This window comes from Geospiza fortis, unplaced genomic scaffold (assembly GCF_000277835.1).
Source record: "Geospiza fortis unplaced genomic scaffold, GeoFor_1.0 scaffold130, whole genome shotgun sequence".
In the NCBI taxonomy this organism is placed as follows: domain Eukaryota; kingdom Metazoa; phylum Chordata; class Aves; order Passeriformes; family Thraupidae; genus Geospiza; species Geospiza fortis.
The window spans coordinates 7524094-7596182 of NW_005054300.1; the positions used below are offsets into that span (position 1 = coordinate 7524094).

Consider the following 72089-nt stretch of genomic DNA (forward strand, 5'->3'; position numbering starts at 1 on the left):
ACTGTTCATGTGAGCAAGTGTTAAGAGCTGACCAAGCTGGGATTTGACCAAAGGATGAAGTGACAGCATAGGGCTGTCAGGTCAACAAGAAAAGTCAGACTCCATTAGAACTTAGGTTGAATTTCACCCTTGTCAAGTCTAAAGTTTAATTTAGGGATGTTTTCAAGGTGTCTGGGCTATTTCAGTATTAAGAAGTAGTGCCTGGGAGGAAGTTTTCTGGATGTTGGAAATATCAACTCCTAAGAGGATTCCCTTGCCTTCTGATGGGTGCTAGCTAGCAGCTTTTCAAAGAGCTCTAGGCAGAACTTGACATTACTGTTCCAGGGACTGTGCCACTGAGGATTTTTTGTACAGTCACACAATTTTAATGGCTTGGAGGATATGCTGAGGTGGTTACAAGGTGTTCATTCCAGGTGTCCTTTACTATTAGAGATTACTCTCAGGACAGTTTAACATGCTGGGGCACAGAGATGTAAAGTCCAAACAGATCATTTCATGGGCAGCAGTGATCAGGTCACTGTCCCTTTTAAGCCTCCACTCACTGAAAGCAACAAGTGGAAAGTTTCATCATCTGAAGTCCTGTGGGCACCCAGTCCAATCAGAACACTTACACTGGGACAGTTGGGATCTTCATACAGTGCAGCTGCACGTGTGTTCTGTTGCAAACAGTTTGAAGAGACTGTTGCTTACACCTGTATCTTGACATTAATTACGCAGCTACTAGCTTTGTAATGCCTCTGGAGCTGAAGTGCTCTCAAATCCACATCATCCTTGCCACAGGAGTGCCATAAGGTTCACTTTAAATAGTATGACAACTGCCCCTTCAAATGGAGATCAGCCTTCTGTTTGGGGGAGCAGCAAAGATCTGCAGATTAGCCTGAAGAACAGAACATGTCATTTATTGCAGCATTTGCCTCCTGTGCCTGAGTGAGGGTCATGTCTAACCTGGTTTAATGCTGAATGTGCAAAACTGGTGACCGGAAGATGGGATCACTGTGGTATCTGGAGAGTGCCACCACTTAGGTGTGGTGGCTCTTCTGTAGCTGAAGCATCTCAGATGATACTGGATGCCTGTTCTTAAGCAGCTGCATTGATGTCTGTGTCAGAAACATTTCTAATGGACTTTGTGTCAGTGTAAAAGGTGTTTCATAAAAGAAAAAATGGAGTGGAGTGCTGATCATAAGAACTTTGAATTGTTGCTCTCAGTTGTGTCTTTCTGATATACTTCAACAGAGACTAGAAAAATCTTGAATTTCTAAAGTGAGAGGAAGAAATTATTTACCTCTTTGAGCAAGGTAGTGCTTTGTGCTAGCTCACACAGCATGAGTTTATATCAAAGGTGTGTATGGTTGCTGTCCTGATGATGAGAGGTAGTTAACATGGGATTGGAGGATGACAGAAGGATCTGAACATTGTTTAAGAATTAAAAGTGAAGAACTTGGTATTTTTAAGTTCTGATTGCAGCAGAAGTAGTTTTAGAGGGATCTTTAATTTTTAGCATGCATTGGTATTTAAATTTTCATGATAATTTACAATTACTTTTCATAATAATTTATAAACATTTATTGTTTTAATATTTTTTTACCCCAAAGTATTCCTTGTGTTGCTGTTGTTTGCTTGTGTCTTCCATAGGCTTAGAACAATTTTTTTGATGGAGTTGACATATTTAATAAAATAATTAAAAATTTAATCTGCATTATAGAGCATCTCACTCTACCACCTTGCTTCACACTTCTGGGAATGATGTGAGGCATATGGTGCCCTGCTTACAGCACTGTCTAGCATGAGAAGCAGAGAACCACATGCCACTAGAAAACTTGGTTCACTTTGGCTTTAGTAACTTGTTTAGAGACTGCAAGTTTGTTCTGAAAATGAAAAACTTGTCAGAACTTAAGAAACTTTTTTTAAACTGCAGGTACTCAAAACTAATTTGTTTGGAATTTTTAGTGGGTTTTTTCATTCTTAATGAAACTCAGACTGAAAGCTTTAATTTGAAAAACAAACCAACTAGCACTACTGATTATAGACAACTTTTTCAGTGCTACCCTTCTAACTCATGCGGAATTCAGGCTCTGCCATACTCTGCTGTAGCAACACCAACACTCAATTTGAAAATCTTAATAGCTCCAAAATATTATCAGTTTGGGAATTTTACATCCTTCTGCGGGAGGAAGAGGGAATGATTAGTGTGACCAGGACTACTGTTAGTCAGATGTTGTTGGCTGTGTTTGCTAATCCTGTTTCCATGTATTTTGCTGGAGTTGAAAGCTGAAACCTTCCTGTAGTGATGTCAGACAAGTGAAAGATTTTTTTTGTTTGGTTTGCATTTGTGTGTAAGTTAAGCAGATTACAGTTTAAAATAACAAATTCCAAAGCAAGCACACTGTAGGTAAAAGAAAACTCCAAGAAAACAAGCTGTATTTTGCAGGTAATACAGCTTCAGAAAGTTGTGGGTTTTAGGAGTGAAGATGTAGTGTTGTAACTACGTCTGGAATTCAGGTTGAGTTTTTGAGGGTAGGCTGGCTTAGTGGTTTCCTCCTGTTTTGACTCATGAAGAGTTCTAGCTGGGGAAGTGGTCACAGTTACTCATTGTGCTTGACTTTGAGATAAAAAAAGATAATTTCATAATTAAAGGAGCGTGTGGTACTAAATGGCAAACTTGAGTATGGAGCACCAAAGTTTCATGGAGAGCAGAAGAATGAAAGGGGTCAGAACAGGCAAGGTGGAGCAAACAGTGATTCTTCTGAAAGCCACAGTGTTTTGTATTGAATAATAGTGACTGCTGCAAATCAGGTTGGGTTATTACTGTCAAAAGTACTGGAGAAAAAACACTGGCAACTAATGAGGTACCTGGTATGTTTCTCATGACTAGTTCGCTGTCAGAGATTCAGAAGTGTTGGATCTGTAAAGCTTTTTTTTCCTTGACTGTCTGATCACAGAAAACTGCTGGATTTCATATATCCGGGGTTTAATTTTTGTGACTTTAAAACAACTTTCTAACTAGTAAATCATAATAATTGAAACTCTAGTTTTATGTACAAAGATTGAAATAAGCTCAGCTATTTTAGTAGTAGGAAGAGAATTATTTCTAGGATGGCAGATAGCAGAATTGTGTCTAAAAAGTTATAATTATTTTAAATCTAGTGAATACTTGATCTAATACCTCCAGTTATGAGAGTATTTGGGTTTTGGTATTGCCTTGGCCTTGCACTGCAATTCCTATTGTATTGTGACCCATTGAGGTATACTCTGAATTAAGCACGTGCTAAAGAAAATACAAACTCCAGTGATGTTGGAAAGAGGTTTTGGTGTTTTTTTTTTTTCTTTTTACATTATTTGAACTAATGTCAAAGGCAATTTACATGAAATGTAATTAGTAGCAACAGACTAGCAGGGACAAGGCATTTGTTATTTCCTGTGTGTGCTCAAACCAAGGATGTGTGGTTATGAATACAGCTTGTTCAGGATACCTGTATCTTTATTCTGCCAGGCTGCTCTAGGTGAGCTTCACTGCTGTGTAAGGTCTGGTTTTGTGTTGTTGCAGTTCTTGGAGGAGTACTTTCCTGATAAGGCTGGAACGAACTATTTTAATTGTACTGTGTGAACAGGTTCTAGATTGATACTCAGTAATAACCTCATACTGCCCAATAACTAAAGCATAAACTTGGCACTCATTAGGGAGCTCTGATCAACCCACTGATAGTGAGGGAATAATGAATACTTGAAAGTCCAGTCATAGATTTGAGTATCTAGATGGTTATGTGAATGTATACATAAAGACAGACTTTATTTCTCATTCAGTAACTAAACAAGGAAGAAATGAATTGTTCTACAAATAGATGATTGGAGTCTTTCACTAAATACAGAGTTACTGTGGAAACAGATCTGCTGGTTAAATCCCTGTATTTTGAGGGAAGAGCAGAAGCATCAGATGACTTGCAAGCTGTAAACACAAGAGGTTTGGTTTTGTGTATTCAGGTAATTTAGGGGGAAAAGATGTGAAAAGTAAAAATTTCTCATCCTGGAGAGGCAGAGCTTGGTGTTGCAGATAACAGGCTGTGTTGTCAATAGAAGTGATAATGTGCAATAGGAGCAGCTGAGCCCTCTGCTTTTTCTATCAAATAGAATTTGATGATCACTCACAACATATTTATGTTTCAAGATTGAAAATGTTCTATCACAGAACAAAGACAGGAACAATTAATTTTTTTCTTGTAACTGAAGATTTTTTAAACTAGCCTTTCTTAGAGTTACTTTTTTTTGTTACCAAATTAAATGTGCATTTAAAACAGCTATGCTTAGTGTTAGAAAAATAGTACATTATTCACTCTGCCAACTGACAGTCTTCAGACAGACATCTCTTTGAGTTATATAAACTGAAAAATGTGGGGGAATATTAATAGAAATGGACAACTGAGCTATGAATAGCATAACTTTTTGGTTTTTGTCAATCACATTTAGGCTCGATCGTCTCTTTATTTTACTGGACACTGGTACAACACCTGTAACAAGAAAAGCAGCTGCACAGCAACTTGGGGAAGTAGTGAAACTGCATCCTCATGAACTGAATAATCTCTTATCTAAAGTAAGCATATGTTTTTCCTAGTACTTCAATGATGAGAATCAGACTAGTTTAAAGGGGTGTGCTTCTGTGGGAAGAAGAAAATGCATTGGGTTTTTCAAAAGTAAGAGAATGAGGAAAACTAGAGGCTGCTTCTGTGAAAGGTACTGTTCTGTCAGCTTCTGAAATGATTATGTGAGGTTTCACTTAGCATTCAATTTTGATATTCAGCATTTGCTGTAAGTTCAGAGCTTCTTCTATAAAGAGAAGCTCTACTGCCTTACAAAGGTTTCTGCACTTGCCTTTAAAGATTATTACTTGTGTGATAAAGCATTAAAAACTCAGAGGCTGCATATCTTTAAAAGGGCTGGAAATTGGGAAGAGTTTTTCATTAGCTTGAGACTTCAGTCTGACCAAGTCTAGTAAAACCACCAAAAATAGTCCATATCTGACAGGTGGAGATGGCTCAGTGACCTCAGTTCTGTTCTTATTGAACAGGTGCTGTCGCCACAATTGATGCTATCAACAGAATGGCCAAGGAATCATGAACATCAAACTGCTTTCAGAGAAAGAAATAGTTTTTCCAGATGTGTGACATAGTGATAAATTAGTTTAGAGGAGCATATATTGCTTCAAGTGACCCATGTTGTATCTCTTCTTGGGTTAAATTACTTCAGGGTTTTAAGGTCTGTTAATCAATTTTGAACACTTCCTTATAGAAAAAAAGACAGCAACAAACCAACCAACCAAAAAAATAAAAACGTGTCTCAAGCCTTGTTCAGTGCCTGAAGGAAATCAAGCTTCAGTTTAACTGATTGGGCTAAATCTTATAAAGTCTTAAGGTCTGGCTCTGACAAGTGTTCTGCTAAGCAGTGAGCAGTATAGAGAAGGCTGGTGGCATTTGTTGGTTTGGTTTTTTTGTCCTTTGTGGTTTTGTTCTGAATGTTATATTAATTCATAGCATTAAAGTAATTGTGTTTTAATAGACCATAACAGCTGATGGATTGTTTTGGAAGTACATTTTAAGCAAATACTTATTATTAATCTCTCCTTCAAGGTGTTAGTGTATTTAAGAAGCACGAATTGGGACACTCGTATTGCGGCTGGCCAGGCTGTCGAAGCAATAGTGAAAAATGTACCTGAGTGGAATCCAACTCCAAGATCAAAACAAGGTGCTCCTTAAATTCATTGTGTATATCTCGTTGTTCATCTTGTGGAAACTGTCTGTGATATGAGCCTTTTCAAGGCATCTGTGTCATTTGGGTTTTTTTATGAGGTAAACTTTCATTTACATGTAAGTTGTTTGGAGCAGGGTGCTAATAATGCCAAGGTCATGGATTAAGTCTCTGTATGGGCCACTCACTTAAGAGCTGCACTTGATGATCCTTCTGGGTCCCTTCCAACTCAGACTATTCTATGATTCTGTGAAGTAGGACTGTAAGTAAAGCTCTTTGGATTTAGATGCTCCTGATCAGTTGTACCTGACCTTTATTTCTTCCAGAATGCTTGTGCTTTGTACCCTCATAAAGCTTTTATAAAGAAAAGGAATAACTAGTAAAATGGTAATATGTTTAACCAATCAACTTTGTCATGATAGTTTGCAGAAACTCTTTTCTTCACTGTTCCCTTAATCTGAGCACCTTTCTGAGGAAGGTGAAATGGCAGTTTGCTCAAGTCTGTTCTGTTTCTTTTCATCTGAAATCATCATGTTAGGGATTTTAGTTTCCTTAATTGTTGAATTATGGATTAAGTGATGTTGTCCAAATCTGTTGGTACTGTCTGTGTTCACAGCTTTGTGGTACAGGTTCTGGAAATTCACCGACTTGTTTAAAAACAGATACACTCACTCCCTAAAACAGCAACAATGAAACTCACATCTGTTTGAGGTGATCTCATATTTGTTTCAGTTGGTGCCTCCCAGTTCTGTTGGCTTTGAATTTGACAAGCAAGTTCTGCATTTTCCTTGTCCATTGTCTTTATTTTTGTAAACCATCATATTTGTTCTCCTCCAACAACTTCTCTTCATATTGAAGGTTTGCATTCTCTTCAGTCTTTCCTCACAGGCTGCTTTGTCTTTTAGATAACTTTTTTTTCTCTGTGCTTTCTCTTACTTGTGTCCTCCTTGAGATGCACAGAACTCCACACAGTCTACCTACATCTCTAGAGTACTGAAATTTACACGTAGTGACAAAATTATGTGCTTTGTGCTGCTATCAGTGTTCTTCCTGGGGAGACCCAGTAGTTTGTTGTCTGCCCTGGCTTTCACTGCTCAGTAAACAGATGAATACAGAAAGCTGTCAGAAATGCCTCCAAGATTTTTATTGAATGCAGTGTTATGTAGGCATGATTTAGGTTACTCACTTTACACCTTGTATACTTATTTGCCCATTAGTCTGTTCTGAGAGTCCTCTTTGGATTCCTTAGTGCCATTGTGACTTTAGGCTACCCAAAAGAGTTTAGCGTCACCTGTGTGCTTGGAGAAGAGTGCATTAGTGAATGTCTTTTCCATCAATTAAAGGATTGGTGCCCCAGAGGACTCCAGAACTAATTTCTACCTTTCAGTTTGTAAAAGGATGTTCTCCCCAGCTCTGTGCTAACTTGGTTCTTTTGATTTATTCTTACATGTGAATCCTTGCCAAAAGCTTTTAAATGTATTATGTTCACTGGATGCCCTCTATCCGCCTGTGGCAGCTCTTTAAGGGCATTGATAATCAGGTTATTAAAAGGTGTTTTTTTCCAGAGCAGTTCTCTTTCCCAGTGAATAATATTTATCCATATACTTAATAAATTAGTTATAGGATCATAGAATAGTTTGAATTGGAAAAAACCTTAAAGATCATCTAGTTTCAACCTCTTCTACTGCAGGTGGGGACTTTGCTACTGTATACTCTATCTTACCACGGATACAAGTTCATTTCACTTGTCTAGTTCAAGGATTACTTCTAGCATGCCTTTTGTACATGGAAGTTGGTTAACCTGTTAGAGTACAGCACTCTTTTAAATGCATTGTCCAGTTCTGGTACATCTGCCTATTGGATTATTAAGGAAATTGAAAAGATAATTGTGTGTTTAAGAAAAAGGTACTGTTTGAGAAGAGCCCACAGCTAGGCATCAGCAGCCCTTTCTCTCACATCTATTTAGTCACTCTCTAGCTTCCCAACTTTGGATGCTTGGCTAGTAGGGACACACAGCAGTGTTGGTGTGCTTGTGATACTGTTTGTGAGCCCTGTGCAGTTCAAAACTGTAAGCTGGCCCTGTGTGTACAGAGAAGGCGTGGTGGTAGGTCAGTGTCCAAGATTTTAAAAAGCTAATTTTATCAAGGGAAAAACATTCTTTTTTTTTTTTTTTTTTCTCTTCAGGTACATTAAGTGACCTATTTCAATTTGTCTTTGTGAAAATGGAGCCTTTATACTTTGAATTAAAATGCTATATGTCTGATGATTCTTTTGAGGAGAGATATTATATCTTGTTTTTCCTTTATCTTCTGCCAGAATTTGGAACAAAAATTTCATCCTGTTGTCCTTAATATTATTTTTATTTCCTACCTAGAACCAGGCTCAGAAAGTCCTAATGAAGATTCACCTTCAACAGACCGGTTGCGTTTTGACAGATTTGATATCTGTCGGTTGTTAAAACATGGTGCATCTCTTCTTGGATCTGCTGGTGCAGAATTTGAAGTCCAAGATGATAAATCAGGTATCTATATTTTACTTGCAGGCAAGAAAACTTAGTGATTTGAAACAGTTTGTTGTGGCAGCATTATGAATCTAGCCATCCATGGGTTCTCAGAATGTCAGGAAATAATGGCAGAACCTATTCCCCAACATGTGGCTTGTATTTGCTTTCTCAAGTAACACTGTTTTTTAGGAGGGATATATTGTTTGTTTGGGTTTTGGCCATAACAGTATTACTGTGTGTACTATGGGGAAGAAGGGGTGGAAACCTGAAAAAGCATCAAAGATTTCTGTAGACTTTTAAAAACGGGGCAGGCACTTCACTGCCTGTTCTTCACCTGAACAGTGTTCCCACATACAGAAGTAGGATGTGGCTTATTTAAAAACTTGAAAGTTTTAAGTATAGAAAGACTGCATGAAAAATACTGTGATAAGACTGCTGAGGTTGGAAGATCAAATAGCAGTGCCTGTGTGATGTTTTTTGTTTCAAGTGACTTGTCTAACATTTCTCTGTAATTTTTTTAGCTAAGAGTTGTTTTGTCAGTGTAATGGCACTGAATTATTTTAATCTAAGCTATTTTTTTGCTGTTACAGTACTTCCCTGTTCTTAGTTCCAGGCCATCTACCAGTTTCTGCACCAAATTAAGTGATGCTATTGATAAGAATCTGACTGTGTAGCCCTGATTCCTTTGTTCCCTGTGTGTGATGGGTTCTGTGCAGGGTACTTAGAAGATCAGTAGCTCAGCAAGGAGCAGAACATGTGGCTGCTGAAACTTGAGCAGTGTCCTGTCTCTTCAGGCTGGTTGCTAATTTATTGCTTGCCATCTTTTAAGCTAGATTAATAAAGTGGTGTACAAGTTTCACCTCATCTAATGAAAGCCAACACTTCAGTTCAGAGAAGCCTGATATTTATTCCAATGTCACATGATTTCATCCTTGAAGTTTATGCGAAAATAAAAAATAAATACAATATCAAAAAATAAGAAAATGAAACAAAAATTCTTAGTTGCTGCTTTTTTTTATTCATGGGAAAATGTACAGTCTGCTTTCTCTTCTGTGTTCTGTAGCAACTTCCCTTTTCAAGTAAGTAGACAACATAAATGGACATAATGTAACTTAATCTTTAGAATTAGCAGCCTTTGGTAATTATTCCTGAGATGATGTTAGAAAGGAAAAATATTTTTTAAAGAATGGAAGTTGCTTGTATTTGCTTGTCCGTTAAATGCAGTTTAAAAAAAACTTACTGGTATACACAATATTAACTACTAGTTACTACTCAACCTGGTGTACACCCCAAAATTGTGTCTGTATTGGTCATCTACTTAAATTTGTGTTGGTAATTGAAAAAAAAATACCCACCACAACACCAACAAACAAAAACAACAAAAAAAAACCAACTCCTCCTGACTGGTGTCTGTACTGTGCACGTAAAGTGAAGTCTGACACCCCTACCAGCTACAAGTTTTGGGTTGCTTGGAGGTTTTATTCTGCCTGGATGCTAAAATCTTATATTTTTAATGCAATTGTAGGTGCTCCCAAAGCCTAGGTGTTCTATAGTTAGTGTTCAAACATCACACATTCTTGACGTGGCATCTGTTAATTTCCAAAATGAACCTTGCTTGATCACAGTTGCAGTGTTTGTGTAGTTACAGTAGCAGAAGAGGTCTTCCTGGGTATCAGTGTGATTTGTCTTAGAAGATTGCATTAGCCAAGTGCAATTTAATCCTGTAAATTTTGGCTTTGTTATGTACTTTGAGCAAGTCATCAGTAAAATATCCAGTTGTAAATCTGACACATCTTCTTTTAAAATCTCTTTTTAAGGTGAAATTGATCCTAAAGAGAGGATAGCACGACAGAGGAAACTGCTTCAAAAGAAACTTGGCTTAGATATGGGTGCTGCAATTGGAATGAATACTGAGGATCTGTTCAATGATGAAGATTTGGACTATTCTCCTTCTTCAGTTTTACTAGTAAACAAACAACCTGTAGGTAAAACCTTGGGCTATTTGACTGCAAGAAATAATACAGTGGGTTTGCTTTGTTTGAGCTTCTGTGGTTATAATATTTCTATTTTAAATAAGATGATTGGCATCTAATGTGGTGTGCTTTGGCTTCCTGAGTTTTTACATCCCTTAGTTGCTTGTTAGTATTATTTGATGTCAAACTGCTGAAATGTTTGAAATGGAGGATTGGGGAAGTTGAGAGCATTGTGGGTTTGAGAATTTTTCAGGACTTCCATCATAAGAAAAATTGACAATGAATGACTTTTCTTTCAGACTCTTCAGGCTGCTGAGTTAATTGACTCAGAATTTCGTGCTGGTATGAGCAGTAGACAAAAGAATAAAGCCAAAAGAATGGCTAAGCTATTTGCAAAGCAAAGATCCAGAGATGCAGTGGAAGCTAATGAGAAGAGGTATAATAGTGAACTGGTTTCCTTTTATTTCTGTTAAGCTGGGATTGTGATTTGATTTATCTGTTGAGAAACTTCCTACAGTCTTTGCATCTTAAATCTCTGATGTGATAATTGTGCTGATGGTGGAAAGTTTGCATGCAGTGCTTGTTCCCAGGAGAGCTTTGTTGAGGACCGAGCTTCAGAGGCATCTTGACGTAATGGGATGCTACAGCTGAAATGTGTGGTTATTAAATATGGCTTGAGAATAATGCATGAAAACAGGGGATTTTAAGAAAATGAACAACTGAAAGTTTAGGATACAGTTTTCTGATGTGTGCAGTGTTCTTCACTGTAGTTTATAGGGGCATATTATTGTATCTACTGTGTTCATAATGAGTGATGAACAAAATTCTTGATCTTATTTAGGAATTGCTGGGTTTCTTGGATAAATCTGAGACAGATTGGGAATTTGGGACAGCATTCTACTGTCTCCTCACTGCATTTTTTGATTTTACATACAAACTCAGCTAACTTGCATATTTCACAGAGCTAAGCCTCTTTGTTTTGTATTCTTGCCATACTTTATTGTATCTGAAGACATCAGTTGTAGATGTAATTACTTGCATTAAAGCATACCTCAAGTTCATAAGCATGTACTTGCTTCTTCTCAGCAATGATAGCACTGATGGGGAGCCAGAAGAAAAAAGAAGAAAAGTTGCAAATGTTGTCATCAACCAGCCTGCCACAGATTCAAAAACATTGGTAGAAAATGCTCAGGAAGAGGTATGATGTATTGTTCTGTTGTTAGTAGGAGAGATCATTCAGTTTTTCAGCAGAGTAATTTGAAATAAAATTCCTTCATGTGTCCAAATTCTGTAGTCCATTTAGCATTCAGGGAAGTGGAATGAAGAATGTCATGGCCAGCTCACTTTTATACATAATGAAGCAAGTGAGCTTCTAACTGTTTTCCAGCATTGAGGAAGAAAACACATTTAATCCTTTGGTAGCAGTTTGTGACCCAAATTAACACGAGTAGGTGGCTACAGGTGTCAGACCTGGGTATTAAACTGCAAAACTGTGCTAAACACTTACATGGCAGGATTACAGTGAGCCACAAATAATTTGATCTAAATGCTTATTTAATCTTTATTTAATCTTTGCTGTACTTTAATTAGGCTTAATTTAGAATTAGATTCTATCTTTAATAGTTGAAGATTAAAACAATTACCTTAGTCTTGGAAAAAAACTGCATTTGTTTCAACAGACTGAAAAGCTAAAAATTAAGAAATGCTAAACCAGAATATAAATGATGCATAGAAGTTTATTTGAGAAGACTTCATCTAGATAAGTCTGTATCCTTCAAAAATAGCTTTCCAGACATAGTTCAGTAATTAAAATTTTATTTGCATAAAAAATGGTTGGAAAATTAATCTGAAATATTAATAACTACAGGCTGAATAGCTACTGGTTTTCAGCTGTCTTTCAGTTGGTAGCAAAAACTCCTTTCCACAGCCATATCAGTTTCCTTCTAGAAAATTTTGGGATAGTGGATATGGTTTGGTTTTCAAAAAGTAGAATGTATTTGGAAGAGGATGCTGTTTATTGCTGGATTCATTGACCCAATTTCATTAGTGTAGTGCGTTTTCAAACTGAGACTTACCTGTTACGCTCCTTAAAGGCAAAATTCATACATTTAAAGGATCACTGGATAGAATAAGAAACTCTGCTTAATTTTCTTCTTTAGCATGATTTCTAAAGGCAAGCTGAATTCCAGAACATCAAAATTAATTCCCATAGAGAAGAGGTTACTATCTTAACAGAAACTTCATAAACTTCTTAAGAGATCTAGTGCTAATCAGTGAAGTTTCTGAGCTGAGGAAGAAGATTGTTTTTTCTGTTCTGTCCAGTAAGGAAGAAAAGTACTTAAGCTTTTGGAGTTTTTTGTATGCCATTAAAGTATGCACAGACAGCAATATAAGAAGTGTTCATGATTATAAGAAGTGTTCTCTTTTTTAATCTCATACTTAATAATTTTTTATGGATTTAGGCAAATGAATGGCCTCTGGAAAGCTTTTGTGAAGAGGTGTGCAATGATCTCTTTAACCCTTCTTGGGAGGTAAGACACATGCACTGTTTAAGGTGGAGCTAAAAGTTTTTTAAAAAGGGCTTCAACAGAAATGCAAACATTGTATGTGTAGAACTTAAGGGAATTTTGCCAGATATCAAAACTTAAATCATTTATGCATACAGATTACATAGCCAAGACAAATTTGCTTGTAGCAAACTTAAGTGTTTTTTAGACTAATTTAAAGGGGAATGGAAAACATGTGTAATGCATACTTGTGGAGAATGAGAAAGATATGAAAAGCAATCATTATATAAGTGAGAATTATGGGAGTGTTGAAATTCAAGCAAAATAAAATCACATCAGTCTATGGTTAAAAAGATTAAGCAATTAAACTTGGATTCATCAAGACTTTGAGGAATATTATGTGAATCTGTTGCTGGCAACAGTAGTATGTTTGTGTAATGCTAGGCTAGTAGAAAATGAAGGGGAATCAATCCTTTAGTAACTACAAAAGCTATATGTTTGGTTGCCTAGACCATTTATTTTCAAGATTCAAAATGGTTCTACTCACCTTTTTATTCAGTCCTTATATGATTTCCCACAAACTTTGGTAGAAATTTCAGGTAAAAATATGAAGTAGGTGATAATGATCTAACTTCCTTGTGCAGAAGGTGATCATAACTGTTGTCAACTAACTTCATTTTCTTGAGTTGATCTTGTGAAGGGTTAAATATTAACAGCAACTCTAACATCCTTATGTGTATCTGTAGCACGGTCTCGGTGGTGTCAGTACAGCAGAGCCAGCTTGCTCTCAAACTTGGAAACAGAGATAGATCATATGCAGCCAGCACAATTATTTTGGTCCCAGAAAAAGAATCATTATATTTGTGTGGCACATCACTGCATCTGAGCTAAAAGCCTCACCTTATTTGAAAGCAGGCTGTTTGCAGTTGAAGGCCAGGTCCACTTGTCTTCTGGTATGTAGATGTTCTCATAGCTTTCTTAGTACATTTATATAAGGCACATATATCTTAATAGGGGAAGGAGATCAATACAGAATCATTGTTACAGTATGTTCTGGGTGCAAAACAGGCTAACCTGCCTCAAAATATATGTTTAAAGCGGCTCTTTGGCAGCATCTTGCAATGTCTAGAGGTCACCTGGGTGACTGCTTCAGACTGCCTGCCATGCTTACAGGCAGGTGAAGTCAGGCAGGATGAATCCTACTACTGGTATTGCCTTTATACATTTGTGTCTTGCTGGTTTGTATTTGCAGAAGCTGAGACATTAGCTATCAAAGTCTCCTTCTTTTGACATTTAAAACCTAGCTCATGGGCTATCTTGGACCAAATAAATTGATGATTTATGAACAATTAGGATTTTAAGACTAGACTCTGTTTTTTTATTGGCTTGCTTATAGCTTTAACCAGCAGGCACTGAGGTGTACCTAGGGGACATACATGTTTGCATTTCATAGAAGATATTCTGGTGAAGGGAGGAGCTACCAAGTACTCAGTTCTAGTTGTTACTGCCATGAAATGAAATGCAACAATTTTCTGCCAGCAACAAGCATGTATCTGAACTGTTCTTAAAAAAAAAGTGTTAATTCTCTTCCAGCTTATGTAATGGCCTCTCAATGAGAACCCAGTTCAAAACTCTGCTTTTGCAACTTTGCATATCTGTTCAGTGAGTTTTCCTTGAGAAGCCAATTGCTGGTCCAGTTAGGTATCAAAAATACCAGAAAGAGGTGTGTCTTTAGCACATCTTTCTACTGGTCTTTTCTTATTTCCAGAACTCTTCCTAGTGTGTTCAACTGTTCAAGTTTGGTGAGAGCATGCAAGTGCCTATAATTTGCTTTCCCATATTGCCAGTTCACTTATTTCTAAAATCCAGTCAAGCAAGGCAGGTTTGTAAGTTATGCGGAATAGTAATTCCCAGAAATTTGTTTTGCAGACTCCAGAATACTCAGTGAGGATCCAAACTCTGTTTAAGCAATACAGAGAGTAATAGAAAATATTAAACATGAAGTGCTTGCAGCTGTAATAATACTGATTTGCTTTCTCTTCTAAACTTAATAAAAACAGTAATATCTTCAAACTTCTCTTTGACAACTAGTGCCATATAGCATAGTGAGATAAAAGTAAATGAATGTTGGCTATGTTGCTGCAAATGTCATAATGTGTTAGAAAATAGAAGCAGTTCTTAATTGCTTCTGTTCATAAGCTGGCAAATACCTGGGGAAAAGGAGGCTGATTTTTGGACAGGTGAATATTTCAATAGGTGATTTGATCTAATAATTCCCACAAGTCTAAGTAGTCCTAGTTCTGCAGCTCTTGAAACATCTCTGTTAAGAATACAGTAGTATTATTTCAATTTTCCAGCATGGGTTTTGCCTTCTGTCCCCTAATATTTTAAAACTGACTTTTTGCTTCACTTTCTTAGGTTCGACATGGTGCAGGTACTGGACTGAGAGAGATACTTAAAGCTCATGGTAAAAGTGGTGGTAAAATGGGAGATAGCTCTTTAGAGGAGGTAAGCTTCCAGTCATAGACTTAATATTTTACTTAAGTTTAGAAAAGAGACTTCTTAAAATACTTTGCAATAGGTGTGTGATGTGGCGGAATATAAAGACTTTTCTGCTCAGAATCATCTGGATGACATCACTGTGTGCACTGATAAAACATTGTTTTTTAAAGGCTTATGCAGAACCCAATACTACTGTACATTAATATGTTAGTTGTGTATAAAGTTATTAAACATTACCTTCCATATTCGAATATAGTGTTTTCAAGTCCTGATAAGACTGTACTGAAACAAAATTGACAAGTTGATTGTGTTACTCTGGTAGTGTCTCAGACCATTTAACTCTACTTGCTTAAATAGTAAGAGGACTCTATCAACCTGCTCTCTTTATTATGAGAAAAGGGATTAAAATAGTCTTCTTAAAAGGAGAATAATTTTTAAAAAATATCCTGACAATAATAGCTTGTTTACAAATAGTGAATTTCATCCAGATTGCTACTGACTCCCTTGCTGTAGAAGCAGTTGGAAGAGCATGTGGCTTAGAGTGTTGAAGAATGAGATTTAAATCAGTGTACTTCAGGATACTTTGTAAATAAAGAAAGCAAAAACTTCTCTCTCTCCTTGCTTCCCTGTAGAGTAGTATTTGTTCCATGGAGATGGCTGGGTGGGTAATAATAACACAATCTGCAATAATAAAATACTTTAAACAATTTCTTAACTATTTATGGAAAGTATGTGTACTCCAGCTAGCTTCAAAACCTGCTATGTATGCCCTCCTCACTGGCAGGGCATGAGACATTCAGAAGTCTCTGACTTAGGTCAGCATAATGTAGCAGCAACCAAAACTTCAGTGCGGTATCACCATTATTCTTACACTGACTCCAGAACACAGCACTGTACCAGCTACTGAGAAGAAAACCCAACTCTGTCCCAGCTGAAAGCAGGACACTAGCCTTTGATAACAGTACTGTTTTTAGAGAAGAAAACATCCAGGTTATGATGTTTGTAATAATCCAGGGGAGTTGAATTAGTGCTGACTACTTGGCCTGGACTGTCTCTGCAAGAGAACTGTATTGAGTCAATGTGAACATTTGTTGTCATGTCTTTTACAGATTTTAGCTAAAGTAAGCATGTCAGAAATGCTTTATGAATCAAAGTGTTCAACTTTTCTCTTCTTACAGATGATTCAGCAGCATCAGGAGTGGCTAGAAGACTTGGTTATTAGACTTCTTTGTGTGTTTGCGCTAGACAGATTTGGAGACTTTGTTTCAGATGAAGTAAGTTTAAGTTACCTTTGCATGAACAGGTAGATCAGGCTTCTGCAGGAGATAACACTGCAGCAGCTTGGCTGTGCCTTGTGTAGTGCTGCTGCATGTGCCTGTTAGAACTGCTCAGAGATGCTTATTAAAAGGTAGCTGGTACATGAGCTTCACCTTGTTTGTATAGCAGTTTGGTCACCTCTCTTAAAGTCAAATTTCATGCAGAAGTATCTGTTTTATTGTTTACTTTTTCCTAGGTGGTGGCACCAGTACGTGAGACTTGTGCTCAGACTTTGGGAGTAGTATTGAAACACATGAATGAAACTGGTGTTCATAAAACTGTGGATGTTCTCCTGAAGCTGCTTACACAGGAACAGTGGGAAGTGAGACACGGTGGTCTCCTAGGAATAAAGTATGCATTGGCAGTACGTCAGGTAATAACCCACATGACAAATTGTAGAGAGCTTGGGATCAAAAATCTCTGCTCAAAGTAGAGGATGTGGATGAACAGTAACTAGGTGTGATAAAGCAAGATTGCTTGCAGTGCAGTCCTGTGGGTTGAGATGTGTGACTGCACTTCTGTATGCATGCTGCAAGTATATAGTGCAAGCTGTGCTTGCAGAACCATTAGAAATAGGGGATATGCCTGCCTGGTCTTGGTGATATTCTCATATGGGAGGTAACAGAGCAGAGTCTTGCAAGAAGTTTAGGCTATCTGTGGTAGTATTCTGCAGACACTGAGCTTTGTTTATACCAAAACTGAGCTGATTTACAGTTCATTAAATGTATAAACTATGTTTGATTTCATTAATGGTAGCTTAAAATACTTAGATTACAATGTTGGACTTGTACCACCCCTTTGAAACAATCAGGTTCATTCACACACACAGAGTACATCTTAGTTGATTGTATCTTTGTAAGCTTTTTGAGTTTAAAAATCCTTCTGATCTTTTTGGCAGGACATGATCAACACTTTATTGCCTAAAGTGTTGCCTGCAATAATTGAAGGTCTGCAAGATCTGGATGATGATGTCCGAGCTGTTGCTGCAGCATCTTTAGTACCAGTAGTGGAAAGCCTGGTCCAACTTCAGTCTCAGAAGGTGACTGAACTGTTTTAAGTTCACTTTTGGTCTAAGTGAAAAAAAAAAATAATACTTAGAGGAACACTTCTTTTGTTGGGTTTTTTTTTTTTAATGATAAACCTCCTCTGCTTATTTGTGTAGGTGCCTTTTATTCTTAATACCTTGTGGGATGCACTTCTGGAGTTGGATGACTTGACAGCTTCCACAAACAGTATCATGATCCTTCTTTCATCCCTTCTGACTTACCCTCAGGTCCGCAAATGCAGGTAACTTTTCAGTTAGTTTTTCTTCAGTATTACAGGTCTGAGTGTCCACTTAATGTCAAATTGGAATTACCAGTTTCTTTCAAATCATGTACCAAGGACATGATTAATGTAACTCAGTATTTTATTTCTCCTCTGGTTTTTCCATGAAGTGAAGGTTACAACAGTGCTTCTATTTTGATGACGTTAGTGAAATGCAACAAAGGAATTAAGAAGTATACTAGACATGGTTTATATGTGGCTTTTTCCCCCCTTTCTGCCTCTGTCCATTTATCTTGGGTGTTTTAGTAAGGGATATTTGTTCCATTCACATGGTGGTCCTGCCCACAAACATCTTGTTAACAAGGAACAGACAAACTCCAGACGAGACCAAACTGTGTATATTAAAACTCATTCGTGAGCCTGTAGAACTTTGCTATTGGAACAGTTCTGAAATAAGCTACAAACATAAATTCACATCAAGAGAACAACCAGTAGTTCTGTGAGTGGTTGATGACACTGCCTAGTTGCTGTCTCTTTGGGACTCTGACAAATTAAAGGAGCTGCATCTTAGTATGTTAAAATTTTCATAGTACATGTGGTAAACTCACAGTATCTGCACTTAAGGTAGATACTACACACATTTGATTTTTCTCCTGTATGATTAGCACTGCTGAAGCTGGTGGTTGTCCAAATCTAAAATAAAGTATGAAGTTTTGTTACTAATGCAGTCTTTAATTCAGCATGTACTACTTGCTTCAGCTGATATGCCAGTTCATGCAAAAAAGATGCAAGCTTGTTTTAAATTATTGGTAACGTCATAACTGCCCAACAGCAACTTCAGAACAGAAACAGCCCCTCCTTTTTTCTAAACAGTTGAACAAAGCCTTATGTATAATCTGGGAAAAAAACATGGTAAAAATACATGCTTAAATTGACTAGTTCTCTATAGCAGTTTTAAAAACCCAAACCAGTATTCCCTGAAAAAGGATACCAACTCAAACTATTTTAAATGTATAAGCTGTAGTAATTTAATCCTTCACTTAAAATCCCCAAGTGTATGCAATACTGTCTTTTCTTAAAGCTTTCTTTTGGGTAAAATGAGAATAAACAAAATGAACTTAGCTCTGTGTGTATGTTTTTATCCCTGACACTGCCTCTCCCTCTCCTGTAGTATTCAGCAATCCCTGACAGTTTTGGTCCCACGTGTGTGGCCGTTCTTGCACCACACGATATCTTCTGTGCGAAAAGCAGCACTGGAAACATTATTCACACTGTTGTCTACCCAAGACCAGGTAAGAATTAGAGTTATTAATGTCTTATTGTGATGCATATTGGAATATACTTGGTCTTATGATTTCCTTGTTTCAGAGTTCTTCAACATGGCTGACTCCAATTCTGCAAGACATGTTGAGGCACATATTTCAGTTTTGTATCTTGGAAAGCAACCAAGAAATTCTGGATCTTATTCACAAGGTATTTGCATGACTTCTTCTGGATATAGTGCTTGTGTATCCCACTCTTTCAAATCCTCTGTACTTTTGTGCAGATGAAAAATAGTGTGCTAATGTTAAATACTTCGATGCTTTGCTGTAGAGCAAATGAGAAAGAGTTCCTGCAGTTTCTCAGCATGTGTATGATCTTATTAGACCAGGTACAAATTTGTCATGATTTCTACTGTGATTCTTTCCCAAGGTGTGGCTGGAACTGTTAAACAAGGCATCCGTACAGTATGTTGTTGCAGCTGCTTGTCCATGGATGGGAGCCTGGCTTTGCTTAATGATGCAGCCATCTCATTTGCCCATTGACTTAAACATGTTGCTAGAAGTAAAAACCAGGTCCAAAGTAAGTGAAATATGGTCTCACTGACTGTTCTGAGGAAAGTATGAAATTGCTTAGCTGTATATAAAACACATTCTAAGGATGTTAGAGGGGAGTGGTGGTGCCTTTCAATAGTTCTAAATGTAAACTGTCTTACAAGCTTCAGTTCTGTAGAGCAAAAGGGTTCTTTTCAGGTTATCCATGAAGAATTAAGTTCTGCTGTGTAGTGTTCTCTATGTAGATACTCAAGAAGTCCTCATTTACATGGCTCTAGAGACATCTGTTTGCAGGACTGAGTTAAATCCAGAAGCACTGTGTTGTTTCTGAAAAGATGCTGAGAGAGGTTTTCTTTTTCCTCTGTGTGTTTATCAGCTGTATGTCAAGTATTAACCTTAATATTATAGTGCAAGAACGTGGCATACATTTAACTAGACTACAGAATGATGACGACAGGGATGATTTAAAATTATTGACTGCTTTAAGAAATCTGTTACCCAAGAAGTGTTCTGTCTTAGTCCAACTTTTTCATGGTGTGGTGATTATTTGTGTTGTTATGGAATATGAATTTATCTTTTCATTACAAACACCCTTTCAACCTTTTCTTTATTCCACAGGAAAAAGCAGGTGCTAAACTGCGTCAAGGTCAAACCCAGAACAAGGAAGTGATTCAGGAATACATTGCTGGGGCAGACAGCATTGCAGAAGATCCAGCAACCAGGGACTATGTTGTCATGCGTGCTCGGATGATGGCAGCAAAGTCAGTTTACTGGAAATATGAAAAAAATACTTAAAAGCAATGTGTTTTTTTCATAAAATATAGTGGTTTTGCCAAAATCTAATTATCATTTTTACATCTTCACGTTGAATCATTGATTGCAGAGTAATTATAACATTGAAGTGACTGTTCTTTTTCATCTTGTCAGGTTGCTGGGAGCACTTTGTTGCTGCATTTGTGACCCAGGTGTAAATACTGTTACTCAAGAAATAAAGCCAGCTGAATCATTAGCTCAGCTACTGCTCTTCCACTTGAATTCTAAATCTGCCTTGCAGAGGATTAGCGTTGCGTTAGTAATCTGTGAGTGGGCAGCCTTGCAAAAGGTAGGATGTTTCTGCAGCAAAAATATATTTTACTTACTATCTCAATCCACTGCTTGTTGTGTGGTACTTAGCTTGAAATAAGATTTCAGTAGGTAAGCTAAAATGGTGTTTATACATCTAAATACCAAAATCTTGATCGTTAGACAGTGGAGGAATACAGGACTCAGTAGATAAATGCCAGCTGTCAGAACTATGAATCAGTAAATATGCTCACATTTTTTCTACAAATAAATCTATTCTCAAGATGCCTTTATCTAAGGTCAGTGATTCCTTTTAAGATGACTGTCTTTTATCTGCTCACTATCATTTCTAGTGGCAGACTTTTTGTTCCTAATCCTTTATCTTTAATATTCTGGCTTATGAATGTTAATTGTCCCTCTGGAAACTGGATTTTTGTAGCTAGATTGAGCTGCCCAAGACTGAACAAAGAAACTGTGATTATTCAGAAATGCAAATTGTGTTTTTCTGTTACAGGAGTGTACAACTGTGGCTATTTGTGTTCAACCTCGTTTACTTGGGGTCCTTTCTGAGCATCTCTATTACGATGAAATTGCCGTTCCTTTTACACGAATGCAAAATGAATGTAAACAACTCATCTCATTACTAGCTGATTCTCACATTGACATTGGAAACAGAGTAAACTGCAGTGTATTTACAATAGATCAAGCTAATGAGCTGGTAAGTAGAGGCATGCCCGCCTTTCCTCCAAATCTGTTCTTGTCTTGAAATACACCTTCAGCATAATTATTACACAGACAGTAACTTGCAGAAATAATGTGGTGACCTTTGCATATCTCATGAAAAAGAATGTATAAAGATTCTTACTGTTTCCCCTGAGGTGTGTTTACAGTCTGACAAAAATCAAGTGCAATGCAAGGTACATACTTAATGGGAGAATAAAACTGAGTGTTCTGATCTCAGCTGTGGATTCACTATTGAAATCTACACACAAGTAAATGAAGCAGGCTTCAAAACCATTGTCAGAAGACTTGTAAACAGACTATGTAAATTCTAGACCTCCTCCCCCCTTGCCCCTGACCTTTTAATCTGCTTGTAATCTTTTTCCAGTGAAAGATTTAAGTAACAATAGTCAACCATTTATGAGTGGGGACGGGTATGGAAGGTTCTGCAACTACTTTGTTGTGTTTTTTTCTTAGATTTTTATCCCAGTCTCTTTCCTCAAAAGAAAATCAGCTGAGAAGCAATTTGTTCGTGCACAGAACCTTGCACATCCTTTCTGGATTGTTGTATTCACATTCTGCTTTGCTAATCTGTCACATGCCTAAATATTTCCAGAATATCTGGGTAGAACAGGGAGAAATGGGACAATCTAAATTTGCAGGAGTATGTAAACTGCTCTTGTAGCTTTGGGAATTTAGACTTGAAATGTCTATGATATACCTGATTTTTCTCTTTGATCTGCAGTTGAGGATTCCCAGAAATACATTTTGGAGCATTTCCTGTTATTTACTGGGAAAATGGAGGTGGTGATATGTGGTCAAGTGACTCATGTTGTGCCATGCAGATATCCTGGTTTATAGTCAATGAAACAGATTTGCAATTCCTTTTTTTCCTTTCTCTTAGGTGACTTCTGTTTTCAATGACGTGACATCATCCTTTACTTTGAATCCTAAAGTTCTGCAACAGTTGGACAGTAAAAGGCAACAAGTCCAAATGACTGTTACAGAAACAAATCAGGAATGGCAAGTGTTGCATCTACGAGTCCATACCTTTGCTGCATGTGCAGTTGTGAACTTGCAGCAGCTTCCAGAAAAACTAAATCCTGTTATAAAACCCTTAATGGAAGCTATCAAAAAAGAAGAGAATACACTCATACAAAACTATGTGGCTTCATGTATAGCAAAGTTACTTCAGCAGTGTACAACCAGGTCTCCTTGTCCCAACTCAAAGATTATAAAAAATCTTTGCAACTCCCTGTGTGTGGATCCACATCTGACCCCACTGGCAGCATGTCCTGCACAGCCTCAGAGTAGCCATGAAAACTCAAAAGGTAGGACATCTAAGACTGCCAGGATTCTTAATATGTCTGTGCTTATTTCTGAGCTGATGAAATGAGTATTTGAATGAGGATTGTTTTCACTGATTTTTAAAATGCCAGCATCTGAGTATTTATTAATAGTGATTTCATTTAGATATTTTAAACTGTGTGCAACTAATGTGTATGGTTTTATATCTATATATCTATATATATGTGTAAAATACTTTAATTCTAGTTTCCAGGTATGGACTCTTGTTTGGTTAATATCTACTTCTGATGACATTTCACTTACAGATGTTATTGAGTAAAAATGGAAATTAAAGCAGCCTGTCAAAAATGTGTGGCTGGTGTTGCATTCCATAGGCTAGTCATAAGATAAAAAGATGAGGACAGTGTTCAAAATTAATAAAATAATCCTATGCATGCAATGGTCATGATTTTTTTTAAATGACTGTCCATTATTGAAAATGTATGGATTGAATGAACCCAGATTAACCCAATTAAGATCTTAATACTCTTAAACATTCTAACCTCCTTTAAGATTTGATCATTGTACGTTTTACTCCTTAATGAATGTGTCTTCCTTTATCTCAGAGTAGAATAACATTCACATCTGATTGAGAATGAAGCTCTCTAGTATAAATGGAAACATCAACAAATGCAAAGATACTGATGGCATCTTTTATTGTATCATGACAGAAGTATTGAATTGTTTTAAAGGACACAGAACATAAATTGGTTGGAACTTTAGAACATAATGTGCTCATGTGTTCACAGGTAACATACATGTTACCTGTGCTTCTTCCTGAATTATAATTTCTGGCAGTTTGCACACTTAACTTCTCATTCAGAGTCTGTAATGTGGTCCTAGCACAGTAGCTCTTTGTACTGAAGCTCCATCGTCCTCAAGGGTGGAAAAAATTATGGGTTTTTTAAAGCACAATCAGCAGATGACTTGTAGGTAGCTCTCACTTCCCCCTATGTGTTAAACTACAGCTTAAAGTGTTGTCAGCTGTTCTCCCTTTTCTTTTAGGGCCCAACTCTGATAAAGATGGGATGCAGCACACAGTTACTAAGCACAGGGGAATAATTACACTGTACAGACATCAGAAAGCTGCTTTTGCCATCACAAGTCGGCGAGGTCCTACTCCAAAAGCTCCAAAAGCCCCTATTGCAGATCTCCCCACAGGCAGCAGTGGAAGCATTCCTACAGAACTTGATGAGGTACATTTCAAAAGCTTGAATTTGCAACTTCACATCCACCCCTCCTTTCCATTGCTTTGAATTCACTGGAGTTGATACCTTTGTAGTAGGGATGGCAGGGGTTTTGCATCACAAAACAGGAAGTTTTGTGATGCAAGCAGCTTATGTTTGATGTTTTAAATGTTTGTCATTAAGAACATTAATAACTCCTGAAATGTTGTATTTACTATAGAATATGAATATCAATATAAGTTCATGGAGATGGATTTCCACAATGGGTGGAACAAACACAAGAGGACACAGACTGTGTCCTGCCCATGTTAGTGTTGGTCCATTTCAATGCCTGGTGGATGCTCCTGAAGCATTAAAACCAGCAATTGAAATATGATTGTGTAAAACAGCATGTTTGTGTGACTTCTATACTTGGTGTCCAAAACTCTTCCCTTTTATTAATTTCAAACTTCAGCATGTTTTAATGAGGTTCTAGGCAGGACTGTGAACTCCTAAACAGTGTTGTGGATTTTATTCTTAATTATTGTTTTTTATTAATTCTGCTTGCCAGAGAGCAAGAGAAGGGGGATAAATAACAAATCAAGTATTGAAAGTTTTCTAATATAGTACTGTTCTTGTTATCACTGTATTGGCCGTATCTGAGGTTCTGGAACCAGAACCACTTGGAAACATCTTGTTGAAATGGACCGATACCAGCAAAGGCCAAATCTCAAATTTATAGACTTTAAATAATTGGCTGTGAAAAAAAATTTGGTTTTTACATGTGTATAAAGAATAAAGGAATTAACTCGGGGAAAAAAATCTGTTGGTGAATGTGTTGTAGGTAGGTGTAAACACAATCAGAATTTAATTGCTATGTAATGAGAGGTCACCCTTGACAATAATTGTTATTAAATGTATCTAACCTTGCTACTTTGAATTGTTTAATTCTAGGCTCAGAAACCTTATGTTGTACAGAGAAGAGGAGCTGAATTTGCCTTATCTACTATAGCTAAACATTTTGGTGCTGAAATGGCAACGGGATTGCCACATCTCTGGGATGCTATGGTTGGTTCGTTAAGGAACAACATTCACATAAATAATTTTGGTAATTGCACTTCTGATTTAAGCTGGGGAAGGGTGGCAGGCTGGAGTCAGTATGTCAGTCTGAAACTGAGCACCTTTTCTGTTTTTACCAGACCGAAAGCTGTTACTGGAAAAGGGAGATGCTCCTGCCCAGGAGCTGGTGAATTCCTTGCAGGTTTTTGAAACAACAGCAGCTTCAATGGACACTCAGCTACATCCTCTGGTAATCAGCTTTTGCATGAAACACTTCAGTCTCTTTATTGCTAGTGGTTTAAGTCTTTATTTTTCTGTTTTAGATGCTTTTCTGATTTTGCTCAAATGGTATTTTAGTCACTCTAAACTAGCCTGCCTGTTCTCCAAGTCCTCTGTCCTAGTCTTGATAAACTGAAGGCATAGCCTCCAGCAGTCAAGATGTGTAATTTTAAAGCTTTTTTTTTCCCCCTGTATTCTGTAGGATATTAAATTCTGTCATTTATGCAGGTCGTAGAATAAACCACAAAAGCAAACAGCTACCTAAAAGTTTAGCCCTGGCCTACCCTTTCTTGGATGAGATCCCAAACAATATTGTGTCCAATGTTTGAGTTATGATAGTATTTATGTTGTTGTGTTACACTGGAATCAGCATCTCTGCTCTGCTTTATTCTAACTCTGTATTTCCTAAACCTGGAGAACAGACTGGTAATATGATGCCTTCTGTTTGTTATGAAAGTACAGATAAAAATGTGGTTATGTAGCACTGAGTGGCTAACTGAAAGACTTTTTTAATACATACATTTTATATATATACACATAAATGTGGTATGTAGTTATTGTGTAAGTTGGTTTTGGTGGTACTAATAATGTATGTAGTTTAAAAAAAAATTGTAGAAAGTCAAAGAGGCTGAACTTGGTTCATCAAAGCTAGTATTTAGGGACTTTCACACTAGGAAAAACCTGACCATCTGTTTAGGTATCCAATACAAAGGCATATCTGCTGCACTGATTAAAAGGAAGACACATACACACACCAAGGACACAGATGTATACCCTGCTGGGGAGATGCACATTTCCTTCTGGGTGTCCTCCTTGTCACACAGAATTATTGAGATTCTCAACATGAGTAATTAATTTGCCTAAATACAAAAGGAATGGGTCTAGGACAAATTTGCTAGCTGGAAGGAATTCTTAAATCTATGTACCTGTACTTAAGAAATAAGTCTTTTTTCTTTAATAAAAAGTTCTGGATATTTAGTACTATATTTTCAGCATGAAACACTTCCTTGCTAACTAAGGGCTTAATTTTGTCTGTACTGGGGAGTAATACATGTTCAAAGTTCAAATTGCCTTTTTCTTCTGAAATAATTTTTTAGTTTTAAACAATTATATCTTACGAAGGAGCTGTTTTAAGCATTCTTAAATGACTTTAAAAGACTCAGTAGTTTTAATTTTTTTATATAATTGATATTAACCTTTACTCCCCACACCTTTTTCTTTTGTTCAGTTAATACAGCATTTGCCTCATCTTTACATGTGCCTTCAACATCCCAGCACTGCTGTGAGACACATGGCTTCCCGTTGTGTGGGTGTTATGAGCAAAATAGCAACCATGGAAACAATGAATATCTTTCTAGAGAAAGTTCTACCGTGGCTGGGAGCAATAGATGACAATACCAAACAAGAGGGTGCAATTGAAGCACTTGCATGTATCCTTGCCTTGGGTATTCAAAAATGCAGAAACTTCTTTGCTGTTTCATTTGGGTGAGCAAAAAAAGTTGCCTGAAAAAATGGGAGAAGGAATGAAATAAAATACTAAGCTGTTTTTTGTTCTGTGGAAAGAAACAGAGGAAAGTTTAATTTCCATTGCCCTTATTTTATCTGCCAAGTGACATTTTGGTGGAGGTAATTCGGTTTCTCAAACCCTGCACTTTGCTGGCTAAATGTAATTGGGTAGATCAGATTTCTCTGCTTCTGCATTGCTTTGTTACTAGAAATTTCATTCACCTGAGTGTAACAATTAATGACTCTTAGTTATTGAGTGAAATCTTCTGGGTGTATATCTGTCAGACAAACCTGAACTGTTAAAAACTATTTCCTTAATAAGCACTCAAGGTGTAATGGAGCAGCTGGATGTTGGTATTGTCCCATACATTGTTCTTCTGGTGGTTCCAGTTCTGGGTAGAATGAGTGATCAGACAAACAGTGTGCGTTTTATGGCCACTCAGTGCTTTGCCACACTGATAAGACTGATGCCTCTTGAGGTAAGCTCCAGCTGTAAGTATATGGGTGTGTGAGCTGTCCTGCATCCACTCTCACCAGCTGCAAAATCCAGGCTTCTGGCTTATCAAATGCTGAATGAGTAACGGGTTTTAAAGGTGTTGAGTCCATATCAGATAATAGATGTGCCCTTTTTAAGTAAAATGAACAAAATTGGACCCTGTGCTAGCAATTTTCTAATTTAATGTTAAAATAAAATTTCTCTTTATAAGAAGCTCACGTCAGCTGTATACATAAAATTAAATGGTAGATTTATTAATTTTGTGTGTAATGCTGCTTTTCTTAGTTTGGGTTTAAAAGTTTTAGGCATTCTGTGTGCACTCTCCTTAGGTATGTGTGTTGCTGAATATATTGTCAAAAGAAATGCTCAAAAGCAATACTGGTTTAAAAGCAAAATCAAAAATAACTGTAATAAAAATAGTGTGGGGATAAGTAGAGTCATTTATTACTGATTCCTAAAATGAAAAAACACCACCCTACATATTTAGGCAAAATACTGTATATTACAATGCAGTAGTGCTTAATCAGTACAGATCTGCTGCAGTCTTTCATTCCTGCTACAACTTGCATACCTCAGACAACTTCTGATGTTGTGCATCAAGGACTACGATGCTTCTAAGTAACTTAATGTGACCACCAGATGGTAATAGAAGACAGTTTAGAATTTCCACAGCAATAATGAAAAACAATTATCAGCTTAATGCATTTTTTATTCTTTCACTTTTTAATTTAGCACAATAGAACCTCGGAATCTGATAACTAGTGATCTGCCTTAACAGGAGCACTCTTACTTTAGTGTGTGCTTACACTGAGATGTTCAACAAGTTGAAAGGGAGCAAAGAATTTCTAGCATGTTCGTTGCAGTGCCATTTGCACCAGGGCCCTTCTTCATATGCATGCTAAACACAGTCCTGTGGAATACACCTAGCTTAGGGCTTGGGGGAAGGGTTAAAGCTATTTTAATAAAGTTTAGTGAGAATCTCCTAAAACGTACTGTACTTGTTTTATTAATTGCATGCACATGCATGATCACTTCATATTTCTTTTCCATAGTTATAGAAGAAGTGCCTTCAAATTTCCCTTTCTGGCTAAGTTCAGTATCAGATACTGAACTATTTTAAATATGTAGGCATAGAATGAAGCAGATTAGTAGTGAGAGAAAATACTTGCATTGTCATGGAACAGTATTTTATTTAACAATAAATAAATAGCATTAAGTGAATTGGGGCAACTTAACTATGCTCTGTTTCCTGCATCTTTATGCTCAAACTGAATATTCTTACAACCATAAAAATGGAAGAATGAGAGGAGGATTGTAAGATAAATGGTTCAACTTGATCAAACTTGTATCGATAAGCAATTCTGCTGCAAGTTGACAACATATTTGAACAAAATTACCTGCTATAGTGCTCATACTGCAGGTAGGGTCTTCTAAAAGGGAGTGTAGGCAGATTATTGAACAAGGAGGCTGCTGTCTTTGTGTATGTGTGTATTTAAATATCCTATGGGGCAGTACTAACATCCCTCTTCCTTACTAACCACATACATGGTAGAATTATTTGGTAGAGGTTTTTTTTAGTCAGGAGCCCTCTGTAAGTGTTTAGTAAGATGGGTTTCAAAGTAAAGCTGACTAAAGGTGGAAGAGGCCCAGAAAAATGGGATGACAGATGTGATAGTGGGAAAATAGAGGTGCTTCTGCTGCTGCTGTATGTTATTATTATTCTTTGGGCTTCTGGCCTGGTATGGGGAGTACCTAACAAGTAAATGTCTGCTGTTACAGACCTAGAGGGGTTCAGGTTTTTTTTCTCCCAACAGTTTTCAACTGCTTGAATTCATCCTGTGGGTCTCAGTATCACTTTAGATCTAATTCTACTAAGTAGGAGAAAAATCCATCAAACTTTGGATGGTAGCTTGTGGCTCAAGAGAAGTGGGTGTCATAGGATTCTCTAGCCAGCCAGATAAACCCTCTGATTAGAGGTAGAATTGCTCAGTCTTTGTAGAGTCTTAGCAGCATGACCAGAATTTTCTATCTCTTGTGTAATTTTTATCAGTCTTTTCAAAGTGTCCTTTTGGGGCAGGATTTGTCTCTTGCAACCCTGCATGTGTTGACCTGCAAGTAATCAAACAAGTATAGCTAAATACAGTTTTTAAATTTTGAGTTTAGAGTCATACAGTTGAGAAGATTGCAGATCTTTACTGTGTGTTTAAAATGTCTGAGTAGTATGAGGTTTAAGTTCTTCTCCTCTGTGTGGCACTTAAGTCCTGTAGCCCTTACATGACTGCTTTAAAATGTTACCCTAGGCTGGTATACCAGACCCACCAAACATGTCTGAAGAATTAATCAGAATGAAGGCTAAAGAACGTCACTTTCTGGAACAATTACTGGATGGAAAAAAACTGGAAAACTATGAAATTCCAGTACCAATCAAAGCAGAGCTCAGAAAATACCAGCAGGTAACAGCTTATACTTTTATTTTTAAAGTTCCGGTCTGATATGGTTTCATGGGATAATAGGAGTTGTTCAGATACATTTTTCTTGTGAGTTTTTTGAGTGTTTGGTTTCTGTTGTGCAGTGTGTATCTTGGACTCTGGGTATGGAAGAACAAATGAAGTAATGCATGCTTCTTATACTGTTCTAGTGATATTTTTTCCCCTTTCTGGAAAAAATAACATTGCTAACACTGACTGTGGCAGCCCAGCACTGCAAAGCCAGGCCTCACTGTACCATTTGGGTGTTTGTTTTTCCCTTTATTCCCCCTGCTTTGAGTAAGTGGGCAGTAGTGGATGCATTTGTGGTGGGGAACCAGCTCCTAGTTTGGCAGTGCTGGGTCATTGAACATATGGATGTGTGAACTGAAGCTCAACTAGCAAAAAGCCAGGTTTTATTGAGTTTCTCTCCTTTTCTGATTTCAGGATGGAGTGAACTGGCTTGCATTTCTCAATAAATACAAACTTCATGGAATTCTTTGTGATGACATGGGCTTAGGAAAAACTTTACAATCCATTTGCATTCTTGCAGGTGATCATTGCCTCAGGTAAGCTTAAACAAATGACATTTTGTCTTAGACTTTAACGATAGGTCTTGTGTGGTAATGAATCCGGACATTAGTCCTGGGCAACTGTGACTGTAGGTGGCTGTGCTTGGGTAGGGGGTTTGGACCAGGTGGCCTCTGCAGATCCCTTCCCACCTCATCTCTTCTGTGAAAAAGAATTTTTTAAAACTCTATTTTATACTCCTCAAGGGCTCAGGAATATGCAAGAACGAAACTGGTGGACAGTGTTCCTCTTCCCTCCTTGGTGGTGTGTCCTCCTACGCTCACAGGACACTGGGTGGATGAAGTGGGCAAATTTTGCTCAAAAGAATATCTTAATCCATTGCACTATACAGGACCTCCTACTGAGAGAGCAAGGTAACCCATCTTGCATTTATAACTGGTTTAGAGTAAAATATCGCACATGGAATTTTTCAATTTACTTTACTACTGCTACTGAAGCATAGTTTGTGGGCATGGGAGCATTTGTGGTGGTATCCTTAAAGGCTGAAATAATAACAACATGTAAGGAACACTTCAATTAACTCCTCTTTTTTTTTTTTTTTTTTAGATTGCAACACCAGGTGAAAAGACACAATCTCATAGTGGCTTCATATGATGTTGTAAGAAATGACATAGACTTCTTCAGGTAAGAATTGGCTTGTTTTCTGAAGTTTTTAATAGCTTAGAATTTTCAGTGCTACTTAAGTCTGTGTTCTTCTTTTCTAGAAATATTAAGTTTAATTACTGCATTCTTGATGAAGGTCATGTAATAAAAAATGGAAAAACAAAGCTGTCAAAAGCAGTAAAACAGCTGACTGCTAATTACAGGATAATTCTTTCTGGGACACCAATCCAGGTAATTGATTTTCTATTTTGGATGAATAGTGGAAAACAAACAAGATAGACCTATCTTGCACTCAGTTTTATTCTACCTTTTAACAATCATCTTGTTCAAAATACACACTGTAAAACAGCTTTTAATTTCTAAACTCTCAAAATGACATATTTTCCCTTTCTTGGTATACCTATGTATAGGGGAATGAATGCAAGTTTTGTGGTATTGATGGGATTCAAAAGTTGGCAGCAAGACTTTCTCTACCACTTCCTCTTTAAGTGTTGGGCAACGAAGAGACCATTTCCATATGCCTCAAGTAAAATTAGCAGGAAACTCAATTCTAAGATCTCCAGATTTTGAGCTTTGTCTGAATGACTTGGCTGTGCAGTATCTGTCTCCCCCAGGACTAAGACCACTGGTGTGTCCTGGGGTTTGTTAAGCAGAACTCTGGGTGTGGCTTAGGGCACCGGCCACAGTGGGAAGTCCATTTATACATTCAAGTGCATGCAGAGGTATTTCTGTTACTCAGAGGAATGAAAGAGCCACCAAGCTCCAGGAGCTTGGGACTGGGTAAATAATGAAATATTTTCTGATACCTTGCAACAGCTTACTGTTTATGAAAATAATTTATCAAATGTTTCTTTTATGTGCAGAACAATGTGTTAGAGTTGTGGTCGTTGTTTGACTTCCTAATGCCAGGATTCCTGGGCACTGAGCGCCAGTTTGCAGCTCGTTATGGCAAACCAATCCTGGCAAGCAGAGATGCCCGCAGCTCCAGTCGAGAACAAGAGGCTGGTAAGGATCAAATGTTTCATCTTTAGGTTTTTGTTTTAGCCTTGTAAATGAGAACTGCTAATGAAAAGTGTGGTTATTTCTAACATCAGAGATTGAGAGGGAGCTGAATGGTTTGAAAAATATGTTTTTCTTCTGAAACACTGCTGCTGTTGCCCTCACTAGGGGTACTTGCAATGGAAGCTCTGCACCGCCAAGTCCTGCCATTCCTGCTAAGGAGAATGAAAGAGGATGTGCTGCAAGATCTTCCACCCAAAATTATTCAAGATTATTACTGTATTCTCAGTCCTCTACAGGTATGCTTAAAAAGTGGCTGAAAGTTTATTTCTCAGCACAGCTAAGACCACAAAGGCATGAATTCAGTATTCCTGTGTCAGTCTGATATCAGCTCTGACATTCTCTGGATGTACTAAAAGAATTTTGTAGTATGTGTTTAAAACACTAATTCCAGTCCTGTAGTAATAGTGTATTTCTTGAGCTTAATTTTGGGCTTTATTCAGGAACAACATGTAGGCATCTGCAGATTGTTTTTCAATAACACTTTCCAAGTTGAAAGAAAATAAATGGCAAGAGATTCTGTTGTTAATGCTTATCTTCTGTTACATATGAAATAGCTTTCTTGATGTATGATAATTCAGAATTTTAACTTGAAACTAAACTCTAAATGGGACTATCTTCTGTCAGAAAAAACACACTCATTCTCTTGTCTGGTATGCAGGTTCAGCTTTACGAAGATTTTGCCAAGTCTCGTGCTAAATGTGATATTGATGAAACAGTTTCTTCAATTTCACTGAATGAAGAAACTGAAAAACCAAAGCTTAAATCTACAGGTCACGTATTTCAGGTACAGGTTTTTTTCAGTAATTTTTATTATGTAGTATATACATTTTTGGTAACTGTATGTATAGGTTTAGTAAAAAATAAAAATCAAAAGAGTAAACTTTGACATTTGTGGTCATATGATCTAAGTAGAGTATTTATGGCTGGAATGTGAAGTATAGCTATTATGTTTAAATTATGAGTTTGTGTCTTATGATGCATAACACTGCCTCATATTTTTAATGTGATCTGCTCAGTTGGTGATCAACTATTTTGTGGATCTTGTAAAAACTGAATACTGAGAGAGCAAAACCTCAGAATGAGGGAAGTAATTCTGATTGTGTCAGCTCTTACACTTCAACATTAAGATTCTGAAACATGGAGAAAATGTTTCCTTAAGGGTAGATCTGAATTTATGAAGGTTCACGATCTTATAGAACTGAAGAATAACTCTTGGTTAACTGGAAACAATTATTCTCAAACTGCTCCCAAACCCATTTCCTCTATTGCAGACTCAGATGAAAGTGTGGGAAATGGTAATCCTTGTATTTTTCCAGAAAGAAGGGACCAAGATCACAATGAGTGTAACAGTGTTTGGATACAATTTGAAGTGCAGGTTTTAAATGTGCAGGTTTGATGAAAATACACCATAAAGTCCAGATTGTGGAATGTGGCAGTGACCCATGTACTTACAGTTAATTCTGTTAATCATTTTTCTGTAACTGTGTTCTTGCTTATTATTTGCTTGAACTTCATTTCTTAAATAATTCAAGGCATTGCAGTACTTACGGAAGCTCTGCAACCATCCAGCATTAGTGCTCACAACCCAGCACCCAGAGTACAAGAGAATTACAGAGCAACTTGCAGCTCAGAATTCATCCCTTCGAGACATCCAACATGCACCTAAGCTGTCTGCTTTGAAACAAGTGAGTGAACATGTGTTGTGCCTTCAATTCCCTAAATGTCTGTACTGCTGTTACAGTTTAGGACGTTTTATTTAAGATTTCATCCCTAGGGAAACTCTTTCATAAAATTAAGTAGTAAATGAAAAAGAATGCAAGGGTCTTTCAGGGATATGCCCTATTTTCCCTGATAATTTAAGACGGGGTTGGGGGGTGGGGAGAGACACACATAATCTTCATGGTGATGATGTTTATATAAGTTGGTGGCTTATGAAAAACCTTACTTCTATTTTATTCTTCTCCCTCTTGTTGGAATATTTTTTTTTCATTTTTATTACACAGGAGACTACTTCCTTGATAAAGTTAGATTGCATTGCTTTACTTACAATAGAATTTAAGTAAAGAAAAGGTTTTTTTGCATTTTTTAATGACTCTTAAGTTTTTCATAGTTTGATAGGGAAGCCAAACTTTGCCTTCTTGTCATTTGAGTGACTGTCAGTTCCTTCTGCAGTTTATTGTTTCTCAAATTTCTACTTTTGATAATCAACAAATGTTAATATTTACATGAGCTCTACAGTCATTTTAATGACACATTTTTGTGTTCTTTTACTTAAAGCTGCTGCTAGACTGTGGTTTGGGGAATGGTGGATCTTCAGAAAGTGGTACAGAAGCAGTTGTGGCCCAGCACAGAGTGCTTATCTTCTGTCAGCTGAAGAGTATGCTGGACATAGTGGAGCACGACCTTCTGAGGCCTCAGTTACCTTCAGTTACGTACCTGCGACTGGATGGCAGCATTACTGCTGGGCAGAGACATTCCATTGTTTCCCGGTATGCCTCATCCCCTCATAACCACTGTGAGGCCAGCTTTGATGAACTGTATTATTTGGATGGTGCAAAATTGGGTTTTTTGTCTGCCTCAAAGCAGATGAGGTTCATAAATTCTTTATTTAAATGAAACTTACCATACTTAACCTTTTCTTGTATGCAGGTTTAATAACGACCCGTCTATAGATGTTCTTTTGCTCACCACTCATGTTGGTGGACTGGGACTTAACTTGACAGGAGCTGACACAGTTGTGTTTGTGGAGCATGACTGGAACCCGATGAGAGACCTGCAAGCCATGGATCGGGCACATCGCATTGGGCAGGTGAAAACCTCTTTATTTCTCATAAGGGTGGCTTTTCTCACGCTGAACTTGCTTGAGAGAGTTTGTAATGTATAACAAAGTGACATCTGTAGGTTTCTACCAAGCTTCCATTCATGCTTATTTCTTGCAAATATGTCAGCTGCTGAAGTGCATACTTCCTTATTCTGCTGCCAACTTGATGAGTCTTCTCTTCTGTACTTCCTGAGCTGCTGGGGAGAGGCCAGAGAAGAATCACCCTTTGGTGGAGGAAGAGATGACTGAGGACCGAGACAAGGAATTGAAGTGACAGCCTACAGGGTTGTCCTTCTCTGGTGCAAGACAGGGCAAGAATGACTGCTGGTAGTCTTCCCCTAGAGCTGTAAAAATCAGTGAATTCTTCCAGAGTACAGAGGCAACTGAAGACACTTCTACTGTATAGTGGCATAGTCTTGTGCTTTCCATCTAATGTCTGTCAGACTGATTAGAGTTACTGAAGGGTGGCTCCAAGCCAAACTGCCTCTAGACTGTCCATGATAAACACTAAAAGCTTATGCTTTCCTGAATATCTGAGATGATACTTGTTTGCTAAGTGTGCTTTTTTTCTTTCAGAAACGTGTTGTTAATGTATATCGCCTGATAACCAGGGGAACTCTGGAAGAGAAGATCATGGGTCTTCAAAAGTTCAAAATGAATATTGCAAATACAGTGATCAGCCAAGAAAATGCAAGCCTACAGAGCATGGGAACAGAGCAGCTTCTTGATCTGTTCACTCTCGACAAGGTAAAGAAATAGTTTTACAAATACCTACCAAAAATAGAGTCAGCTTAGGGAAAAGCTTTGCTTTGAAATGTGAAATTTAATCACACAAATGCTTAAGTTGGACTGATGAATAGTAGACAGCTCTCTAAACAACAGGAGGAAGTGATATTTCCCCAGAAGAATTATCAGACTTGAAGAATTTATTAGATTGTTGAAAACATTATTCTTAATATTAACAGGATTTTTTTTCTTTTGTGAAGGATGGCAAAACTGAAAAAGCAGATACCTCTACCTCTTCTGGGAAAGCATCAATGAAATCAGTACTCGAAAACCTTGGAGAACTATGGGATCAAGAGCAGTATGACACTGAATACAGTCTTGAAAACTTTATGCATTCATTAAAGTAACCACCCCATATTTGTAATGCAACTGCTGCTAGTTCACATATTTTTCTGCTGATATTCAGCAAACTTCAAAGCATATAGAGTGAACCTTTAGCTTAATGTGTAAATAGACTTACTGAAAGAAGAATCTTCAAAAGACTGGCATGAAGTAGTGTCAGCTGTTTCACTGGGAAGTTATTCTGTCTTAAACGTTTGCACTGTATAAAAACTTTAAATGTAAACATTGTGAGGTGGTTCAAATTTTACTGGTTCTGAACAGCTGCAAATTCTTACTTGGTAGAAGAATTAAAACAAAGCAGGTTTTACATCTGTTAACAAGTGTGACTTGTGTTTGCAGTTAAGTCCACCATTATTTCTTTCTGTATCTATAATAGTTTTGTACAGTTGTTTCAGTGAGTACTTCAGGTTGTTCAGTGTACATTTTTCTTTTAAACACAACTTGCTTTTATGGTATATTTAAAAAGCAATTTTCAACTTAAGCTTTCATTCAGATCATTTCAGGAGTTACATCACCAGAGGCAAAGCCTAGAAGCCTTGAAAGTACTGAAGAATGGAATGGCACTAGGCCTGTGCACCCATCTTTGTATATTGACTATATATATATCATGCTCTTCAGTCTTTTGACACCATCTTGTGAGAACAACTGACTTGAACTTTTTAATGTAATGAGCTCTATTAAATACAGGTAATGGCCTGTTTGAGGCCATGTTTGCATCCTGTTAGCAGGGGTGTACTTTTTTAATTTATCTATAAGGCTAGAATATAGCCACTTTGAGAGATGCATGTATTCCATATGTTTCAATCCTATATATTTTTTGTAACTAAAAGAAGAAATTAAATATACAGACAGACATTTTCCAGAAGTAGATTTTACACTGTCTAGGATTCTAAAATCCATGCTAAAAGTGACTGTGTACTAAACCAATGCATGATTTAAAGCTTCTTAAATAGGGAGGACTTTTTTTCTTTAGGAGAAAATATACATAGAAGTACCTACATTCAGTTTGAGGTAATTGAATAGTTAAAGCTGTGTAACAAAGATAGTAAAAGACTTTAATAGCAGTGAGTGAGAATAATATGGCTGTATGTTATGCAGCTTTTTATAAAAAAGGGAGGCAGTATAAAAGTGTGTTTCTAGATGTGCATATGTACCAGTATATGCACTTTTTTATAAATATTAAGTTATAGATAACTTACAGCAGTTGTCTGAATACATAGAATATATGTATAAATATAAAACCCAAGGTTTATAGCTTGCTGTGTGCTTAAGCATCAGAGCTTAAAAACCACCAGAGACCTCAACTATTGTAAAATAAGATTGTTTTAAAACTATATAAATCAAGACAGTTCTATATCATTGGAGAAGAATTAATGTCACATTTCAGTAGTTATGAACTGCCAGATTGTAACTAAATTAGCATTCCATGAAAATAAAACAAACTGGGAATATATAAGTTGCATGTTGGGTTTGTCCATGTTTAGTTTTGTTTCTCTAGGGAAGGCTTATCTGGCTGTATAAACAACGTAATGCTTTTGGAAATTACAGCTGGATTATGAGTGTTATATTGGTTAATTTCTACCTTCAGACTATTTCTGTTGTGCTTTCAGCTGATGATCCAAGCAGGGGAGACAAGATGGGTCTTGGTGGTGTTTGCAGAGAAGTTACAATGCTGGAATAATGCGTACTTGAAGATAACTTGGTGCAGTAATTTGGTGATAGTGCCTAGAAATAACAAGATATTTGAATAAAGAAACTTCTTTAGTGGTAAAAATTGCATATGTTTTTCTTCAAGAGTTTTATTAGGTGCAGTGGTAAGAAACTTTGGGTTCTGTTGGGAAAGAAATGGACAGCCTAGGACTTTAAGCCATTTATTTATCACATTGTGGTTGCTATGCAACCATAATAATTTTAGCGATGGCTCTCTTGGATATCACATCAACAAGACTCCTGCACCTGAAAAACAGGAGAAGGCAGAACCTAGAATAATTGTTTCAAGAATATTATTTGTACTGGCTGATGTTAAGTGTTCTGCGAATTAATGCTTTGAAATGTAACCCAACAGGAACACTGCACCAACTATATAAAAAATTGGATTTTGTTGCCTTAATATTTAACAAAAAGCTGTTCTGTGCTTTTCAGACTAGCAGATCATTTGGCAACATCTGGCTTGTTTGTGCAGTGTCCTCAGTGCACAAACTGGATTCACTTACAGCAAAACTCCAGCAAGAAATAGCTCTTAGAATACTTCTAACTGCATTTGATCTCTTTAATGGGTATTCAGCTGGACTGGACCAGGGTCTGGACTGGAATAGGAAAGTATTTATTTCTAGGCTGAAATGAAACCTTCAACTATGTCAGATTCTCAGCACCAGCCATTTTGCTCTCCAGCTCTGCCCCTAGTACAGGTTGTTACTTGCTAATGAGGATACAGCCTAAGCCTTGACTGACTGCAGGTGGAGTCACTGGAGGCCCAAAGAAACATGAACTGAGTAAAACCATACATAGGCTCAGAATGCTTTGGGCTGGAAGCAGCCCTAAAGATCATCCAGTTCCAAAGCCCTTCCATGGGCAGGGACACCTTCCACTCCACCAGATTGCTCCAAGATTTGTTCAACGTGTCCCTGAACACTTCCAGGGATGGGGCATCCATAACTTCTCTGGGCAACCTTCTCCACTGCCTCATACTCAAGGTTTGATGCATTGTGTGTAATTTGCACTGAGTTAAAGTAGTCTCATCATTTAATAGCATCAAAAAACCACTAATAGTCACCAAAGCCAGACCTCCAAATTAATGTAGTTCCTGATTTATAGCTTGCTAACCTGTGAAAACTAAGTACCTCTGACTGGTGACCACATTCTGGGCTGGAAGGAATGACTTTGAAACAAGTGTACGCATAATGCTGCTTTTCAACCAACTTAAGCACTGCTTGAAATCCTACTTAAAACTAAATGGAGAACTACCTTCTGCAAACATGCACCATGTCTGCATAAAGACACCTTCTGCTATGTCTGTTGTACTTAGACTTGTTAGATTGAATTCTTAGTTTAACTTTCTCCATGCATGTTATATTTGGAATTCACTTAGGCAGGAAGCTGCTTGCTTTCTGCAAATTTACTTATAACTATTGCAGGTTTCTAGGTTGTTTTTTTATCCTTCTCCCTAATGCTTTTGTAAGGTGTTTTTTTTTTTTGCTAAGCTTGCTGAAAGTGAAATTACACTGAATATCCAAGGTATACATAGTGATTTAGTTTAACTCAAATTAGTTCAAGTTGAATCTTTTGCTTTAGTCCATTATCTTTACAAATCTTATATTTTACCTTAAGATTTCCAGATTTAAAGACAAATGCTTATATTTGCCATTAGTGGTATCCCCAACTTTCCTACTGTCTCATGGTTCTGCAGGTTGTAAGGCAAAGAGCACATGTTTCTAATTAAGCCTTAATTCAAGCAGTAGTAGGGCAGCTTTTAGGCCATATTAGAAACTGTGGAAAACTTCTAAGATGAAAACACATTCACATACCAAAGCTTTTATTACCTTGCTTACAAATGGTAAATAATGAAGTGTTAAATCTAGCTTGGTGTGCAGTGTTAATAGAGCTTTGGCATAGGGTAAGCTTTAAAGCTCTTAAGCATCACAGCAGCAACTGACTTGTGCTAAGTTGCTTTGTAATCAAAAGCTTGGAAGATGGAGTTCTTTCTTTAAACCAGGCAGTGAGGTGCTTTAGAGTAAACATTATTTTTCAAATCACATTTAAGTGAATTACTGTCAAGGAAAGTTCTCTGAATACAAGGATTTTTGTAGAGATGATAATCCATCTAAATTCTTTCAGTGGTCTATTAAAAGACATGACCTTTGAATTTATGTCAGAAACCCTTTCAGTTGGCTCCTTATCTTCTAGTAGCTTCACTAGTTCTCCAGTATTCTCTTCTACAGCAGGTTTGGAAGTATCTCTTCAGTTACACTGTTTTTAAGGCCAACTCCCTGTTCAAGAATCGAGATTTAATTGATTCTCTGGCAGCCAGACCAGACTCAGGGATTGTGCCCAGCAAGGGGAAGCTTCCTTTGGTGTGAGACTGACAGCACTACTCTCTTCCAGTACAGGAATGCCACTCCCCTCCTGGGAGGACCAGATAGCAGCAGGGTAGCAGAGCTCTAAGTTCACACTGACAATCCTGTGATCTTGGATGTCACTCAAAAGGAGATGCTCTTCATCTGCTATGTGTGTGCATGGGCAGAGCTCTGCTGGTTGGAGCAAGCACGGTGCTCATAATGCCAAGTCCTCTCCATTCATAAACCTTATGCAATAACAACAAAACCTTAATTTTCTTCTATTGCTAACAGGTGCCTTTAATTTAGAATAAAGAGTAGAAGGCCCAAGCTCCTCTGTATCTTTTTTTCTTGGGCAACAGCTAAATATACTATGCTAAATACACTGTGCATATGCTGCAGTAGATAGGCAAGAGGACCAGAGAGAAAGTTGTCCTTTGCCAAGGCTAAGACATTTTTATGAACTTGTTGTAGACACTTCCCCTCCTGGGAGGACCAGATAGCAGCAGGGTAGCAGAGCTCTAAGTTCACACTGACAATCCTGTGATCTTGGATGTCACTCAAAAGGAGATGCTCTTCATCTGCTATGTGTGTGCATGGGCAGAGCTCTGCTGGTTGGAGCAAGCACGGTGCTCATAATGCCAAGTCCTCTCCATTCATAAACCTTATGCAATAACAACAAAACCTTAATTTTCTTCTATTGCTAACAGGTGCCTTTAATTTAGAATAAAGAGTAGAAGGCCCAAGCTCCTCTGTATCTTTTTTTCTTGGGCAACAGCTAAATATACTATGCTAAATACACTGTGCATATGCTGCAGTAGATAGGCAAGAGGACCAGAGAGAAAGTTGTCCTTTGCCAAGGCTAAGACATTTTTATGAACTTGTTGTAGACACTGGGATCCAAACTTGCAACTTTACATCTCAAGTTGTACCCACCAGCCTTGCATCTCCACAAACCAGCACATGAGGCTTTAGGAAATTTGTTAGGCTATTCTTTCTTAAGGCTATCAAACCTTTAAAAAGTCATATGTTCAAGGCTTGTTCTGTTTTTTTAGCTCAGTCATGTGGGTAGCTAACTTGGAATTGGGTGTCTGACAATTTACAAAGTAATCAACAATCACAAACTCTTTCAGATGACCTTCAGTATTTTCTTTTAAAGTAAAACTCAGACCAGAATTTGCTAAGTTGTAAAAGGTATTCCACATATTAAAGGAAAACATTTACCTTCATTTTCCCTTTTCAGATGAAGGAAGTTGATCCAGAGAGCAGAAATTTCAAACCCATAAATTCAGCCTCAGATGCAAAAGCTGCAGGAAGGGGGAGAAAGGAAGGATACACTGCATCCTGCCAAATGGCTGTTCCAGGGATGCAGCAAAGTGAACTTCTCTGCAGTTCAGTGAGAGGCTCAGAAATAGCTGAGCTTTCAGAACATGCTGGCCATGTCTCCAATGCACTCCAGTTCCAGGGGCCTTTGCAGGACTATGTGTGCTGCCCATGCCAAGGCTGTGCCTGCCAGAGTTTTCCCATATGTCAGGGTAATTACATTTCACAGTTTGTGCAGGCTGGGTGCTTAGATACTCCATTGAGAAAAGGGAATACTGCTCAGTGTAGTGGCCCAGGCGTTTCATGTGGTTAACTTGTGTGCTTTTTGCTGCTGTTTCAATGTTAGCTCTCTCTGAGTAAATACTGTGCTCTCCAGATTCACATTTCTGTATTCTCGCCCTGTTTCTCGTGACTCATACTGCACTTACAGGGATTTAATTATCAATCACAGCCCAGCATCTGAGAAATAAAGCCTTCAAGTAGAAATCTGTAATGGTAAGCCAAGGGAAGAGCTAACGCAGATGTTAAAATCTGCTTTTGCAACAACAGAGCTTGAAAAAAGTCAGTTGAATTTGTCATGATCTCTGCTGTAGCCAGAGAGGGAAGACATTAAAAATGCATCAACTCCTGGAAAATTACGCTTTCCAATTCCTGCCTTTCTTCTGAATCAGAGCTGCCTCACCTAACAGCAAAACTGACTTTTGACTTTGCATTACCAAAATAAGTGTGTGCCTTTAGGAAAATGCTGCACTGTATTCTGATCCATTTCTCCATGCTGCCCTTGCCTCCACACAGTCCAGATTATAAAACCTCTTGGACATTTGTAACTGTTCATTCTTGGCCTCTATTTTGCAATTATTATCACTCACAAAGCACAATAATCAAACTGAATCAAACTTGTCAACTAAACTTTAGGTAGTCAGGTGCTATTTCATGTTCATTTGGACACATTTGGATTCATATAAACACAGGCAAAGTTCACTTCTGAGCATAAAGTCAAAATGCAGCCCATGCTCATATTCAAGAGAATGTGTTTTCAAGAGATGGCAGAGGAAGAAATCATGCAGAATAACAAAACCCACGGTAAGTGCCAGCCCACCAGTGTCTGTCTTCATTTATGACTAATTTAAAGTTCACCCACTTAGGCATCATATCAGTTAAATCATCAGTTCATTTGCAAGCTGGAAAGGACAACATGGCAGAATTCAAAGTTGGTACTTCTGCTTTCTTTGCTGCCCTGGTGAGAGCTGCAAGATGTGATCAGCATTTCAGGCTTCTCACGGCCGACACAGTCAGCAGTAGTTAATTATTGTTTATAAAATGCAGAACTCTGTGTTCTCACAGTTAGAAGTTGCATCACTCTTTGGCTGTGCCTATTATTTATCAGCTGAAGAGCAAGGCAGCAAACAAAGCAAGGAGAGTGAAAAACACCAAAACCCATGACAGTTTACACGGGCTGTGTAGGGGCAGGGAAAGCAAAGGAGGAGGAAGGGACACGGGATGCACTTGCCATCAGCCTATTTTCCCTGTCTCTGTTTCGTTTATTTCTCTCAGTTTCCCACTGTGCAGTATTTTTGCCTCCAATTTAGATGTGGTCACAGCTGGCAAAGCCACCGAAGTACTGCTGTGGAAGAGATTAGAATGCCTTACCACTGGGAGCCTGGTGTGTGCTGCCTCATCCCCTTCCCACTTAAGCAGGAAAAGCAGCTCCAACCACCACTACAGGAGCCTGCTGTGCCACCCCAAAGGAGAAAACAAACCAGCCAGACTCAAAGTTCTGATAAGTTTAAGTGGCAGATGGCTACAAACACCCCACAGCTTCTTGCACCTGCACAGAAACCTAGAGAGAAACAACAACCCTTCCACACAAGCTGAGGCCCAACACGGGCCGTGAGGATGTGGCAGCCAGCTCTGCCTTCACAGAGTCATGAAACCACGGAATATCCTGAATTGAAAGGGACCCACAAGGCTCATGGAGTCAAACTCCTGGCCCTGTGCAGGACTGCCCTAAGAGCCACACTGTGCTCCTGAAGGCATTGTCCAAACAGCTCCAGAACTCTGTCAGGTCTGGTGCTGTGACCACTTTCTTGGAGAGCCTCCAGTGCCCAGCCACCCCCTGGGTGAAGAACCTTGTCCTAACACCCAACCTAACCCTTCCCTGCCTTCATGCCCTCACTATCCCTCACTCTGCAAGTGGCATAACAGAAGAAAGGGCCTCAGAACCACGAGTGTCTCTCTGCTCCTCGGGCTCCTGCCATCGCCCTCACGGGGGAAGAGATGGAGGGGACGGCCCCTCAGTGGGGCCGCGCTGGCTGCGGGGCGGGCACAGTGTGGGATCCCCGCAGCCCCCGCGCCCTCATGGCTCCCACTGATGGCGGCTGCCCAGTGCAAGCTGGCCTCAAACTCCCCATCTTCCCATTTCAGCCCCGTCCCGGATTTGCCATTGTGAGCCCCAGAAACCAATCCGCGCCCCAGACCCCGGGGCAAGGCGGCCAAGCTGGGGCTGTGCAGGCCCGGCAAGGCGGGGCCCGGCGAGGCCTTTGCGCTGTTGGGGCGTTCAGAGCAGCAAAACCGACGGCCTCAGCTGCGGGTTTGTGGATTCCTGCCAGGTGAGGATCAGCCCGGGTCTGGGCTGAGTTGGACACCTTGTGGGCTTTTCTAGTTACCCACCCGAGGTCTCTGAAGGCAAGGAGGGCCCCTCTCTGTTTCGTTAGTCTGCTGCTGATCTGTCAGAGAGTAAGACTTGCATCCGTGGCAGAGATGTATTCAAGGCACTAAATGGCTTTTGCAATTATTAGATGCCTTTATCAGCTTTGCTTTGGCACTTAATCAGCCGCAAAAGCTATTTATTGCCGCATAAACTCCTCTGCAGCAAACATTATCCTTTAATTAATCCCTGAAAATTACAAAGGCTGATGAGGTAACCCCATTTTCACACCACCCAGTTAAGATGAGGAGGATTTGTTGCTGTTTTCCCCTTTCATTTTGTTTTTAGACGTTTGTCAGCTGTCTCAGTCAGAGGGCTTGTCAGGACAGGTAGTAGCAATTAAGCAGCATGTCCCAGGTAACAAATACCAGCCAAATCACTGAGCTGTGAGGATTATTCACAGCTGAGAAAGTTAGGAGATGAGTAAAATTTAAACCTTAATTTAGCTCACATTAAAATAGGAAAGGCAATCTGAACGGCATGTTGCTGCAGAGTTAAAGGATGTTACAGACTCGTTAAAAGATTGGACCAGTTGCTAATTAGGATTTTTTGAAGCTAAGGACACAATGGCAGAAGTAGATCTCTTGCATACTGAGAGACTTCAGATGCATTCTTACTTCGTATGTCATTAACTTTTGTATATCAGCACTCAGAGGAATTCAAAGTAACTGAAAAGCATCAAGATCTGTCTCTGCAACAACTCAGTACCTTAAAATTTTCACTAGAATAGTGGCTTTTAATCTAGATATAAGTTTTCTTTACAACACAGACATAAAATTCTGCTATTTCCACATACCTGAACCCATACCCCCACCAGATTCAGACATTAGTTATAAAGTAAAGCAGTTCACAAAATAACAAAAATGTTAGGCATAATTATTTCAAGCTTAACTGACCTTATGAGAACTAGAATTATAGCTGGAAATTCAATGCTTTTGTGTAAATGTGCCCATTCTACTTTACAGGGGGGTGAGAGGAGCAAGAAACATTCCCAAAAATATTTGGGAGTTGGCAGTTCTGAGTCCTAATCTCTTCGCTTGCCATGGATGACTGATAATTGTTGGGAATTACCATTGGCTGCTCGGAAACCTGATGTCAAGAGAGAAGGTGTTTCATCCAGGTCAGTTGCTGAGTTGCAAAAAGGTGTTGGGACCTTGTAATCAGCCAGTTCTCTGCAGATGTGCAGAAAATGTTTCATGAACTGTAAATTGTATTTAGGAAGTACCTAGTGATGCAAGTAGTTAAGGTAGAATAAATTTGGTAGGAGACTTGAAGTATAGGAAGGAAGGTTGCTCTAAAAATTATTTCAACAAGTTTCCCCATCAGCATTTAAAGTTTCCAAAGCAAATTCTGAAAGGGGAAAAAAATCTCTTGTGTTTGAGAAATGGGAAAAGAGAAAACTGGAAAAAAAAAGTTGACTTCTATGTCCCTTAAAGCTCTTTATTTTTCCTCATCACTGAAGGAAAAAACACAACCCAAACCCACAAAAAACGCAACCTTGTTCTAATCCTGGCTCACAGCTGCTAGGGAATTTACATCTCCTGTGGCAGGTGTTAATCATGGTGAGAATAAAGAGCAGTTCCACTTCAGTGAGTCTTTCTGTGTGTTAGTAGGTGGTAGCATACTCAGGACTCAAATTATAAGAGATTATGTTTTCAGAGATGTGTTGAAAACCCCAACCCAGCAATTATGTTTTCCAAAGTGTCCATTTGTTACTGCTGGAGACATCCTGCATTGCTGAGTGGTGCGTTCTTGCCACCTGAGTTTCTGAAACATAAGTAGGGGGAAAAGGATTAAGTAGGTGAATACTGTTAAAGAAAACTTTGGAAGCTAGGAAGTCTGAGGCTTTACATCCTGAGAGGAGGTGTGGTGAGGTGCAACTGGTGCAGCTTTTTGCAATGTTAGATGGTCCAGCAGCCATCTTGCTGTCCTGCGGGGGGGTGGGGGTGGAGGACAGGTCTCTGCAGCAGTGCAGTCACCTACTCTAGCCCCAGGATCAGTCACACAGGCAGAGGGACACACCCCAGGTGCAGAAGCACCTCGATACCTGGAGTCCACAGTTTCTTGAAATTAAAGGAACCACAGTAAAAAAACTTGAGTTCATTGTGAGTTACATTGGGTAACTAAGTTAGTTCTGATTTAAGTTACTTCTGAATTAACTGTGGTAGTGAGAACACATGCTCAGGAGCAGTGACATTCAGGACTCCCAGGTCTGTATCTTGCCCTTTGGCTAAAGATGAGGCCAAAGGTCCAGACCTGTGAGTAACCTCACCTGAGGAAATACCAGCAGAGGTCCCTCACTGTGATGGGTTTGATATTTCTATGCATTTAGTTGCAGCTTTCTCATATGCCTGTAACTTCCTTTCTGAGCAGTTTGGTATTTTTGTCATGCCTAAACCAAAGGATTTGGATTCAGGAATAATGTTCCTCATCCTGGTTGCATAACAGAGCACAAATACCAGCTGCTGTCCTTTTCTTTCAGAGCACAGCTGGAACACTGGGGGGAAATGGCAGTCCCAGTCGTATTTCTGTTCTTATGTACAAGAATGATTGTTCAGTGATGTTAGTGTAAAGGCCTGCAAAATGCTAGGATATGAGTGGATTTGTGTGGGATTCCTTTCACCCTGAAACTTTTCCACAATCTGAAGTATCATGGGAAGTATGGAATGTGAGAGTCAACGTCTAAGGATATCAGGCTGCTCACTCTAGTCTGGGTTTTATGTGCTTCTCTGTGGAAAAGAGACCATGGTTGTGTCTCTGCATCACAGACTGTTCATTTTATGCATGTTAAAGCAAAACTTCCTTTGGCTAAAGTGCAAAAAAAGTCCTGGTAATGTAATTGCTACTTACCTACAGCTACTTGAAAAACATTCTCTTGACTCTTCAGGGGATACAGAAAAAAAAACAAAGAGAAGGGATTTTGTTTCCCTCAAATTACATCACATCACACAATTTTCTATTAATCTTCTTTTAAATGTAAAGAAGATCCCTGTTGTTTCAAAAAGATGACAGCATGCTGCTCAGTGGGCCAAAGGGATGATAATGCACTCTTAGAGCATGAGGAAATCAGCCTTGTTAGCTCTTCTTCCAAGAATAAAGCGAACAAAAAGGTTAATGCAGGATAGAATCCTTTAGAGTAATTCATCAAATATGTTAATGAGAGCACCACTTTGTTATAATTTCTAAAAAAGAGAGGTTGGATCAGAACAACTTGAAATTAGAAACAATCTCGGCATACTGACTCTAGGACTTGGTAAGATACAGAGACTCAGAGCTGCCTGAAGAGTCCCCTGCATCACTGAGCCCAGCCTTGCCCCACCAGAAAATCTACAGGAGGAAGCTGCAGGTGAAGTTTCTGTGAATGTCCTGGGTGAGGGGGCATTGTCTCCTACAGCTCCAGCAGCAGTGAGGTGCAAGAGGCAGACAAAGGCAGAGCTGTTATTCATGCTTTATTTGGTACAAACAGTACATCTTAACCTGCCTAACAGAAACTGAGCCAGACTGAGTCAGAACTGTTGTCAACTTGGATTCCAGAGTTGTTCCTAATGTCTGAGCAAACCTTTTCTTCCAGTTTCTGCCCATCTGATTTGCAATCCAAAGGGGTTTGTAGAGTCAACCTAAGTGCATTGAATAGGTTTTGACTAACTCAGTCTCAGTTGGAAATGTGTATGTAATGGGATATTGCTGAGAAACAGCTTCTTGTATTGTGCTTTTCTGTGTACAAGTTTTGTTTGAATTCTGCCCGTCCTTATTGGACATCACATCTGTGTCTTTGAAACATTGACCTAATAAAATCCAGTGCTGGGGATAGAGAGCCAGGGAAATGTTCATAACCTCTCTACCCAACACAGTCCTTTCAAAGAGGGATCAGACTTTCAACTTCAGTTCTTTGCACAGTGAGAAAGAACCAGCAATTAAAGCTCCTTATATCCTTGTAGTTGTTAAGTATAGAAATTAAATTATACCAATATGTGTTCTCTACAAGGGAGATGGAGGCAGAAAAAGATCACATTAATTAGTTTTTTCTTTTGGAAAAAGGACTGGCTTTATTGAGTATTACAAGTGAGACCAGTACATTCCTGACTGGCTGTAAGATCTCACACAAGTTATTTCTTTTGGTTACTTTTTTTTGTTACTTTTATGTGCTCATTTTGTTTTCGTGCTTAGACTGAAAGTGCTTCAGGACAGAATCTCACTCTCTCTGCCTTATGTAATGCCAGGCCTAACAAAGCTTTGCTTTGCTTTGGGGCCTTTAGACACTGATGAAACATAAGTACTTTCAAAGATAATTAACTACACTGACTTTGAATGGAAAGTTATAATCTGGCCTGAGAAAGAGGAATCTTTGCTGCTCTACCCTTTCTGCTGATAAGTATTCTCTTGGAAAGGAGGAGACTGGAAATTTTTGCAAACATTCTAAATGTTCAAGATGCTTTCAGAGTTGCAGCTGAGTCTGAAGGAGCTGGAATGTGAGTGGTTAAATTGTGTTTGGCTGAAAATCAAATTAGCTTGATACCTGCATGTCTCACTAGCACCTAAAGCCTAGAAGAGGTTTAGTAAAAATTGAAGAGCTCCTTGTCCTACACAGACAGCTGTGGTTGCTTACAAAACCATCAAGAACCTTGAGGGGCAGAGGGTTGCTGTGTGGTAATATTTAGGCTGTAAAACAAACAAATCAAATAAAAATAGGCTTTCCTTTGAAGAATTATATAATTTTTTCATTCATTCTTTTTTTTCCTATTATTTTTATCACAACAGCACCTGAAAGTCCAGTCAGCGTAAAGAGCAAGGCAACATACAAACTCTGCCATAATATTCTGCCCTTCTTCTGAAGCACAGCTGGTCTTAGGGCGCAGTAAGAGGGGCAAATTAAGTTGCTTAAGAGATGCTTGGTCTGACTACATTTTATGACTTTTGCCTCTCCAGAAGTTCTTGTCATGTCAGTTCTACCAGCTGATCTACTTTATTAATTATTTTTTCCAACTTGAGTTTTTTGTAGAGTGAGATTGCATGCTATAGTAATTAGATAGATAAGAGCTGAGATAGCTGGAACTCTGTCAGAGAAGTAGGATTAAGTGTCCAGGGAGTGGAAACTTCTTAACCATGATCAGGAGCAGAAGACATAGCAAATGAACATGAACTGATTAGATTAAGTCAGCCCTGGTGGCACAGGTGTGGGAAATAAGTGCAGTCAGAAATTCCTTCTCACTGAGTTAGTGCCAGGCCATGAGTACCTGCAAAGACAGTTACTGTTGCAATTACTCTGGCCTTTAATTTCTTTGTTTAAAAGCTAAAGGAGGTCCCCCCCCCCCAAACATTTTAATAAACAGAGTGACTGATGTAATCATAGAAGGGCGCATTTAAATATGGGTAGAGTATATACAGTTTGCTTCACCCCACTTCTCCTGTACTCCTGTACAAGGCTCTTTAAACACAGGAAGTGACACTAATTAGTCCACAGATGCAACACAAAAACTGTGGTCTGTGTGCTTTCCCTCAGAAGATTTGTGACTACCAGAATGTCCTCTGTAATCAGAGAAAATATTTCTGTCATGGGAGTGGTCCAGGTTTAGATATTCTGTTGGTATCATCATGGTGGACTATTCTAATTTGCCTTCTAGTTCAGTAACAAGCATTTCTAGTCATTGGAAGTTTTTGAGAAATAACACCAGGTCACTAGATCTGCTGATCCTCAAGGCAGGCTCATAATTCACTTACCTGTAGTGCATATAGGGGCAGCTAATAATAACTCATAGACCCAGTAGGGCAGGTGCATCTTTATAGGCTGTTGGATGCCTGTTGGTTGGGTGGTTGGGGAATTGTGAACCTGCCCAGTGTTAAGGGCAGTTAATGCTTTCATCCTTGGCAATGTGACTTCGCCAGGAGCAGCTAAGAGGAAGTGGTGTGGACAGCAGTACACCTGACATCTTGCCCTTCTGTAGCATGTGGGATTGTCATGTGGGACTCACACCTGTGTGTCCTTGCAGTCAACTAATTTTTTCTCTCTCTTTAATATATCATTGCAACTGAAGCTTTCTTATGAATTGTGAGAAAAGGTGGAGGCTTGGTGATGGGAAACAATGCAGGTCTACAAAAGCACTTACTCCTTGGATTTTGGTACTTTTCAGGCAGCTATTATATAGTGACCTACTCTGCTTCCCCAGGGCAGGTAGTTCTGGGTCTGTGCAGAGGCACCTTTAGGCAACTAAGTCAGCCAGAGAGTTCAGACAGCTTCAAGGTTATGCAGCAGCTGAGTAGGAATTTTCAGAAAGAGATCTGGACTTTAATTTTTAATTGCATCCTTTTTTATTTTTTCAGTTTGGCCCTACAGTGAAATTTGATTAAGACAGTACTAAAAGTTTTTCCACACCAACAATTTCACCTTCAAAAGCATTTGCAGCTGTGACCTCAGATATTGTCCCTATTTCATGTATTTCTCCTCTACTGACAGAAGGAGGAATTCATGTTCGCTGTTCATAAATAGGATCATGCCAGAGAACATCCTGACTCTGTGCAATCTCTCTGCCTGCAGTCTGTCTGCTTGATCTGCCAACCCTGAATTTTCAGATCCCCACCTGATATGAAAAGGGGCAGATATTAGTTTTTCTCTGAAGTGAACTGCTGAATTAACAACTGTCTCATCTAAGGGCCACAAATGGAAATGAAGGGCTCATTCCCTGTGCTGTGGCGCTCAGCTCTGAATGATGTGGCAGGCGCTCAGAGCAATGTGTATGATATTCTTAGAAACCATTTTGATGAGGTATCCTTACATCAGCCGGGAGCAAATGCAGATGAAAGGCTCAACAGAAAACAAACCAGAGGAATTTCCTTCAGTCCGAGGTTCATGTCCTCATTCAGAAGTTAGATTTGGGATCTGCTTGTCCTGGGTGTCATCAGAGTACATTTTGAAAGTACGCACACAGCTGTCCAGAAAATCTGAGAGGATTGCTGGCCAGCTCATTTGTCTTTACAGCTTACATCTGGCTTTGATGAGCTGCACATACGTGCATATGATCTTTGTCCAGGTGGACAATGTCTAGTTTAATGTTTAGCAATAGGTCCTTCCTAGCCTTTCAGTCAAGGGCTTCAGTTACATATTAATGGCACAGGTCTTTGTGCAGGTTCAAGAGCAGGAACATTGGGACATACTGGGGTAGGGAATGTTTTGGCTCAGGATGTCAGATATAGCTGTTGGCCCCAATTTGGCAATTGCTTCAGTGTCCATGTAATTTTAAGCACATAAGTAATTCCAGACAGTCAGGCTTGTCTTTAAAAGTGCGTTGCTGACTGGGGAATTTCTGGCTTCTATAGCTGTTCAAATCTTGGCTCCCAGGAGTCTTCCTCCAAATTTAACGTTTCTGCTTTACTCTCTTGCGGTAGAAAACTGGTACCCTGCTTTGCTCTGTCAGCACAGGCAGAAAATCTGCTTTAGTTTCTATCCTGTGAGATTCTGTCATTTATGCATTGGACAGATACCTTGATGGGAATAAACATAGGATAGTTTACTTGAGAGGCTGTACAATGTGGATTCCTGAAGCTGAGACTTGTTATTTAAGTTGAATGAAAGTGCAACCCAGAAAACTGGCAAAAATTTTACATACACTTCTACAAAGTTGGGTGCTTGTTCCACAAATTTTAGAAATAGAGCAGTACAGGAGCCAGAAGATGTATTGGAAATGGAATTGCTTTTGCACCAGCATTGGGAGAGAAATGTGTAAGCCTCTTTGAACTGGTACATGAAGCTATATCAGCTCCATGCTATATGTGAGATAAATATTATTCATGGCAGTGGGGAGAATATATAGCAGCTTAAATATTAAGGGAGAGGAAGGACTGTTTGGGACATTTGTAAGTAAGTAATATTTACATCTAAGGTGCTATTCCTTGTCCTGATTTTTTTTTAATGGATCCTTCACTGTATTGCACCATAACCTGTACAAGTGAAGGAGTTTCTTCTCTCTTTTAGGAAGTGATTTTTTGTGTCTTTTTTTAAAAATTATTATTATTCCCATGTACTAAGAAATGTCTGCAGGCCATCAGCCATTTCCCCTTTGGCCATGGAAGAATGGGCCTATAATAGGAAGACAGTACTGCCCTACAGTGTAGTCCTCTCTCCTCCTTTTTAACCACGTATCTCCCTTGAAGAGCAGAGCCTGTCCAGCCTGACCCAGGTCAAAATGAGAGAATGGCAAAAGCAGATTTCCCTGGGAAGCCTTTTTTTTCCATTTACATCTAAGTGTGTAACTTCACATCAGAGTTGGTCTAGCTAAATGAGCGCCTTGGACACCACCCTCCTCACTACATCCTAGCTGACTTCCTCATCTTCAGCTCTTCCTCCAGTTGGAAAAGCCACAAGTAACTGGGGGCTTCTGTCAGCTGTACTGCCAGAACTACAGTCAGCAAATCCACAGCTGTTCCCAGGTGCACTCCAGATATCTCCAAGGAAAGCATCAAGAAGTGGGATTCAGTTTATGACACATTTTCCTGCCCACTGTAGAATAAATGGGAGCATGCAGCTCAGTGGGTTGCATCAGACAGCCCAGTGAGGTTTTGCTCTGTCCCTTCCTCAGCTGTGCTCTTGAGGCTTCTGTTCATACTTCAGAGCAAGATTGATCTGAGGAGAGGTATGTGTAAGGGTCTAGAGCATGTCTGGGATGGTGCTCGTGGGGAGAGGTGGAACTGACAGAGCAGTGATATCAGCACCTTCCAAAGCCTCAGAAGGGATATAATGTTCTTTAGATCTAGAGAGAACCAGCATTTTCCCCAATTGCCTTGTCCCACTGCCAGGGTGAGCCTATTACAAGTAAATGTCTGGGTAATAGGAGGAGCTGCAGAAGGGCCCCAGGAGCCCAAGCAGGTGGTACAGCTGGTGATGACAGGCTCAGTCTGTGGGAACAGTATGTGTGCTGGAGATAGCCAGGGAGAACCCATTTTAGCAAGAGCTGGGCAGACTCACAGTCACATGGCCCTGGCTGAGCTGTACAGCCTGAGCTTTAGGAAGCTGAGAGAACCAAGTTTTCAGAATTTGCATATTACAGCTGAGTGACTCCACTGACTCAATTTCTTGGGGCCAACCAATTGTTCTCACACAGTCCTGTTCCTGCAAGGATCACAAAATGGATGACAAATCCCCTCCCCCCCCCAAATTTCTAATCTGATAGCGCATTTGGAATTGGGGTGGAAATTGGGCAAAGATTCAGCTTGAGTATTTGATATGAAGTGTTCACTTCTGGCTAATGCTATTTCTGTTACATCCCTCCTTCAGAGCATGATTTAAGAGGACTGTCTGAGAGAAGGGCACTGCAACTTGCTGACTCTGTGTTACCTCCTGCAGCATTTTGAATGCAGCTTAATTCCCCTGTGAAAAGAACTGATACAACCAATCCCCATGAACTCTTCACACTTGACAGAAACACAAGTGAAGAGGGTGATCCATAATAATTAGGAAATTGGGATCAAAAGTGGGCAGGCTTAGCCCAATCTGTTTTGCTCAGGGGCAATACTGCAGCTTATAAGACACAACTTAATTACGAGAGTACATCCTTTCTGCAAGTGAAGGCAGTTTCCAGAGTGGAAAAGCTGCTATAAATATAGTTCTAAATTCTACTCAAAACTAGGTTAGGAGAGCATAAGCTTGAGTAGTATTTAAAAGAGTAAAAGGAGAATGTCATGTAGTGTTGTCCTATTTCTGGCATCACTCCTCAGTGGAAAGGCCATTGCCACCTATCTGCCCTCATATGTTGTTCAGAAACAAGAAATCAAACACAAGGTAGAAATGATGGTCCTTAAGATCCCTTTCCAAACAAAAGTGGTTGTCCTATTTAAGAGCAGCGGCAGGCATCTTCAGCTCAGGGCTGCAATTGCTCTGTCAAAGGCAGACTGAGCTATGTTTGTGTGAAGAGTCCTTTTGTGTGTCACAGTTACTGACTTAATAAAAGTCTAAACTGCAGAAGAAGTTCATCCCCACACTTTTCTGCTTTTCCTCTTGCTTCATACATGTACCCTACACTCTACAGGCTCTGTTCAGTAGAGCTAAGACTCACAGGATGGAGGTAAATTTAAGATTTAAGGGTTATCTAATATGTTGTGTAAGAATAGTCTGACAAATGCAGAAGATATCACATATCTTAGCATTTGTTTTCCTTTGTCTAATACAACCCCCAGTTTCATTGAGGATTAGATGTCACCAGCCATTACACAGCAGGGAGTTAATTACAGAAGTTACTGGGTTATATAATAGTGATTTCCAGATTTCCAGACTCAGTAAGTCATATCTCCTCATGACCAGGATTTTTTCTGGCCTTCTGGCTGCATAGTCTATACTAAACTTTTTTTTTTCAGGGCAGTGATTGAAATAGTATTACTGAAGGAATTTTAGCACTGAAGTCTCCTGGTATCTGATGGATTTTTCCAGAACAAAACATTAGCAAGAGACCGTTACAGTTTGTGATGTTTATATCTGATCCTGCTCTGAGGGTGGTGCTTTCATTACATAGCCATAAAGTAATGGTACTTCTCTGCCTCTAAACTCTCCTGACAGAAAAGTGCTTAAACATTCTATTTCTGGATTTGCTTTTTTTGTCCTTTGTAGGATTGGGGTGAGTGGCACGGAGGGGTGCAAGGGGTGGGATTGCATTATCAATTATGTTTTGCCTCATAGAGTGCAGGTCTTCAGCACTTCAACACTTTAATTTTCCTTTGTGTGGCAGGTAATTTTTCCTCCGTGCTTGTTGGAGTATGTATTTTCTGCTATTGTCTGGCATCAATATTTAGCATGTTTGAATAGGACAACCTAAGCACCCAATGTGCTGTTATAAAAATCTGAACTGAGAAAAACAACTCAAGGTCTCAAAGCTGAATCTCCAAATTAAGCCAGTGATGTTGAATTTGAGCATCACTGTGTCTAATTGTTTAGCTTGTGGTGGCCACAGCATAATCCTTGTCCTTGAGTTAGGCACCTGTGAGTAAATGTGATGCAGAGCTACTCAAGGTGCTTTAGCATGGCCTAATTTAGTTTCTTTTCAGGGTGGTTTATCACACAGTGTGTTTTGTACTCTCAACAGTAGTGCTTACTTGCATTATGCTGCCTGTAACTGGAGTAAGGCTTTTGCTTCCTGTTGTTCCCCTTTATATAAAACAAATCAAGTTTCTCTGGACTAAGAGGGTGGAGCATAGGAATGATTTACTAACTGAAAGGCTTGGATGCCCACTTGAGAGGGAAGAGTTGTTGGTTCTGGTTTCTGTCCTGTTTCTGGATTCAATGTAATCATCAAATACTTTGCTTATTTCTGCCCGAGTGACTGAAATGTGTCCATTTACAAATGGCAGCATGCAGGTCCAGTCAGAATTAAGGAAGGTAGAGGCAGATTGCTCAGCAGGGCATTTCTGGCACATGTGTCTATGCTGTCATTCTGTGGGCCCTGAGTACAATATGCACAAGGCACAGTTGGAGGAATTAGGTTCATTGTGAACAAGATTTTGCCCATCTTCTAGAAGTTCATGGTTGTTATTTGACTCTGACCATGTTCTGTAGTTTGACAATGAGATTAGAGGGTGTTTTATAATTTTGAAAGGCAAAGATTTTGGAGGACAGATGAGATGAGATCATATATCTTTGCCATAACTTTTGACAGTGTTTTGCAGAATTATTTTGCATATGAATTGCACCAGCTCTATCCCTTTTTCAGGCTTTCATTTCAGTGGATACATGTTGAAACTGGTAAGGAAGTCAAGAAGGTGTATCAGAGGGCACGATCTTGTTACGTATAATTTTATGAACCAGCACTTTGATTATTTACCTTAATGGTGATGCTTGTGCTCTTCCAGAGACCATTCTTCTTCACTTGGTAGAGAGCAAAATACATATCACAAAATAGTTAAGAGTAGTTGCCACAACCATGACTAAATAGGTTTAGTTTTTGCTCCATAGTGGAGGACATTTTGAAAAAGAAAATAGTAAAAAATAAAGATATCCCCAAGTGTTTTGACCACTCAGACTATTGGATAGAGAAGGAGAAATACACCTCTGTTCTCCAGTATGTGAAACATGATAAATACGTTTTCAAGTGCTTTCTGTATTTAGGCCTGCAGGTGAAAAAAAATGCAGGGGAATGCCCTGAGAATCTGAGTAGATCTTGGGTTATTGAACAATTGTGAAGTATTACGACAAAGTAGGTTTATATATTCCTGTTCACAAAAACATAGGGCAATGCTAGGGCAGCAGCTCATAGGGGATTTTAGGAAGTTGGTAGCAAATAAACATCACTCAAGCTCCTAAATGGAGACCTGGTTTTAGTGATTTAGCCCCAGGTGCCTCCCACAGTAATGGTAGGCACAGACACACTGGGAAGCTGCTGTGCTCTGGGTGGGACAGCACCAAAAAGGACCTGCCATATGACTTTATATTTGCTGATAGTTTATTTCTCCTTCAAAAACAGGAAAACAGGGAGATTTCTGGACCTTTATCATGTTTCCTTCTCTAACTGCTGTATGAGCAGTTTGTCACCCAAAATAAACTGCAAAAACTTGCTTGCCCCAGGGGAGAGAGAGGATTCATTTGAACAGGCATCATCTGTGTGTGCAGCTGGTGCATTCAAATTCGTCCTGTGTTCAGAACCGAATTGTGTGCTCTAAGGGTTTTGCAAGTAGATTGTAACGTTTTTATGAAAACAGGTTACAGAGGTTTCTTGTTTTAAAACCCATTTCTTGGTTCATTCCTGGGAGAGGCTGCAGCAATTCTGCCCCTGTGCTCATGCTGTTTATCTTCTGCTAAACAGAGGAAAGCAGATTATGGCTTTTAAGAGCTAAGCTTCAGCTTTTCTGCAGGTCTGTGTGAGGGGGAACATGTTGCTTTGGTGCCTTGAGTGCAAAGATGTTCGCTTGGGAGCATGTCTAAATAAGCTTAATACACTTCCACAGTCACATAGGTGACTATTTTAGTTCAGTTTAAGTTTGTCAAAATAACACATACCAAGCAGAAGCAAAAGAGGCCATGCAGCCTTTTTTAAGTGCACTGGTTTAAATTAAGTTACTGCAGCCTTTTTTAAATGTAGGCAAAGACTGAGGTAAATGCTGTTATCAGCTGGAGAAGGGAGTTGTCAGTATCAGTGTACCTTGCCAGCAGCATGGCTGACTTTATCAAAAAGAGAAGGACTGAGGATTAGAAGGTTCAAAGGAGTTGCACTTCTTCCCACAACTGTTCTCTTTAATTGAGGAGGGGCTAAACTCAAATTGATTTTTGTCCAGATGGACTTGGAATATTGTACTGTGAGAGGCTACACTAAGCAATTAATTGGAAGGTGTTTTAAGAACTCCCTTCTCAAATTTAGCTCTGAAGCAAGAAGCTCACAGTTTCTCACACATTCATTCATCCAGGAATGAGTGTTACAGATCACTGCCTACAGATCACAATATTGCTCACTAAAAGCACTTCTGGCAGAGCAGCCAGACCATTCTCCCGGTAGTTACGGGTACTCACTACCAGTTTGTAAACAAGTCAGCTTTTAACTTCTAGTGCTGATAGTTCCAGCAGGGCTCTTGAGCTGCATTTATGTAGACACTGAAAGAAAGCAGTGACAGACCATGCACTATTCTTGAGGCTTTCATTTGCCCTGACATAGAAGAATTCCTTTTTTTTCAAGGAAGTGTCCTGTGGCATTCCAAACAGCTACATTGCTGAGCTTTAATTGTCATATATTCTTAAAAATTAAACTTTTACAAACTTCTGTTGCAGTGCTTTTTTTTTTAACTGATCAGTCTAATTTCTGCCTGTAACCACTGTTAAACTACTAATAAAAGAGTGCAATATGTTAGCCAGCAACTTCTCTTTAGCTCAGAGAAAATAATTCAACAGTTCCTTTTCTCAAGTCACTTCATTCTACATTCCCAGAAATATTTCCATTATATATATTTTTGTATTTATATTCAGTTTAGCATAATAAATACCTCTTTAAGGTGGCCTTTCCATTTTAGAGACAATACATAATTGGACCATATACTTGCATTATAAAATAACTAGAAAAGACAGTGTGTGTGCATGTAAGGTGTGTCTTTGGTTAACCTTATCTAGTAAACAGTTTCCCAGTACAAGATTTGGGGGTTTCGTATCTAGTTTACATTCCCATAATGCATATCCCAGGATTTCCTTAGCATGTGCAAAGGATGACAAATATCAGTACTTCATACAACTATATTTAATAAGTTATTACAGAAAAAAATAAAGTTCAAACTACAAAGTTTAAGCAGTTGTAAGCAATAGCAGCATTGAGCTCCATGTTTAGTCACAGTACTGCAGTTCCATACAAGCATTAGTCCAAGCCAAAAAGGAAGAAGCCTTGTTAGAATTACTAGCAAAAACAATCTAAGAGAACATGTAGTAAAAGATACAGTACATTTAAAATTAGTTGAAAAACAAGTACAGAGATCTTAGCTGTGAATGCTCTAAAAGTTATGTCCATTAGTTTGACAGTAAAATTACAAATATCTAATACTTTATACCCCAACAGAACTACATCCAGGAAAGAAAAAAGAGCAAAAATTATCTCTTGTTAGCACCCTGGTTTTCTACTTACTGATGATCTTTTTGTCATGTAAATTTGAGTGTGTCAGACTTATGTGACCAATGTGATTTCTGACCAGCTACCCATTTGGGGTATAGAGTAGTCACTAACATGAATATAAAATACTCCGTGGTATGATAGAACACTATAGCAGCAGAGATTAAGAAGTTTGTCTGTTTAAAAAAAAGAAAGAAAGGAAGAAAAAGAAAAAGGGTTTAGCTGACATCATACAAACCAGCATAAAAGCAACTACATACAAGCCAGATTAAACAAAAGAGACATTTCTACAAATCTGTGACTAATCTTTCACTCATACCTTGCAAGTAGAGATGTCACAATACTGAAATATTAACATGGGAGCTTTTCCCAGTTAAGCGCCTTTTTTTTTCTTTTTTTTCTTTTTTTTTTTTTTTACTACTCTAACAGATAGTGAAATCAGCAAAGTTATTTGCTAACTGCATATTTGCAATACAATTTGTTTTAGCCCATGCCTTGCTAGCAGGCTATAAAATACAAGCATGTCGGCAGAAATATAAGCATAAACTTTGTACCACTTAGCAGGAATTTTTTATTCCCTCTTCATTCCTTAATCTCCTTTGTTTGCAATTTGTGTACATTCCAACCAGTAGTACCTAATTTGAGTCTAAATTTTACTTCACTATTTGATCTAGTCTATACATTACTTACAGAACTGAACACACAGAGGATACACAATAGACCAACTCTGGGCACATTTCTTCCCACAAGTCACGGACGAGCCACTCTAACGCTCGAGCAGAAGTTAAGTCTAAAAGGTCATCAGCAACTTGTGGAAGTGAGAGTTTTGTCTAGAGAAAGTCATTGTATGCCCTGTTTACGCAACACCAGTTTTAGTCTGGATTGTTTCAGGTGCCAGAACAGAGTCACTGGCTTCAGGAAGGGGTTTCTTCTGGCTGCATAGGGAAACAAAAGTGATGGAAATGGAGGTGAAAAGCATTTTGATACTGGCCCTTGGTATTGCCAATACAAAAGAAAAAAAGGACAAAGACACAAGAGAGGCAGAGAAGAACGGAGAAAGACAAAGAAGCTGAACGGATGTTCAGACGTGGTGGCAATATGAGTTACTGCGTTGCTACCAGGGGATGGACAGACAGTGTTTTGCATTAACTTGGCAGCTGCTACCCACGTGGGGTGGCTGAGTTAGGAAATGCTGTGGGCACCGACAGTCTGCTCCACGCTGCCACTGGGAAACGCATGCAGAGAGGACTCGTGCAGGAAAGGGGCAATTTCAGTAAATAAATAACACGGTGGCAAAATACAATGAAGAATATATATTTTAGGAGGTTCACTCTAAGGCTATTGAAAAGAGAGTTTATTGAGTTAATGACAAGGAAAGTAATGAAGAGTTATGCTGAATGGGCAGGGTCAAAAACCCATTGTTCAATAGATTTAGTTCCTTATAACGGCAATAGTATTTCATCAACACTGGTGGTGTACAAATCTAGACAGCGAACTGGTACTGTGACATCCCTATTATCTCCCTAAATCATTTTGATAAAGGAAAAGGCTTTTCAAAATATCACGTTTTTTCTGCTTCATTCTGTCATTTTATTGCCCAATTCTTTGTTACAATTTTCCAATCACTTTACATAACCAACCATTTTCATCATTGCCACACTATTGTAAACCACATCAGCAAGTTAATACATAAAGCTTTGCATTTCAAAAAACTAGACACTTTAGTAACAATATTACAAAGATTTTAGCTTCAAAAATAACTGAAAATGAAAAAAATAAACTTTTAAAGAATCAGCATCATAAAATTAATTTATTCCAAGTAAAAATACAAAATAATATTAATGACATTGACCAGATATGAAAGTCTCTCCCAGAAACAACTATATTAATGGTTGAGAAAGCACTCCTTAAAGAAAATACGAAATAAAAATGAAAAATATGTAAATATGTTTAATTTTTTTCTTAGCAAAAAATCTTTCTAAAAATAACAATGAAAATTTGTCTCAGTACAAAGGCTACATTACTATTGAAAAAATACCAGCATGAAGAAAAGGTACATATTTGACAGTAGAAAAATGATTTTAGTGAATCACAATGTCTAAAGTCTGCAATGAAAATAAATCTGCAATAAAGATTTATGCCTTTTTTCTTTTCATTTTTCTTTTTTTTATACAAACAGTACAAACAGTATTGCACATAACAACAAATAGTCGAGGTTAGGTTAGCCTTCAAAAAAATCGACTAGTTCAAGTCTCACATCAGAAAAGGCCACAATAGGACCTGTTGTACCCAGGGGCTTCTTAGTCAAGTTGCAGTTCAGAACTCCATATTTTAAAAAATAACTTTTTTTGAAGGACCCTCTTTTAATATAACATATTAACAACTCAGGGGCACATTCATTTACAAAACAAAAGGGAGCATGTCATAATTTAATAAACTAAAAAAAGTTCTCTTTAAAAAAATACAAACAGAAGAACTCTCACAATTCTGGTCAGTCGTGCATAATCACACTTGATTATAAATATACAAATTAAGGGAAAATATTTTTTCACCTTCTATTCACAACTTTCAGCACCAAATGGAGTTTGTGTTTACACCTGTTCTTTATGATGATTTTGCTTCAGATTTAATCCAACATTATGCTATATTGTACATTTTCCAGCTTCTCTCGCTCTCGCTCTCTTTCTCTCTGGGAGTATTTTTCTACATGAAAGAGGGGTATTTCTTCAAAAAGGTTTACTTCTTTCACATAATTAGGTAGACTTCTGTAGGTTAGCTATGATCTTTAATATTACAGTTATAAAGCTCTAACTTCTTCATTTTCAAAAAAACTCAAATAAGCATGAAAAAAATAAAGTTACCCATCTGTTAAATCATTTTTCTTGCAGAATTAAATTAATATATATTTTTCTGAATAAACTTACTTAGAAAATATCATTTTCTTTCCTATATTTCAAAATTGAGGTATTGCAAAAGATCATGTCAGTCAGAAAGCATGCCTTTTTCTTTAAAAAAAATCATCAGCCAACTGTTGAAAACTGTCTAGATACAAAAAGTAGTGCATAACAAAATGTCTTGTACAGATGAAAAAAAACAGAAAAGACACCTGGGCTGGGAAAAGCAATATCACAAAACCGCCCAGAAGTAACTTCAAAAGGGATAATTATAATAAGCATTTTAAACCAGTAAAAAACTATTTTTTCTTTTTTTTTTCTCCAAAAACAGAAAAAAATCCTTTCAAAGCCAATACTTGCAACTAAACATCGGGAAAACCAACTTACTAAATTAGACACAAAGAAGGACATCACAACAAACAAAACCCAGAACATTTAAATCTACTATGCGGTGTCATATCCAGTCAGATTGTCCCCAGAACTGCAAAAACAAAGGAGGAAAAAGAAAAAAAACACATAGTGTACACATTCTCACAATCATTAGTATACCAAGTGTGTTTATATTTATATGCTATCTGCAGCCCCATAGTTCATGCTAAAAAAATGTCCACTGTGTTAGCAGGTCTTAATTGTATTCAAGCTTCACAGGATACATCCAGGGATTAGAGAGATAACGCCACATCCACAGAGCAGACATCTCATGTTACTTTAATATGCAGACATTTCTTTAGCACCACTTTGTTTCCTAACTTCCTTAAATGTGCCTAGGTTAGTATTTGACAGACTATCTAATCGGTAGTGTATGTACGCCAGCATGAGCTCTTTGGTTTTCTGGACAAGGTCTGCAGCTACGTAAATGATGCAAGCATTAGGAAAGAGATTGTAACTAAGAGCTCATTTCTGTTTATGTACCTGTTATGAACTGTCAAAAATGTGTTAATGTCAGATACAGAGGCTTTAACAGTTAAGTTTGATCACAGTACTAGACATAATCACTTTACTATATAAAATAAATTGCACGATATATAACAGAGCACCGCAAAGTACTTCATCTACCATCCACAAATTTTTTTTAAGAATATCCTACAGCTAGTTTTTATATTTGTTGTAATATAGGTCATTCTGTAATGGGCTGATCCTAATTTCAGAAGCATTACATTTACTGAGGCATGCCTTCCTCCAGTCAGTAATCAATTTTTTTTGTTACTGAGCATTTTGTAGCCTACGTAGATTCATAATTTGTGCATTGTGGGCAGGTTTTATATTAGACATATATAAAATTTATTGCATGCAGCAACCTGATTAAGTAAACATGCAGTCAAAAAATATTGACCTTCCTTGGAAGCTTTTCTGTATGCTATACTGATCTCCTTTCAGCAGCCATCACTATTTTAATCACATATTCATTTTTAATTGATACCCTAGCCTGAATAGAGTATTATGGTATTAGTAATACCATTTTAATAGCAGCAAAAGCTATTGCAGCATACATTTACATAACACTAAAAGACCTAACAGAACAAAACAAAAAAAACCAACAAAACAGAACAAACAAACAAACAAACAAAAAAACCAAAAAAACAAACCCTCAGCAAAATAAAAGAAAAAAGTCTGATCCAGCTTATGAGGTATCATCCTTACAAGTCAAAATCGAGAGCAACTAAAGGCTTATTTTCTTTAAGGGTTATTACTATTCTAAATGACCCAAACTAATGATTGCTGAATATCTGTTTAAGTTTTTGCTACATCTGCCACCTACTCGTGAATATTACCTTTGGTAAGTCATCTGCTAGGGGCAAGTCTAAATTTCTGAAAATAAGTGCATGCTCCAGTTTAAAAATAAAAATAATTATAATTACAATAAAAAAATCTTCATCACATACGCATCAGCCCATGAAGACTGATGAGAATGGCAGTCTACATAATGTCACTAGTGACAAGTCTTGTGTAGGAAATTAAGGTACCAAGCAGATGTTTGTGTGAATCAAAGTGCAAAATCAGTACAGTTACACTCTGCCGGTTTGTATTATACTGGACACTGAGTTCAGTAATGTGACTGTAAATAATAATAATAGTAATAAAAGACCCATATCTTCATTAAAGTCGAGGACGAATGCACAGATTTCCAGAACACTAAGCCCTGAGGCAGCGCTCTCTTTTCACTCAATTTTATTTACTCCAGTACTTCTTGCTGGCTGCGGCCGGGGTTCAGCTCCAGCGGAACGGGACGTGGCGGGGCCGGTCGCCTCCCTCCTTTACCAGTGGTTTGTGGAACTCCCGCCCAGCACGAGAGTGTATGCTGGCCCAGCAGTATTCACAGTAATACTGCAAGCAGGTAACGTTGGCACAAAAGAATGGAGCAAATTTCCCACCACAGCGAGTGCCCTGGCATTCGTCACACATCTGATCATCCAGCACATATGGCTTCACTTCCACCTGCACCAGGGACAAGAAAACACCTGTAAGAATGTTTCATAGTTTTGCTAAGCAACAACACAAACCCCAACATTTTAATTCTTTCTGGCTCTACTGAAGGGTTTCAGCTGATGCAGGATTAATCCAAGAGGTTGGTAGTTAAATTTTCATACCATGCGCTTTACCTGTCAGAAAATCTCAAGGAAGAAGGGTGTGCTTTCGTAACTATTCAACATTCCTTGGAAAAGTTGGGTCTGGGGAAGTAATAAAATGGAAGTACAGTAAAAATCTCCAAGGATTTTCCACTAAGAAAGCTCCAGGAATTGGAATAGAGTAACAACAGGGGCAGGCCATGAGAGCAGCATTTAGGAAGAAAACTTATAACAAACAAAAGTGTATTTCTAAACTTCAGAGGTCTGGTGAGTTTCAGAGGCTTTTCTCCTCAGAAGATTTTTTTTGTCTCTTTTTTTTGTTCCCGATTTGCAAAATGCAGGACCAGACTAATAAGAGATTCAAATTAAACAAAATTAAATGCACTTGTATTAAATATTCTCCATTTTGTTGGCAAAAATCACTACCTAAAGATTTTTTGCTCTTGAGTTGCAATAAAATTTCATTGTAGTTCCAACTAAGGCCTTGCCATCAATTACAAATAGTCTGGAGAGCTGCTGACTTTAGTCCTACACCCATTTGTAAACAACTTAGGGCTGGAATGCCTTTTGTTCTTAAAGCATTTGTGTCAAACACAGCAGGACTGATGCATGATTAGGCACTTGCTATAATGCTATTACAGACGTTGAATATGTTCCTATGAATTGTGCCTACACATTTAAATTGAGTGTTCATTCATTACAGGGAAATCATGAGTTCATGCATGTCTAATTCTTATGGCTCTCTGATGCTATTTATAGTGGTTTAAGTACAGTCAACTGCACTAGAAAAGATAGAAAAAATTGAAGTATACATTTATTATAAATAATTTTGCTGTAACCGTGCAAGTGCTAGTCTGGCACAATTTGTATATTGTGAGGAAAACCTGAGTCTAGTAACAACATTTAAATACACAGAGATTTAAAGAAACATAGAATGAGATGTTAAGCTGAAAGACAAGAAACATTCTACAAAAAAGCTTTATGCTGAATTTACTGCAGCTTATCCTGATCACACTTCAATAAATGCTACTCCTTTGAAGTAAAGCTTCTATAGTGAGTTGTATTTCTTGCCTAAGGAACAGCTTGGGCTGCCAATCTATTTTTTTTTAATTACACCCTGCTACTAGTATTGCATGGAACGAGTCTGAGTAACTGCCATTTTGCATATCAGATGCCATATCACTAAAATTAGAAGCATCATGTAAAATAAAACAGCACTGTCTCAAATGAAATTGGAAGAAAGCAGGTCCAATGTCCAGCACAGATCTAGATCCCCACCTACTCAAATTTCCCAAGCATGAATTGTGAAGGTCTCAAAGAGAGTCTCTTTCTGTCTCTTCTCTCTCTTTTCTTGCATTGGTTACTAGTGAAATAATTTTAAAAAGTTGGCTGTGTAGTTCAGAGATTTGAATCTATTAGATTAAAATAGACTCAAATAGAATCTATTAGATTCTAAAATAGAATCTATGATTTAAAAGGACTCATTAAGAGACTTCATACTTCTTCAAACTCACACATAAACCTATTTTTAAAATAGAAAAAAGATAACTAAATAAACTTAACTTATCAGTCGACCAAATGAAAAAAAGAATAGACTGATGAAAAAAATTACTAGCTAGTGACCTTTTGTGGCTTTAGCCTAAAGCTTAGAAAGTACCCTCTAGCAAGCATGGCTGATATAGAAATCTCAAAGGGTTCAATGTGTGATTAAGACTCCAAAAGTAATCTTCTCAATCTCTCGGTAAGATTTTTCAGAATCTAATGGACAAGAAATGTTTAGGAATAGCCTTGTCTGAGTTAATGTAATATGGTGTAAAGCACCATACACAAATTGCTTGAGGACTTAAAACTCCTTACCTCCCCAAAACTGAAAAAAGTACAATTCAGATTTGTAAAGACAAAGAATAGTTTGAATTTTGCAGCTGTGCAGATTTATAAGCATACTGCACATAAGAGATATACCTAGTACCTGTTAAACTGACTTCTGAAGAAACCATTTACACTGGATTAAGGAAAAAACAAGCCATCCCTATCAGAAAATCACATAGCAGCAGTCCATGCCACGTGTCCTTTTGAATAATTCTAAATGCAGAGTCCTCAAAACATGGGTGTTGTTTGTATGTGTAATCAAGAGGTGAAGACAGAATGTCTAAAGGAAAAAAATTTTTGGAAAGTAAGTAATGCTTTCTTTTAATGTGTTCAAGTTAAATTTCAGTGAATACTGTAACTTCATTCTCTATTTGAAAAGCCCTTTAGGGATTTCATATGGACGGAAAAAAAAGAATCTCATTTCTCACCCTTCTGCCTATCAAGCATCTCTTGGCATTTGGTTTTAGTTAAATAATTCTGAAGACTTTTGAGGTCAGCATTACCTATTTTAATTACAATAAACCTGTGCTTTAAGGACCTCAACTCTAGACCTACACTACTGACAGAAAATGGCCTAATAATAGCAAAACTGTCAGAAGCTACACAAGTAGTCGCTAAGCAAAAACCACTGATGGACAATGAGCAAACATCTAAAGGAGGAAAAAGAAGCTGGGAAATGCTATGGAATTTGACCTATGGAATTCAAAAGAGAACCAAGGACAAATGAGCTTACATTCAACTATTTGCTGGGTTTAGCACTAAACAGTTATTTAAGATGTTTAAAGTATTTTTTCACTTTGCTTCAGATGCTTAAATAAGCTTTTAAAAAATGACAAATGTCATCTGAAGACCAGAACTTAATGTTCTCCAACACAATTCTAATAAAGACTTTTTAAATACCTGTACAGTCTGGTAACCACCATTGTGCTCCATGCAGTTTTACTTACCCGTTTATCAATGTCATTGTGTTGGAGCTGGACAAAGCGAGCACTGATAGCAGCAATATAGCTCTGCTGATTGGAGAAAGCCACTCTGCCAGCACCTTTTGGGTACTTCAGCTCTGGGTCTGTATCAATGCCAGCATAGCAGACACCTCCATATAAACGGTCCATAATCATTGCCAATTCAACTGCAAGAAGTCAATTGTTAAATATAATAGATTTAACATAAATCATGGTGTTGCATTTGGATTGTTGCATTTAAAAAAGCACCATTTGCCTTATCAGATGTGTCTTCCAAAGTCTAAAATTCCAAAGTGAAACACAGATTCAATCAACCTTACATGAATTATAGTAAAATATAAAGGCAAAACCAGAATCTGTAAAAAGTTGATGTGGCTGAAGTGTGAAAAAAATGCAGAGTTATGCTGTTAAAATAGGTATCAGATGAACAAGAATTTACAATATTGCATACTAAAGCTCTAGTACTTGGTAGGCTTTTTAATGCTAGTTTACATGTAAGATCACTTAGGGATATTCGTGGTTTTAGAATCTGATATTTTGCCCAAAGTACTAAGGTTCAAAAGAGATCAAAGATGTGTTTCACATTTGAAACAAAAATCTGTGAAACATACGAAGTTCCTGCAGCTAAAGCAAGCCTACATTACAGATACAATTTAAAATAGTATTTTAGTAGAACATTATCTTGGTCGTGGATCTTTTGAAATGGTTTGTTGCTTTTTATGACATTAACAGTAACTCTAAAGAAGTTATAAATATCATTCATAAAATCAGACAGGTTGAGTGCATGGCTGGGACACATACAGAAGGAAAGTTAAGGGAAAGAACTGAAGGAAGTAGTAAAGAGGCTGAAGAAAGCAGGGAAGAGCCATGTAAATTGTGCAAGGTTGTATGGCCACTGAGCCAAGCTCTCTGTAAAACCTCCCAGGCCAACAAATTTGTCGGGTGGACAATGGAAGAACTGAGACCTGTACAGGCCCTGCCAACTCAGCCATTTTCTAGTGCTAATGTGTGAAAACCTTTGCTGTAGCAAGTTACCACTTAACTACCCAAAATAAAAATTTAAACTCACAAATACAAAACATTTAAATTCCCATAGTGCTCCCAAAATTCTCATTAGCAAATTGACTAATGTGTATGTGTTTGTACAAATCTGTGTGTAGGGAAGACCGTATGCTAACTTGTCCATTTGCAACAACCAATGTCTGACTCATTCTACCAAACCTGGTAATACTTCTGCTCCAAGGAGTAAGGAAAAACTACCAGCATAATGTAGTGATTAATAGATTGTTCTGCTTTGTAATGATTTGGAATCATCCCTTGGGTGGTGATCTCAGAAAGTGACAGTACAGAATAAACATCACAAACACAATTACAATAGTAGCTCCACTAAGTTACTCTTGCCAATAGAGAAAGAATATATAGGATTCCAGGATAAGGAAAGCAGGCAGTGTTCAAATATCTTAGGGAAAATCTGACCTTTAAAGCTGCAAGCAAGAAGAAATGGAAACTGTTTATCTGCTTTGGAGAAGTTACCTATTTAAAGGCATCAATTTTCAAATGTAATGCATTTCAAATGGGACCTGTGATAGGCCAAATGGCACATAGTTTTATAAAGGCACTAATTAGGAATGAGCTAAGGTTTAATTGTTACTATTTACATAATTACCACCTTACAGTTGGGCCTTATTTTAAGATGGTGAGGAAAGTGAAAGGTGCCAAGAAACATGGAATGAGAGAAATCTTACTGTCAGCAGTGGCTGGGTGATGTTGGTACAGCTTTCCAAAAGATTTAGGATTAGGCAAAATATAAAGTGAGGAGCTGAAGTTCCAGTGGGCTGGAAAGTGGCTGCTGAAGGCAACTGAGGGCTACAAGGAAAGGCTTCCAGACAGTGACAGAGAGGCCTTGTCTACTACAGTTTCCCAGGATTAGGATTAGGATTAGGATTAGTGTGGAGAGGATGAGAAAGACAAACCATGCAGCTGCCTTGGAGTGAGGCTGGAAAGGGAGTACAGACAGAAGTGAAGGCTGCCAAAAGATCTGGCTAGGAGAAATGTTTTAAATTGCTTCATGGCTTTGTCGTTGGCTCACCAAAAATGTCAGAATTTAGAAGAAAGAAATGAGGGTTGAGCTACAATTGGGAGCAGTGCTCAAATGGGGCCTTCAAAACAAAATGAGGGCTGCCAGGAATCCTGGGCTAGGATAAATCTTTCCTCAGGCCAAAAGCTAAGGAGTCTTGTCTATGGCTCTGCAAATAAAAGTGAAGAAAAAGAGCTAAGGGTGAAGAAAAAAAATGAGAGAGGAAAGTTACATTAGGAGTAAGTCTGGAAAATGCTCTTCCATGTGAGGCCACCAAGAGACCTGGGCTGGGAGAAATTTTCTTTGGGACAATAGTTGAGAGGCCATGTCCATAGCTCCATGGAAGAATTAAGGTAAGGGTTGAATAAAAGGGAAACAGAAATCATAGGTCTGAGGTTGGAATTGGTTTAGAAAGGGTCTGGGAGAAGGGTCTGGTCTTTGTCTTCTAGTCAAAGGAAAAGGAAACCTGTCTGCACCTCAGCAAACAAATCAGGGTTCAGTTTAAGACAGTCTACATTACAAAAAATCAGCCAAGTTCCAGGACATCATGCCAAGTTGGGGAAAGCTCTTTCTACTGGCAATCCTAATTAGTAACCTATTTAAAAGATAAAAAAGTTCACAGTTTGTATTTTGTAAACAGGAAGATACTCCTTGTCTTAGAAAGCAAGCTGTGATCTTTGAAAAACACTGAGTCCATTTTCTGATCTTTTACAGATGCTATTTATCTTTTGTCATCTTTTCTACTTAATCTGCTTCATGTCCTACATTTTCCTTCTACTCACCAGCTCGGAGAGGCCGTGGAACTCCTCCAACAAAGATTGTTTTTCTTGGATCCAAAGGCTGAGACCCATCCATCACAAAGTCACTGTCACTTAGGTTCCAAGGTCGAATTTGCACCTGTATTAAGGATCATTTTTAGCAGAGGAACTTGGCCACTTAATTAAAATTGGCCACTTAATTAAAATTAAGAAAAAACATGCCAAATCTTCCTATAATTAAAACAAAATTTGAACTTTTCAAAAGCAGTAAGTTGGTTTTATAAGAACCAAGACAATTTATCTAAGTATCTGAAAGAAGGGGGACAACTCATTTATGACCTCTAGAGGCCAGGCTTGAGTTAAATGTCCTCATGACAAACTCCTACACTCACTAATTCCCTGTCCCTAATCGCCATCATAGGAAGAAACCTGTGAAAGGGCTTTCAGAACATTTTACCATGTATGTGCACTTGCTGTTGCAGTTTGGGTCTCTGGCTTTCCTGAAATCACATACAGTGATCCACTAATTTAAAAGCACTGATAGGAGCTGATAAAATTAATTTCTGTGCTTAGATACAAAAGGAATTTTATAATATGTGAATGCCTATTTCTATTGAGCAGCAAGCAATACAGCTGATAAGAAATCTTTATCTTAAACAGAAAAAAACCTGCTCAGAAGTTATTTAGATAAAGCTGTTCATCAATCCTTTTTTTTGATCTGTGGAATCACACAAGACTGCTCACTGTGCTGCAATCCTGTGTTGTTCATTCATCTCTGGAAGATTTTTAATAGTAGTTTTAAAAGGTAGCACATTTTTTATCTTATTTGCCTGCAGTTTTCACCTCATTTGTATATCTCCATAGGCACAAAAAAAGACCAGCATTAAGGAATGTTAGAGATGTGAATAATAAAAACAGGCTGCTGTATGTCTTCTATTCTGCTATGGCTGTCTGCAGTAGTTGATTTTACCCCATAGTTTCTATAAGGTAAATGAGGCCTAAATTATAAATTGATTAGCTACTGAATATATAAAAAATAATAATTAAAAAAACTAAAACAAAATTCAGGGGATATTTGGTGCTATCTGGATCATAATTTGGCAGGATTATTTCTTCATTTCATCATATAAGGCTTTCTTTTATCTCAAATAGATGAAACATTACCATTCCATTGTTTTACAGCTAACACTGTAAAAGGATGCACACTCCTGAAGCACATCAGGAGTACCAAATATAAAAGTTAATTGAACATGGCATTTATCAGAAAAAAGCAAATGTTAAAGCCATGTTATGCTGATACAGGAAGTCAATTCAATGCAACAGCAAGGTCAGAAACAGGAAATGACAAGTAATTACCGCTAAGTATTGTTTATTTATTAACTGAAAAGAGTAACAGCAAATGGGTTAGCAACCAGCATAAGTGTCATGGCACAAGCTACTTACTGGTTTATCCTTGATTGTGGGGCTTGACACACATAGGTAAAGTTTTCCATCTTCTTCCAGACAGGCATCTATCAGAGCTTGTACAGAGCTTTCTTCCTGGAACAGCAGAAAGGCATAACCTTGGAAAGGATAAGGGCACAAGAAAGAAAAGTAACAGATTAATTTATAGAACATTTTTAAACAAACAAGCCAGAAAAGTGGGTAAAATATACGAATTACAAATAACTGTTGAGGTTATCCACAGATATTTGGATTCTTGGCAGAGGAGAAGCAATCCAGCTCCTCCTCTGCTGTTGATGCGACACATCACTGCAATGCTGCCAATAAATATTGGAATTCTCTGGGAAAAAGGCAACAATGTATTTTGGTGTAAGAAAAGTCACTACAGCTTTTCAAAGGGTACAGCCGGGGAAGGATAAGGAGAAAATTAATTTTGTTAGTTTATGAAGCCAGCCTAGGAGATCCTTGACCCTGAGCTCCAAGATTCATTACTTTATGGAAAGCAGTGTAAGAACTAAGCTCCTTTGTACATGTCCTATTCTGACATCTAAACAGTGACACAATTTCCATATGAAAGGGTAATTTAGTCCAGTTGGTCTAATTTCAGTTAACCTTGCTGAGAATAAACTGAAAAATTTGGCATATACACTGTGTCCCACAAACTTGAAACAAGGTTGCCACTTGAAATGCAAGATACACTTGGAACGAAAATGAAGTTGTTACAGTCTGGCAAAAGCATTTTTGTCAGCCAGTCCGGAAAAAAAAAAAAAATCTCTATTTCAATTAATACCAACATTGGCATATCTTCTCTAATGATGGCAACCTTTCTGTATTACTGAAAGCACAGTTTGTAATAAGGCTTCAGTGACCTCTTTCTTCAAAACAACGTGCTAGATGGAAAGCGTATTAAGGTGCCTATTCTGCCTTTCTAATAAAAGATCTTGATATTCATACTTTAT

The 72089-nt window shown here is 38.2% G+C and overlaps 2 protein-coding genes across 7 annotated transcripts in view; one reads left to right on the plus strand and one right to left on the minus strand.

Moving 5' to 3' along the window:
* Positions 1–984: 984 nt before the first annotated feature.
* Positions 985–37697, plus strand: BTAF1 (B-TFIID TATA-box binding protein associated factor 1). Its single transcript, XM_005417370.2, has 38 exons — positions 985–998; positions 4462–4585; positions 5619–5733; positions 8111–8257; positions 10057–10220; positions 10512–10648; positions 11299–11410; positions 12675–12743; positions 15138–15227; positions 16400–16495; positions 16735–16911; positions 17437–17577; positions 17701–17825; positions 18976–19096; positions 19173–19277; positions 19497–19646; positions 20237–20379; positions 20546–20720; positions 21195–21398; positions 22305–22731; positions 23753–23943; positions 24868–25021; positions 25113–25222; positions 26480–26681; positions 27088–27236; positions 29554–29706; positions 30166–30287; positions 30495–30662; positions 30856–30933; positions 31014–31143; positions 31776–31917; positions 32080–32210; positions 32633–32758; positions 33507–33659; positions 34252–34463; positions 34624–34783; positions 35372–35542; positions 35782–37697. The coding sequence occupies exons 1-38, from the start codon at positions 985–987 to the stop codon at positions 35926–35928; spliced, it is 5535 nt and encodes a 1844-aa protein (XP_005417427.1). The 3' UTR covers positions 35929–37697.
* Positions 37698–58182: 20485 nt separating this feature from the next.
* CPEB3 (cytoplasmic polyadenylation element binding protein 3) overlaps positions 58183–72089 on the minus strand; it is a 72657-nt gene continuing 58750 nt past the window's right edge. For all 6 annotated transcript variants that reach the window (XM_031061952.1, XM_031061943.1, XM_031061970.1 and 3 more), the window contains 4 exons: positions 71131–71249; positions 69712–69826; positions 66838–67019; positions 58183–63890 (listed from right to left, as the gene is read on the minus strand). In XM_031061952.1, coding sequence (XP_030917812.1) covers positions 63663–63890; positions 66838–67019; positions 69712–69826; positions 71131–71249 — 644 coding nt within the window. In that variant the 3' untranslated portion in view covers positions 58183–63662. The remainder of the gene's footprint in view (positions 63891–66837; positions 67020–69711; positions 69827–71130; positions 71250–72089) is intronic.

Bases quoted from the DNA above. Each gene is read 5' to 3' on its own strand.
- BTAF1 (XM_005417370.2), top strand. The intron at 10,221-10,511 runs GTAGGTAAAACC...CTTTTCTTTCAG, and splicing joins TACTAGTAAACAAACAACCT to ACTCTTCAGGCTGCTGAGTT. The intron at 35,543-35,781 runs GTAAAGAAATAG...TCTTTTGTGAAG, and splicing joins ATCTGTTCACTCTCGACAAG to GATGGCAAAACTGAAAAAGC.